At 37.7% G+C, this 72,089-nt stretch overlaps 3 protein-coding genes across 8 annotated transcripts; 2 read left to right on the top strand and 1 right to left on the bottom strand.

Moving 5' to 3' along the window:
* The first annotated feature begins 23,740 nt into the window (after window positions 1-23,740).
* LOC104214862 (uncharacterized) lies at window positions 23,741-30,363 on the top strand. Of its 2 annotated transcripts, XM_070170962.1 has the most exons (3): window positions 23,778-24,276; window positions 26,318-26,373; window positions 28,715-30,363. In XM_070170962.1, the coding sequence occupies exons 2-3, from the start codon at window positions 26,320-26,322 to the stop codon at window positions 30,131-30,133; spliced, it is 1,473 nt and encodes a 490-aa protein (XP_070027063.1). In that variant the 5' UTR covers window positions 23,778-24,276; window positions 26,318-26,319; the 3' UTR covers window positions 30,134-30,363. The 2 variants fall into 2 exon arrangements, with proteins under 2 accessions (XP_009762887.1, XP_070027063.1); XM_009764585.2 differs by lacking the exon at window positions 26,318-26,373 and having other exon boundaries at window positions 23,741-24,276.
* Window positions 30,364-43,410: 13,047 nt separating this feature from the next.
* Window positions 43,411-59,859, top strand: LOC104248329 (uncharacterized). Of its 5 annotated transcripts, XM_070170949.1 has the most exons (22): window positions 43,411-44,418; window positions 45,656-46,204; window positions 46,302-46,445; window positions 46,551-48,500; window positions 48,612-48,728; window positions 48,859-49,041; window positions 49,149-49,211; window positions 50,234-50,305; window positions 50,449-50,712; window positions 50,868-50,987; window positions 52,228-52,287; window positions 53,477-53,517; window positions 53,724-53,801; window positions 53,910-53,994; window positions 54,772-54,930; window positions 55,430-55,532; window positions 55,662-55,881; window positions 56,335-56,404; window positions 56,532-56,614; window positions 58,800-58,905; window positions 59,138-59,203; window positions 59,741-59,859. In XM_070170949.1, exons 1-15 carry the CDS (start codon window positions 43,543-43,545, stop codon window positions 54,904-54,906), a joined length of 4,737 nt encoding a protein of 1,578 aa, XP_070027050.1. In that variant the 5' UTR covers window positions 43,411-43,542; the 3' UTR covers window positions 54,907-54,930; window positions 55,430-55,532; window positions 55,662-55,881; window positions 56,335-56,404; window positions 56,532-56,614; window positions 58,800-58,905; window positions 59,138-59,203; window positions 59,741-59,859. The 5 variants fall into 5 exon arrangements, with proteins under 5 accessions (XP_070027050.1, XP_009802870.1, XP_070027049.1 ...); XM_009804568.2 differs by lacking the exon at window positions 59,741-59,859 and having other exon boundaries at window positions 59,138-59,551; XM_070170948.1 differs by lacking the exon at window positions 59,741-59,859 and having other exon boundaries at window positions 56,514-56,614; window positions 59,138-59,551.
* Window positions 59,712-62,777, bottom strand: LOC104248330 (uncharacterized). Its single transcript, XM_009804570.2, has 6 exons — window positions 62,490-62,777; window positions 62,348-62,407; window positions 62,048-62,160; window positions 60,472-60,540; window positions 60,169-60,220; window positions 59,712-60,055 (listed from the first exon to the last, which is right to left on the bottom strand). Exons 1-6 carry the CDS (start codon window positions 62,715-62,717, stop codon window positions 59,921-59,923), a joined length of 657 nt encoding a protein of 218 aa, XP_009802872.1. The 5' UTR covers window positions 62,718-62,777; the 3' UTR covers window positions 59,712-59,920.
* Between the last annotated feature and the right edge of the window lie 9,312 nt (window positions 62,778-72,089).

Below are 72,089 nucleotides of genomic sequence, written 5' to 3'. Positions count from 1 at the left end.
TACAAGAAGAAGAATATCAGCAGAGTAATATGCAGCCCAGCAACAGCAGCAATAAACCAACAATAACCCGCAAAAGTAAACCAATAACAGACTTAAAAGGACCAACAGAATTCCAGCAATACCCAATAACAATATAAACACCCAGTAATAATCTCGGATAAGGTCAGAAGCAGAACAAATGGATTGCTAAATAGATTCAGCAATCAAAAAGGGGCAAAACCAGTGTTTGGAATTTATGTTCTGTATAAAACTCCAACGGACTAGTATCCTTTTCTCTTAAACTCTCTCTTTTTCAGTATATGTTTTTTCTGATCCCTGTCTGATTTTTCTAAAATCTGTCCTACTTTTTTTTCCAGATCTTTTCTTTCTTTTTAATCCAGTTTTTTTTTCTCTTTTTCAGTCTTTTTCTTTTCTTCTCAAATATGTCCCCCCATTATTCAGATTTCCAGTTATCTTAAATAAGCCTTTCAGCTAGTGCCTTGTCCACTTAGTATCCTACTTTTTATTTCTTAATTAACCCATTATCTAGTGCTGATTATTAGTGCCCCTTTCAGCCCCTTAAAATCAGCAAAAGTGTCTTTCCCATTAAGAAATGTTTCCACTTAGTCTAATAGGATCCTAGTTTAATTGGTGGGTATGCTAATTCCCAAACTAACCCTGCAAACCCCTTGATATTATTGTCTGGCAACCTTTTATTTTGCAACTTGTTCCAACTATCAAAGATGTGAACATTAACTCTGACTAATAGCTATAAACACACTTATTGACAGCTAAATGACTGAGGTCGAAACTCAGTTGAAACAAACAAACTGAATTTACAAAGATTCTAATAAAATCAATTAAACTGAAATTGAAACTTGAATTAATATGCACATGAATGAAGGTAATATGAGGGTAGGTTCATTGTCAGTTCAATGACAATGCCCCGAGATCTAATGGCCCCAGATCAAACACACCTAACAACATTTGACTAATCTGCTTATTGAACAAACAAAACGAATTAATCGACAGGAAATAAGTAACTAATTACTTACAACAAATGTTAATGATCGGTCTAAAATAGTAAACAGGCTGCCTAAATCAACATTAACAGAAGCAAGGATTTATAATAAAACAACTAATCGACGAACTTATTCGAATCGATTATACGCATTATAACTCACCACAATTACATCAAACACAAACAAATGACAAAATTGGACAAAAATGAAAAGGTCTAATGATGAAACAGAACTGATCTAAAAAAATAGAAAAATTACACAAATTAATAAAATAGGCAACGACATACACATAGAATACATGAATAAAGGGAAAGAAAGAAAGGAAAAATACCTCTGATTTTAAAAAAAAATTGTCCCAGTCTTGAACTAGTTTTGACCTTTTTGAGGTCGAACGGACCTTAATCGAATGTTCTGACTGAGAACACACGACTAAGGTCAGTCGAGACCTCAAGTTTTTCCCCCAATCTCGACGAACTCCGACTTCTTGGAATCTAGGGTTCTTTTCTTTGTTCGATTTGGGATTCGAGCAGTTCTTGTATGATTCGAATGGGATTAATGGTGGTTTACGCATGAGGGAGGTCAGGGGATTATTGGGTGTAGATTTGGTCCGGATTGGACGACCTAGGGTTTTGGGGTCGACTCTTCGATCTTAGATTCGAAGAGTTCTGTAACAAGTCGAGGAACAAGGGTCATAGATTTGGATTGAGGAAGGCTCGGGGGTTCAGGGGTGTTATTTGGGTGGCGAGCGGCGTTGTTTCTGCCGGGTTTCAGGTGAAGGGGTGGTGTGGCGGCTCTAGGGTTTGGGGAGGGATTGGGGTCGTTAAAGACGAAGAGGGGTGTGGGATTTGGTTTGGGAGGGGGGTCTGATGGGATTTGTTATATTAAAATGATTGAATTAATCGGGTCGTTGGATACGTGAGATCAACGACCTCGATCAACCCTTTTAATTGAATACGGGGTCGTTTGGTGGGGAGGACGAGTATGGAAGCGGGTCAGATAAGATTATACGGGTAATGGATTGGTGATCCTGACCGTTGGATACGTGAGATCAACGGCCCAAAAGCTTTGACCCAAAAACGGCGTCGTTTGGTTGGATTCTGAGACTGGTCAGTTGGGCCTGGGTTGGGTGTGATATTGGGCCTGACTTCTCTTTTAAAAACTGGCCCAATCCTAATTTCTTCATATTTTTGAACTCTTTTCCTTTTCCTTCTTTAATTTTCTAATTTTAAACACAATTCCTAATTGATTTGTAAAATCAAAATAAAACTAACACTAATATTAATTAACACTTACAACAATTAACACACAAATTAAAAGCTTAAAATAAAATCACACAACGACAACAAATAGAATAACACGCATATTTTTATGATTTTCCTTTTAGAGCCACATAATGGTTTAATTAATTCTTAAATGCATATTTAAATCGTAGATATGCATGCAACATGTATTTTTATTTAATTTTTCAATTAACTATAACAAGGTAAACATTTACAGACAAAACACAAATAATTATCCAAAAATGCCACATAAATTCTAAAAATTGCATACAAAGAAAAATTATTTGTGATTTCTTTTGGAGTAGTTCTTGTGAGGCAAAAATCACGTACTCACAAGGTTGTCGTGAGCTGAGCAATGAACCTGCTAATGTAATTTAACCTTCCAAGCAAACTCATCACCTCTGTTTTGTTCTTTGGCGGCGGTAACTCTTGAATGGCTTTGTTCTTTGACGGATCTAACTCAATGCCGCGTCTACTAACCACGAATCCCAGCAGTTGACGGATCTAAATCAATGTCGCGTCTACTAACCACGAATCCCAGCAGTTTTCTAGACGGGATACCAAATGCACATTTCGCTAGATTGAGCTTGAGGTTGTATCTGCAGAGCCTTCGGAAAAACTTTCTCAAGTCCTTGACATGGTCCGACTGCTTCTTTGACTTTATGATCACATCATCTACATAAACCTCGATCTCCCTGTGTATCATGTCATGAAATATGGTGGTCATCGCCCTCATGTAAGTTGCCCCAGTATTCTTCAAACCAAATGGCATTACCCGATAACAATATGTTCCCCATGGTGTGATGAACGCTGTCTTTTCTGCATCTTCCTCATCCATCAAGATCTGGTGATATCCCGCATAACAGTCCATAAAAGACCCAATCTCATGCTTGACACAATTATCGATCAGAATGTGAATGTTCGGTAATGGAAAATCATCCTTTGGGCTTGCTTTGTTAAGATCACGGTAATCAACACAGACCCTGGTCTTACCATCCTTCTTCGGTACTGGCACAACATTGGCTAACCAAGTGGGATATCAAGTGACCCGAATGACCTTTGTAGTAAGCTGCTTTGTGATTTCTTCTTTGATCTTCACACTCATATCAGTCTTGATCTTTCGCAACTTTTGCTTGACGGGAGGGGATGCTGGATCAGTTGGCAATTTATGAACTACCATATCAGTGCTCAGGCCCGGCATATCGTCATATGACCATGCAAAGACATCTTTGTACTCAAACAATGTTTTGATTATTTCCTCCTTAATTCGCGGTTCTAAATGCACACTTATCTTGGTTTCTCTAACATCATCCTGGTCCCCTAAATTGATTGTTTCAGTCTCACTCAAGTTAGGCTTTGGTTTTTCTTCAAATTGTTTTAGCTCTTTACTGATTTCCTCAAATGCTGCTTCTTCATCATATTCTACTTCTTGGATTGTTATTTCAGAATTAGATTGGCTTTTAAGACTCTGCTGAAAACTCTTCATGCATGTCATGTCACTGTAACCAGCATAAAAAGAATTGTACAAAAGAAAAAAGAACAAAATAAACACTATTAAAAATAATGGAAAACGAAAAATTGCATTTCATTGAAAATAAAAGGATATAAGGGTTTGAACATCAAAACAAGCAAAAACTAAAAATCTGGATTACAACCCTGGAATAACCCAGATAACAGAAAGGAACACAAAGCAAACTACCAAAACTCTTTCCTGGTGGGGAGAGGAGTAGCTTCTCAATTGCTAAGCTTCACGTTTGGGCCAACGAGCTGCACATCTGCTTTACTAGAGCTTTCACCAACTTCTACCATATTGACCTCTTCGAACAGACTTTGGAACCTCTTGATCAGCTCTTCATCAACATCGACCACAGGTTTTGGGATTGAGGAGGTTGGAGGCTTTTCGGCCCCTGGCTTGACAAAAGACTTAGAGATGTGTGGTACGAGCTTGGGGAGCGACCATACCTTCTATTTCAGATTTTTAACCCTTTTCACGTCCTTCTCTGTGGGCATAAATCCCAAACCAAATGTACCAAGATTCCCACTGGGGCGCACTGGATGCACAATACCCTGCAGAGATAAGCCCAGACCCTTGCCCGACACAAAACCATTCTTCAACGTTTCATTCGCAACCATGACGGACGCGGAGGATAGCTTAGGACCCGGAATGCATTTTCCTTCAGGAATTTTCTCAACAGACACTGTTTCGAAAGTCTGATAGACCCAAGGTCCCTTATCATCTTCAGCTTCGATGAACGGAACAATTGTATCATTACAGGCTGACAAGTCCTCATCACCGTGCACAACTATTTCCTGCGTGTCCCATTCAAACTTCACCATTTGGTGCAGAGAAGATGGGACTGCCTTAGCAACATGTATCCAGGGCTTGCCTAATAACAGATTGTAGGAGACAACCACATCTAACACTTGGAATTTCATAGTAAACTCAACAGGACCTATCGACAATTCGAGCATTATATCTCCAACAGAATCTTTACCTCCCCCATCAAAGCCTCGAACACACACACTAATCAAGTGGATTCTTTCGGTGCCAATCTTCAGTTTTTGCAGAGTAGACAGGGGACAAATATTCGCACTAGAGCCATTATCAACCAAAACCCTTGAGACAACAGAATCTTCACACTTCACTGTGAGATAAAGAGCTCGGTTGTGTTCTATACCCTTCATAGAAGTTCATCGTCCGAGAAAGTGATCCTATTTGCTTCGAATATCTTGCTAGCTATCTTTTCCAAGTAGTTCACTGATCTTATCAGGAACGTGTGCCTCATTTAAAATCTTCATCAAGACCCTGTGATGTTCATCTGAATATATCAACAAAGACAAAAGAGAAATCTGAGCTGGTGTTTTCCTTAACTGCTCCACAATGGAATAATCCTACACTCTCATCTTTTTCAGGAACTCCTCAGCCTCTTCCTTAGTGACCGATTTTTTACTGGCATTGGGCTATCCTTAAATGGCTTGGCTTTCCTTAATTCTTCTGGGGTGAAACATCTCCCAGAACGAGTCAATCCTCCAGTTTCATTGACTTCTTCCTCTATTTCTTTTCCTTTGTATGTCACTATCACTTGTTTATAATTCCATGGAACAGCCTTGGCATCCACCACTGGAAGCTGGGTTACTGGTTTAATGATGATAGGGGTAGTATGACCTCCCTTCACAACTATGACAGGCTTACTTGAAATCCCTGGTACTACCACTTTTGAACTTTCCGGCTTTGCCCCGATATCTTTCAACAGCCCTTTCACGACCAACACTGGTGGTTTCGAATTGAGTGAGCTCGGTTTTTCTATCATCCCTTCAACTATCAAGGGCGTTGCTTTGGTAGAGTCTGGAGCTTTAACCAAATTGCTTTCACTGGCCCGAATCATCATGACGGACTTAGAAGACTTTTTGGGCTCCCCATCCTTGTGAACTATTTCAATCATGTGCGTCTATGCATGGGCTGGCAAAGAGTTTTGGTTGATGTTTGGCACATCTGGGCTTTGAAGTACAATTTGGTTTGTATCAATGAGCTCCTGGATTACCCGTTTCAAATGCCAACACTTCTCTATGTCATGCCCTGGAGCATCAGAACAATAGGCGCATCTTAGGGAATAATTGAGGTTCTTTGGAAGGGGATTTGGTATCTTTGACTCAATCAGCCTCAAGACGTCCAACTGCCTTAACCTTTGAAACAGACTAGAATAGGACTCTCCAAGCGGGGTAAAAGTTTGTTTCCGTTGCTGCCTCTCTCTCCTGTACTCTGGCCTTGATCGAAAATTTGAACCAGTGGGGTTTTGATAGGGTTGTGGGGGTGGATAGGTATTTTGTGGAGCTGGGTAGATATTCTGCGGAGCTGGAGCATGCCATTGTGGCTAAGGAGGGGGTTGAGCATATGACTGTGCGTGGTGAACAAGGTATTGGGATGGCCTGGCTGAGTATTGGGGGTTTTGCGGGGAAAAGTAATGTTGAGGTGGATTATATGGAGCTTGGGCGTAGGCTTGAGGTCGGGGTCGAGGATGGGTGTATTGATGAGGTGAACCCCTCTGGCCATGCCATGATCTGGAGACAACCATAGCGACATCTTCCTTCTTCTTCTTGCCTAGCAAACTTCCGGTACCACTCTGGATTGCCTGGGTGGTTGCTTTTATAGAAGAATAGCTCATGATCTTACTCGACTTGAGCCCATCTTCCACCATTTCTCCTATCTTTACCACATCATTGAAAGACTTACCAATGGTTGAGATCAAGTGGCCATAGTAAGTGGGCTCCAAGGCTTAAAGAAAGTATTTAACCATCTCGTCTTCTTCCATCGTAGGATTGACTCATGAAGCTTGCTCCCTCCATCGGAACCCATATTCTCTAAAGCTTTCACTGGGTTTCTTTTCCACCTTGGTCAAAGATAGGCGGTCTGGAACAATGTCTATATTGTACTGAAAGTGCCGGGCAAAGGCCTGAGCCATATCGTCCCAAGTGTACCACCTGCTGGCGTCCTGGCGAGTGTACTATTCTAAAGCTGCCTCACTCAGACTTTGGCTGAAGTATGCCATTAGTAATTCATCTTTACCCTCATCGCCTCTCATTTTACTGCAATAACCTCTCAGATGAGCTACAGGATCCCCGTGTCTGTCATACAAGTCAAACTTGGGCATCTTGAACCCGGTAGGCAATTGGACATCGGGGAACAAACACAAATCCTTATAAGCCACACTCACTTGGTTTCCCAACCCTTGCATATTTCTCAATGATTGCTCTAGACTCTGTACCTTCCTAAATATCTCTTTTTGTCTTCGTTCTTGGGTGGTTTGTAAGTTTCAATATGAGGCTCAAATTGGGGAGTGTAAGAGTAAGGATCTGGGACTTTGAATGTGGGCTCCGGTGCATAGTAATGGGCATCTGTAGCGGGGAATGCGGGCTCACTAGAGGATCGGTGGAGGGTATCTTGTGGAGGGGTACAAAAATAGGAGCAGATGTCGGAGCAGGGTATGAGGTTGTTTTGGCTGGCGGAGCATGAACAGTTTGGGTTGAAGTGCCGGGGTAGTTGTGGTAAGGGGTAAAGCCAGGTGCGTGTTGTGGGAAAAGATCAATGGTATTGGGCATCTGGGATTGAGAGAGTAGTGGAATGGAAGCAGGGTTTTCTGTGTAGTTGGTAGGGAACGAGGGTGGAGGGTGTCCCTTAATCCAGGCTTGATACATTTCTGCCATCTGATGCCTCAACCTCCGGACCTCCTCTTGCAGTTCCGACTCTGGCTCAACAATCTCCCTTGGTGGTATACAACTCCGGTGTTTGTTTCCCTGCTAGCCATAACTGTTTGACGCTTTGATCGGGTGTTGTATGGATAACTTGCCAGGATGCCAACAAACTAACCACCTTCCTGAAACTTAATAGAGATAACAGCAGACAACAACACAAAACTACCATGTTAGCGTTAGAGCATTTATCAAATAATAATATCACCTTACATACAATGCACCTAGCAACGATTAACGGTTCTAAAATGGCTTTGAGGGTCGCAGGGTCATATGGCATCATCCCAATTTGCTTATTTCAATCCTTTCTTCTCTTTCTTTTCCAACACCTCTTATCACTCTTTTCTTTTTCTTTCTCTTTTTATTTTGAACAAAAAATGATTTGATCGAACCCGATGTAGGTTGCCTACGTATCATGTCCCTCATGAATCAGATCAAGCGTAGTTCTGGAGAAGTGGTGGAAAATAAACTGAAAACAAAATCTTTTGGGGATTTTTCATTTAAAACTTTTCGATATTAAAATACAAAGGGAAATACGATAATGAAAGACATGACAGACTCAACTACACTACGACAGACTCTGACATTACCTAAATGACTCAGTACTTCTAAACAAGACACGAAAGTAAAAGATAACATAAGACAATCTCAAAACACCTAAATAGAATGACTCCTCAAGCTGCTCCTGAATGCGACTGTCCTGACTGGGATGGTCCTGGGCTGTCCGTCATGCTCAAACTCTATAACATGCCTCGTAAAGAAACATCGATGCTAGGAATAAAGGTCCTGGCGTGTGCCCTCGCATCCTGAAGGCCGACCCTAAACAAATACTGGCTATGCTGCTCCACGTTTGCTGCCAATCCCGCTAACTGAGACTTTATCAACTCAAGCTTATCCCAGGGATCTTTGTCCGATGCCCCCCCCCCCCAAAATCATCTATCTAAACTGCCCGACCCCTGAGTTGGGCTGGCAATGGGATGCTGACCCCTGGCGGGACGGACTGTAACCAAATCAAGTACTCCTGAGTACACTCGGGCCTGCCAACGTCCTCTACTAATGTATTTTTCGTCATCCTCTTTGCATTGTTCCAGTATTGCACATACTTGATTTCATCAGTCACCTTTTTGCTAAAATTTATGATGTGCCTCCGAAGGTTCAAAGTTGGAGGCTCCTCTTGTCTTCTGCCCAATTGTCGCATTACCCTAACGGGAGTGTACGACCTGACACACTTGAGTCCTATCAGCATCAGGAAAGGCTGTATGAGGCACCCTACCAAGATATCATCCAAATGTAGCCAAAGGTAAGCCCACAAAACATTCCCATTTGTCCTCAAAGCAAGGAACTCAATCCAAGCCGTGACGCCTACTGGGTACGTAAACTTAGGAGATTTCATCATGCGTTCGATGCATACCACCCGATCCCTCAAGGCACGGTCGATGGGACAAAGTAAGGAAGCGGTGTGCAAATGCTCCATCATCCATAGCTGTAGCAAAAGGTTACTTCCCTCAAAATATCTGACACCTCCCCTAGCCTCACTCAGGGCTCGGTACAACTCTGCTAAGATCATCGGCACAACGGTAACGGTTTTGCGTTGCTTTTCATGAAATAGTACCATTACCACTGACTGTAGACGGGTGCTAATGTGCCTCTCATCTAATGGAAAAATCAATAATCCCAACAAAGCAAGGCTGAAAGCTTCGAGGCGACATCTTTTCCACTTTGCCTTGGTTGTGCAGAACTCATCCTAAAAGATATCAAAACGATCCTGTGGTCCAAATCTAGCAAACAAATAATCCAAGGATATCCAGGACTGCTCGAGACATTTTAAATGCTTATTATCTTTCAGGCCTAGGTCGCTGAGGAATCTTGTCCTAGAGTGGTCTCGGGGAAGTATCATGTCCTTGCCTATATAGCTTAAACGAGTGAGACCAGACATTTCCGCCAAGGTAGGAGTCATCTCACACTCTCCAAATCTGAAAATCAAATTTTGCAGATCTCAATAAGTCAGCATCGCCTCCACTAAGTCTGGGCGGGGTGTGATATCAAGAAGGGAAGTTAGGGTGCCCAGTTTATGCATTAACTCATGCTGCTCTAACGATGAAAACGTTTTCCACCACTTGATCAACTTCCTAGGAATCTTTACTACCATCAGCACTTTGGATCGAATCAGCGGGTCCATACCTGAATGAAGCAAACATGGTTAGCGACTCGGGACACTACGTGACCCCACCACATTTCCTAGTGGACAAATGCAGGACACAACTGGGCTATATTTGCAAAATGGCCTAAGTGGCTGAAAGTGGCTATTAGCGCAAACTTGACAAAGTTGACCCCTAATGCATAAGAAATACTACATTTAAAGCTTATATGACTCTAATATCCCGACAATCATGGTCTTAAAAAATTACTTTGCGGAAATGGACCCTTTTTGCAAAAATGGTTGATGTGGCCAAATGTGGCTAGGGACGCAAACACGACATGGATGGACCTTAAAGCGATATGACACCGAGTTATAAACTCAAGATTCTAAGACATGGGTAATTGAGCCACTCTTGCGAAAATAACCCTATTTTGCAAGAATGGCCGATGTGGCCAAAAGTAGCTAGACATGCAAATTTAACAGGAATGAACCTTACAATTAAGAGGACACTTTATTGTAGACTCAAGATCCTAAGACAAGCGATAACAAACTACTTTGAGAAAACACTTCTATTTTTGCAAAAACGGCCAAAGTGGCCAAATATGGCTATACATGCAAGATTTGGCTACGAACCCGGAAGCCAAGAACCTAGGACCTAATAGGAAGACCGGACCCTATGTGGGTTGTCTACGTATCCCGCCCCAGAAGACGAGAATCAGGTTCGCGTAGTTCGGGAAGATTGGTCATGGGAGAAAGCCTTTTTTAAAAAATGCAACTAATTTGGAAAAACCATATTTTTTGTCTTTTTGAGAAATGATGGAAAATGTAAACTCTGTTTGGATTTTCTTTTCTCCTTTTTTTGAATTTTTGGAAAATGATGGAAAATGTAAAATCTTTTGGATTTTCTTCTTTTTTTTCTTTTTTTCTTTTTTGAATTTTTGGAAAATAATGGGAAAATGTAAAATCTTTTTTGGATTTTTCATTTTCATTTTTTTTAAAAAAGTAGTGAAAGAAAAATATAACTGGGCCCTACTTGCTTCGTCCTTTACCCTTCTTTCCCAAGCATCGGTCCGCCAAATGACCTTTTTACCCTCAAAGATGCAACATGTATCACATAGGGATGATTGAATGTCTTTTTGGGCCACTGGCCCATTTTGACAAAATTTGGATAGGCTTCCTACAAAGGGACACGGTACTTGGGACCGAGCCCTGTTAGGTCTAAATGACATGATGCAAATAAAAATGACCTAAAGGCTGACCTAAGTTTGGGGTTCACTAACAAGGCAATTCGGGGGAGCGTATGGTCGATGGTGGCTGCTCAAGCTTTCCACCCACTCCATACGTCCGACGGCCCCCTCCTAAATTAAGGGTGACTCAACAAAGAGTTCGTGCACGCGACGCGTACTCCGAGACTTGTTGTAGAAAGAAAACCCATGGTTATGCACATGATGACAGTTTATAAAGCAGTAACACATAAAGGAAAACTGTAAACAAATATGCAACTAGCAAATAAAAACGATATAAACAAAATAAAAAGCAAACAAAACACATAAAAACCTCAACTGAATATCCTAAAAACCATCAAGATCAAGTACTAGCTCGAATCTGCGAGTTCCCCAGCAGAGTCGTTAGAGATGTCACACTCCCTTTTTAACAAACTCATTAACCCTCTTAAAAATAAAAGAAATTTGTAAAGCTCAAAATGGGTTTTAATTAAAAAAAGTGACAAAACATTGTGTTTAAAAGGAAATAACTCAGAGTCGCCACCTGACATTGATTTCGGTGTGCCAGGTCACCGTTTTTTTAAAAAAAAAATCCTTTAAAACACTTTAGACTCCAAAACATAAGTCTGCACCAGAGATTAGGGTAAGAGGATTCATTTGACTCGGGAAGAAGGTGTTAGGCATTCCCCGAGTCCCGTAGCTAGTACAGTTGCGTACATGATCAAGTTGGCTTTTAAAATATTCGAATTGAGGCGAAAAACACAAAAAAAAAAATAAAATAAATAAACACACAAGAGGCTCGAGGTCGTCCCCACCTAGATTAAACAAAACAAGAAAATAATAATAGCCCATACTATGTTCACTCTACCATGTCCGTCACAGCCTTCAATTACATTCACTTAGGGCCATACCCCTGATAAAAGAACACAAAAATATATATACAAACTCTATGGGCATTCCCCTGATGAATTAACTAACTAAAGGGACGACCTTTCGCCTCGAACGAACAAATCCTAAAGAATGCCTACCCAGGTGTGGTCGGCCTAAAGCATGCTCCTAACGTTCAATGAAAGAGCTTACAATAACTAAATAGAAATATTAAAGCGAGTCACATTAAACACAATTCCGTCATCTTTCAACTTTCACTTTTGTGGCCCCTTTAATTCAACTCGACTAATTAACTCAACTTCCTCCCTTAATTGATTCATGAAATAGTCCAATTCAATCATGGCAAGCAAATTAGATTCCAAACACTAATTAAGATAAATGACACATTCCCATTAATGAATCATATACGAACTTTGATTACTTCAAAGAGAGCATCAATAGAAACATACCAACAAATAATCACATAATAGAATTAAAGGATTTAAGAAAAAAGAAAAGGGATTGGAACTCACAGAGAACAAACTTATAACGTTAACAGATAAACGTCGAGAGAATCCTACTGCTTACGCTGACTGGAAAAGTGAACTGCGCCGGCGTCCTCGACGAACCTCAACTCATTCGAACCTCTTTGGTTGACGATGGACGTTAGATCTGTTTTGGTATTTTTGAGCTGTTCTTTAGTAAATTTTCATGGAGCCTCAAAAGACGATTTCAATGGAGTTTCATGGACTGGCTCTCCTCCACTTTTGTCTGTCCCCCTACTGCTTTACATGTGTGTGCGTTCCTGAGCAGCTGCTGCTCTCTCGTTTCCAGTGAGTATGCTGGCGACGGAAGTGAGACAGAAACGAGAGAGAGAGAGAGAGAGGTAGGGGTCATTTTCCGGCGAGTTTCGGGTTGAAGATGAAGAAGAAGATGAAGGAGTAGGGGTCGTTTGGCTGTGTACGGGGTGGTCGTTTGGGGTGGCTGCGAGCTTGTTGGCGATTTTGTGTTGTGAGATCAAAGTTGTGAATTATCGTGTGAGGGGGTGGCTGCTCGATGGATAGGGGGCTGTGTTTTCCGGCGAGAGATCCAACGATGGAGGGTGGCTTGCAGCTGGTCCCTTTTTCAAGACTAGGAGTTGAAAACTTGGGTTAGGGTTTCTATAATTGGGTATTTTATATGAAAGTGGGAAGGGGTGATGGTCATCGGATTAGAAGGAAATAGATGGCTAAGATTAAATCTTGCACATAAATGGACTAATTTATGTTTTTTTATGTCTTAGGACTAAAAGTAAAAAAAGATTAAAATTATATTAAAATAAAGTCAAGTAAATATTTTAAAAATATAAAAATACTAAAACTAATTTTAAAATTTGCGTTACGTGCTTACAAAGCCCATCCACATTGGGCACACAAATTCGGCCCTGCATCCTCAACACTCCATCATCTCCAATGGTCACATCTCTAGTATCGTCATGCTGAACTTTGTCCTTAAGGACAAGCAAGTGCGGATCATCATACTGGCTCTCTCTGATGCAATCATATAAGGAAGACCAAGACACCACATAAGCCAATACCCGACTGGGCTTTAAAACATCTAGTCTCACAAACCGATTGGCCAAAACCTGAACATCAACTACGAGAGGTTTCTCCCCAACTGGAATATATGCCAAACTACTCATACTCACCGCCTTTCGGCTCAAGGCATCGGCTACCACATTGGCCCTTCCCAGATGGTACAATATAGTGATATCATAATCCTTAAGCAACTCCAACCATCTCCGCTGCCTCAAATTGAGATCCTTCTGCTTGAACAAATGTTGAAGACTGCGATGATCAGTGAACACCTCACAAGATACGCCATACAAATAATGCCTCCAAATCTTCAACGCGTGAACTATGGCAGCCAACTCCAAATCATGAATGGGGTAGTTCTTCTCATAGGGATTTAACTGACGAGAAGCATAAGAAATAACTCTACCCTCCTATATCAACACACAACAAATCCCAACTCTCGAAGCATCACAATACATGGTATATGAACCTGAAGCTGGTGGCAAAACCAACACGGGAGCTGTGGTCAAAGCTGTCTTGAGCTTCTGAAAGCTCTCCTCATACTCGTCCGACCATACAAACGAAGCACCCTTCTAAGTCAACTTGGTCAAAGGCGATGCGATAGATGATAATCCCTGAACAAACCGGCGATAATAACCCGCCAAACCAAGAAAGCTGCGAATCTCTGTGGCTGAGAGCGGTCTGGGCCAAATCTGAACCGCATCTATCTTCTTCGAATCAACCTAAATACCCTCGCTGGACACCACGTGCCCTAAGAAAGCCACTAAACTGAGCCAAAACTCATACTTGGAGAATTTTGCATAAAATTTCTCCTCCTTCAATCTCTGCAACACAACTCTCAAATGCTCCGCGTGCTCCTCCTGACTACGCGAGTACACCAGAATGTCATCAATGAATACTATGACAAACGAATCGAGATAAGGTCGGAACACGCTGTTCATCAAATGCATGAATGCTGGTGGGGCATTAGTCAGCCCAAAAGACATTACTAAGAACTCATAATTATCATATCGGGTCCCGAAAGCCGTCTTAAGAATATACGAATCCCTGATCTTTAACTGGTGATAACCCGATCGGAGATCAATCTTGGAGAACACCCTCGCTCCCTGAAGCTGGTCGAATAGATCATCAATGCGAGGCAAAGGATACTTGTTCTTAATTGTTACCTTGTTCAATTGCATATAATCAATGCACATTCTCATTGTGCCATCCTTCTTCTTCACAAACAGAACTGGCGCATCCCAAGGTGACACACTAGGCCGAATGAACCCCTTATCTAGGAGTTCCTGAAACTGCTCCTTTAATTCCTTCAACTCCGCTGGTGCCATACGATACAGCGGAATAGAAATGGGCTGAGTGCCCGGCACCAGGTCAATACCAAAATCAATATCCCTGTCCGGTGGCATGCCCGACAGGTCTACAGGAAACACATCGGGAAAATTCCTCACAACTGGAACAGAATCAATACTGGGAATCTCAGCTCCAACATTCCTCACAAACGCTAGATATGAAAGACAACCCTTCCCAACCATACGCTGGGCCTTCAAGAAAAAGATAACTCTACTATGAACATAATCAATCACACCTCACCACTCAATCCGTGGCACACCCGGTATAGCCAATGTAATTGTCTTAGCATGCCATTCCAGAATAACACGACACGGAGATAGCCAATCCATACCCAAAATGACATCAAAATCCACCATACATAATAATAAAAGATCCATACGGGTCTCTATACCCTCAATAGTCATCACACACGACTGGTACACACGGTCTACAACAACAGTATCGCCCACCAGGGTAGATACATGAACAGGTGAAGCAAGAAACTCATGGGGCGTACCCAAATAACGAGAAAAGTATGATGAAACATAAGAAAAGGTGTAACCGTGATCAAATAATATAGAGGCATCTCTGTGGCAGACTGAAACAATACATGTAATAACAGCGTCTGAAGCAATAGCATCGGGTCTGCCTGGAAGTGCATAGAAACAGGCCTGACCGCCCCCTGATCGACCTCCCCCTCTGGGGCGACCCCTGGCTGACTGAACTCCACCCCTAGCTGGCTGAGCGGGTGATGGTGAAGAAACTAGCGCTGAAGCCGATGGCTGACCCCCTGTTAGGACGAACTAGCAACACGACGAGGACACTGCCTCCACATGTGGCCCATCTCGCCACACTCATAACAACACCCAGGTGCTGGAGAAGGGGACTGAAGGGAACCCCTCGCACCAGAGTGACTAGCAGATGAACTCGGCATAGAAGAACCCTGAGTTGATAGAGCAGGGTCGAACTCTAAGCTAGAAAGGCGTTGAGTGATGACTGGCCCTGCTGAGATTCGTGATAACCATGACCCGAAGATTCCCCACGATAACCTGGGCGAGCTGGCTGAGCAGACTTGAATGAACGGCCTCTGTTGTGCTGAAACTGACCCTTCAAAGGAGTACCACTATAGTTGCCATATCCTCGAGGCCTCTTGGCCTCCCTTTCCTCTCGCTCCTGACGGCGAACAGACTCAATCTCACGGGCGATATCAACAACCTCCTCGAACATAGCACCAGATACCCTCTCCCTGGTCATAAGAATAAGGAGCTGATAAGTAAGACCATTAACAAATCTCCTGATCCTCTCTCGATCTGTCGGAACCAACCAGATGGCATGACGAGCCAACTCAGAGAACCTCAACTTATACTGCGACATGGTCATCTCCCCCTGTCGCAACCACTCAAACTGCTTACGCAACTCCTCTCTGCGGGACTGCGGCATATACTTCTACAGGAAGAGAAAGGAGAACTGCTGCCAGGAAAGGGGTGCTGCACCAACAGGCCTATGCCTCTCAAAATCCTCCCACCATGTGAAAGTAGCTCCTGAAAACTTATAGGTGGTAAAAGCTACCCCGCTGGTCTCCAGAATACCCGCTATACGAAGCATCCTCTGATACTTGTCCAAAAAGCCCTGGGTATCCTCTCCCTCTGCACCACTGAATAACGGAGGCTGAAGTCTACCAAACCTCTCCAACCTACGCTGCTCGTCCTTCGGCATGATAGGAACTACATAATCCTGAGCAGCTGCAACCGGCTGGGCTGGATGTGCCCCCGGCGTCTGAAGCCCCTACACGACCTACTCAGGTGTGCGAGCGGCAGGAGTCTGATTGCCTCCCCCGGCCTGCGAAGTAGCTGTGGCTGTAGTGGCTGAAACCGCGTGAGCTAGGCCAGTGCAAACCGATAAGATCTGAGCCAAAGCCTCTTGAAGACCCGGAATCACGATGGGCACAGCTGGTGCCTGAGCTGGTGCTGCTAGAGTGTCCATAGCTGGGACCTGGTCCTGAACTGGGGCAGCTAGTGGATCTGCAGGTGTTGCCTTAGCTGCTTTGCCCCTACCACGACCACGGCCGCGTCCTCGGCTTATGGTGGCCACAACTAGTGGTACTGGTGATCGTCCATCCTGACCGGTAGCGCGTGTCCTCACCATTTGTGAGAGAATAGAATGATAGAAGTTTAGTAATCGGATCAACAAATTCGCACGACAAGAATTCAAAGAATATGAAGTTTTCCTAAAGGTTCTGCAGCCTCTCGAGGATAAATACAGACGTTTCCAAACTGATCCGCCAGACTCTACTAAACCTGCTCATGACTCGTGTGACCTTTGTAATCTAGGCTCTGATACCAACTTGTCACGACCCTAAATAGTCCTCCAAATTCCCAATCAAAAGTCCAAATTTTCAAGCCCTAGCTCAATTTTTAGCTTAATTTCCATGATTTTCTAGGTGGAATTCACATAATAATCGAGTTTAAGTCCAAGAATCTTACCTCCCAACGATTCCCCTTGAATCTCTCTTCAATCTCCTTCAAAAATCTCCAAAATGACTAACTATGGAGGATAAAAATCCAATCCTCGCAGACAATACGGTTTAAAAACATTCAACCCAGGCCTTATTTCCTTCTTCGCGAGCGTGGTCAAACCCTCGCGTTCGCGAAGCACAATCTTACTTTAACCAATTTTTCCTATATGCGAATGCGACATGACCATCGCGAACGGGATAGTTCCTGAACCTTACCCTTCGCGAATGCACACCCTCTCTCGCGAACGCGAAGAACAAACACGACCTCATACCGGCTGACCAAAAAGATCATACGCGAACGCGACTTACATCTCGCGAACACGATGCACGAGCATCCAGCCCCTTCGCGAACGCGGAGCCTCCCTCGCGAATGCGAAGGCTAAACTTCCACTGACCTCCACTGACTCTTTGCGAACGCGAGGGTCCACTCGCGAACGCGAAGAATAAAAGCCTGCAACAGCTGAACCTGCAACTTCTGCAATTTTTCCAACTTCAAAATGATCCGATTGACCACCCGAAACTTACCCGAGTCCCCCGGTGCCTCAATGAAAGGCACCAACATGTCCTAAAACCTTATTCAAACTTGTTACAATCACCAAAACACCTCAAACAACATCAAATCACCCAAAACACATCAGATTCAAGCCAAACTTTCTAAAATCTTCCGAATTACGCTTTTGATCAAAAACCCAACCAAACCACGTCCGAATAACCTGAAATTTTGCACACACATCCTAAATGATACAACGAAACTACTGCAACTCTCGGAATTCCATTCTGACTCCTATATCAAAATCTCGCTACCAACCGGAAATCGCTAAAATATCAACTCTGCCAATTCAAGGCTAAATCTACTCCAAACCTCCAAAACCCATTCCGATCACACTCCTAAGTCATAAATCACCTCCCGAAGCTAACCGAACTATCAGAACTCACATCCGAGCTCTCTAACACATAAGTCAACATGCGGTTGACTTTTCCAACTTAAACTTCCTTAAAAGAGACTGAGTGTCTCAAACCTTACCAAAATCATTCCGGGCTCGATCCGACCAACCCGATACCACAAAACACGGATAACGAAGTATAAAGAAGCAGAAATAGGAAAAACGGAGTAGTAACTCATGAGATGACTGGCCGGGTCGTCACACTGATTATGATGATTTCGCCTTAACTGATCCAAAGCCACATCAAACGAAGAAGGATTAAAGATAATTGTATCCCATGCAAAATTGAAGAGAGAGGAAAAAAGGAGAAAAATACTAACATTTGTTTGTTGGTTTAGATTTTAGATTTACACTTTTCAAGACAACGTTTTAGAGGGGATGGAGGTTACATTTCAGAGCGTAATTAATGAGAAGTTAAAAGGGAAATAACTCCTCAAAATGAATAGTAAAAGTTTCAGAAATAACTACTCAAAATTAATTGAAAGAGTTTTTTTTCAAGAGTACCTATTAAAAAATAAAAAGGTATAAAAAAGGTATAGGAGTCAAAAAAAAAGGAGGTAAAAGATAAATATCAATCCTAATTGAAGAAAGGTGTCGTGTCAGTATTTTTTTTCATCCTTTATATATGTATATATATATATAAATTAGTAAATAAATAAATAAGAACGGGCAAGGCAACTGATGGGATAATTTAGCCCGTCACTATTACATCTCATATTGTGAATTGCCACATGGTAGCCCATATGACCAATGTGCACTTCAGTTGCAAGTTAATTAATTAGTTTCTCTCTTTTTGTATTCCATAACCGAAAGAAAGTAGTAATTACACTTTTTTGTATATTCCATAACTGAAATCTCCTCATCCATTAGCCTCATTAGTGTCGTCATTAGTTCTAGGTAGTAAATAATTTTTTTGTATTAAAATTACGAAAAAAATCTCAAAAATCTAGAAAAGATAAATATGAAAGTTGGTCATATAGGGATGCCACATCAGTTGGTCAATTCCCAGCTTTATATATTTATATAGATAGATAGATTGATTGATATCACTATCCATCAAGTAAACTTCACTTTAAATTGAAATTAAAATCGATAATGAACTTCTACGAGATTTTACGAACACTAATTTTGTAATTTTAATTCGCCTCTATTTTATATATGAGATTTTAAAATTTGTTGTTTCAGTTTAAGTAGATTAATATCTTGAGATTTCTCAATTAGTTCAGACGAAAATTGTCTTGGATCAACCGGTTCCAAATTAATGAACAAGGATTAATTAGTTCCGCAGGTCTACAAGCTAGAAAGGCAAGTATACTTTATCTTTTGAATCAAATGTTTCAATGGTTCTTCTATACATTTCTTTCATTCATTTAGATTGGGTGATTGATCAGGTTCTTGTAAGGAAAAGAATTGAATTATATTCGAAGCCTTATATTCCTCGAAGAAATAACCTCTATATATATATATATATATATATATATATATATATATATATATATATATATATATATATATATATATATATATATATATATATACACACACACGGAATTTAAATTAAAAGATAAATTTGAATTTATAGCTAAAGTTCTAAAATTCGAATTTAAATTAAAAATAAAATTTATCTTTTTTTATCATGTTATCATAAGTAATTCGGTTAATGATAATATGCAATTATGTTACGAATTTTTGTTATTTTTTCTAATTATTTAAATACTACTTCACCTCTAGCAAAAAAAACTACTCTATATAACTATAAACTCTTTCACACTTAAAATCCTATAAGTATAGTTCTTTGACTGTAGCTAGATTTGAATACAACGAAATTCTTTTAAAATAAATGTAATATATAGGGTACACGCCTATGTTTATCTAAATAACAAAAAAGAGTTTACAAAACCAAATAAAAGTTTACTTACATATATAATAAAGTAAACATACATGCTGGAGAAAGAAACATCACAAAATCAGTCAGTATTAAAAAAAAGTTGTTTTTTTTTTTTTCTTGAAGAATATTTGTTTGAAGAGTCAATTTGTATAAATGGACATCAAACAAATAACAAAACTTTGGCTATACAATTGCTATCATTTAATTTCAATTTTGCAAATTCAAGGAATTGAAGGGTATAAGCTTAAACCCCTTCATTTAGTTATAATCAAGCCTATATTGCAAGGGTATAATATTTTTTTCATTGAAGAATATTAGTTTTGAATCATTATATTATGTGAAAGATTTTTTTTTTCAAACTCAACAAGAGAGAAATAGGTTTCTAATTGATAGTTTCTATAGCGATTTTTAAGTGTAACAAAGAGTATATATAAAGAAAAAATTGGTATGACGTGAAATATTTTCTTAAATATAAATAAATTATTTCTAAAAAACTCTTTACTTTTTTTAATTCAAAGATAATAAAAAGATAAGATATTTTTGAACATTAGTAGAGAGTTTTAAAATTATTATAATAGAAGTTATATCATGGATAAACTCAAAAAATCGAATCTCATGGAATCTATATATATATATATCTATATATATATATAATTTTTAAATATATACTTAAATATCTATATATATATTAAAGCCAGAAAGTTACCATATATAATTGACATTATGGTTAAGCCAAGTGGCAAGCTAGTAAATATCAATAGTATATAAGAACTTTATTCTATGTTTGACTATTTTAGTTAAATACAAATATATATATATATATATATATATATATATATATATATATAGAATTTAAATTAAAAGATAATTTTGAATTTATAGATAAAGTTCTAAAATTCAAATTTAAATTAAAAATAAAATTTATCTTTTTTTAATCATGTTAGGAACTTTTGTTATTTTTTTTAATTATTAAATATTACTTCGCCTATAGAAAGAAAAAAAAACTACTCCATATAACTATAAAACTCTTTCACATTTAAAATCCTATAAGTATAGTTCTTTGACTGTAGCTAGATTTGAATAAAATGAAATTATTTTAAAATAAATGTAATATATAGGGTACACGTCTATGTTTATCTAAATAACAAAAAGAGTTTACAAAACCAAATAAAAGTTTACTTACATATATAATAAAGTAAACATACATGCTAGAGAAAGAAACATCTCAAAATCAGTCAGTATTAAAAAAAAAGTTTTTTCTTTTTTCTTTTTGAAGAATATTTGTTTGAAGAGTTAATTTGTATAAATGGACATCAAACAAATAACAAAACTTTGGCTATACAATTGCTATCATTAATTTCAATTTAGCACATTCAAAAAATTGAAGGATATAAGCTGAAACTCCTTCATTTTGCTATAGTCAAGCCAATATTGGAAGGTTATAATATTTTTTTCATTGAAGAATATTAGTTTTGAATCATTAGATTATGTGAAAGATTTTTTTTTTCAAACGCAACAAGAGAGAAATAGGTTTTTAATTGATAGTTTCTATAGCGACTTTTAAATGTAACAAAAAGTATATATAAAAAAAAATTGGTATGATGAGAAATATATATTTTTTAAATATAAATAAATTATTTCGAAAAAACTTTTTACTTTTTTTAATTCAAAGATAATAAAAAGATAAGATATTTTTGAACATTAGTAGAGAGTTTTAAAATTATTATAATAGAAGTTATATCATGGATAAATTCAAAAAACCGGAATCTTATGGAATATTTACATAATATCCGGCCATATTTATTGTTTAATTTTTATAGGTAATATAAATAGATGATATATCGACAACACATGATTATACACATATTATATATGGATTATATATAAATTACACATTATTTAATTTTTTTAATTTAAGTAGTTGAGTGAGCACCTATTTAGGCTGATTAGATAAAACCAAAAGAAAAATATGAAATAATTTCAAGAAAAGACTAAAAATATAATTAAAGTTTATATGCAGGCAATTTTTATTAAAACTCATCATTTTATAGTGAAATAAATTAATTTTTGTAACAAAAGAAATAACGACATAAAAATAAGATAAAAGAAAATAAATATTGAAAAAAAATGTTAGAAAGATCTAAAAACCAGAAATAAAAGATGACAACAAATTTCTTCTTATGTTTCATCTTTGTTGAGTATAAAAAATTTGAAAGTTAATCTCATCGATTTCATTTTTTTTTTAAAACTAAAATACATAGATTATAAGATAAGGATATCTTAGAATATTTTTTTAATTTACATTATGTGTCATTTTTTAAGAATCACTATTACTAACAAACTGATATGATATTCGAATTTGAATTGGAATGCAATTTGAGTAGTTTGCATCGAGGTTAAGCCAAGTATGATGTCGAAAAATAAACTACTTGACAATTTTAAAACAATATATGCAACGTTTTATAATAATAATCAACTAATTTAACATTTAATGATTCAATGAACAAATTTTTTGTATATATAGGGTATTAAAAATTCAAATTCCGGGGCTAGAGATATCGATAAACTTAAAGTGGAGTCATACTGAAATAAATTCGGCCAAAGAATCATTTAAATTTTTAGATAACCGATTAAAGTGAATTTTAAATTAAGGATAATATCTTCACTTGCATCATTATAAAGATAATTATTGTTATAATATATATAAAGTTTTAGATCTTGAAATTTCAAAATAGAAATATTTTTTGAAAGATAAAATCATACTAAATAAGAGTTCAAGTCATAGTATATGAGTCACGTCGTAATGAAAGAATCGTTTATATCGTGTTAACTTTTGTGCTTTGCCATAAATATGAGCTATTATTTCACTTTGTGGCTATTTTAGGTTCCAATGACACCTATGAAAATAGTGCAAAAATAAAATTATCACTACGAGAATTGAGAAAATATTAATCTTTTTTCATGTAGTATTTCTCAATTAACATATGACGATTATCTATAATTATTTAGAAGGTTTAAATGTTAAGGTTATTTACATATAATTCAAAAAACTCAGATATTTAAAATGGTTAATGTCAAATATCAAAATGGAATAAAAAAATTCACTAGCTAAAGATTTTTTTATATTTTTAGATAACCAATTAAAATGAATTTTGAATTAAGAATCATATTTTCAATTACATTATTATAAAAATAATTATTATTGAAAAATAATGCTTTAGAAACTGAAATTTTAAGAAAGAAATATTTTTTAAGAGATATCAATATACCAAATAAGAGTTCAAGTAGTAGTAAAAGAGTTAAGTCTTATCCAAAGAGTCATTCATTGTCTCAACATTTGATTGTTTTGCCATAAATATGTGTTACTATTTTGCTTCCTAACTATTTTTAGGATCCAATGACACCGGCAAGAATGATATAAAAAAAGAAAAAATAGTTAAATTTTTTCATGTAGTTAATATCCAATAATTATCTATATTTACTGAGAAAGTATAAATTTTAAGATTATTTACGTACAATCCAAATAACTTAAATATTTGATATAATTAGTGTCCGCGTATCTGCGCGGGTACTAATACTAGTATCCTATTAAAGTAGATATTCATAAGAAAATAGGTTGATTTAACTATAATTCTTCTATTTCTTGAAGTAAAAATATGGCAAAAAAAATCGAAAAAGAAAAGAAATACCAAAATTAGAGGAAACAGCATCCAATTACCCTTCGAAAACCCTGTATATAATGCACAAGCAAGAAGTGAAACGGAAATTGAAGAAACGCAGCCATGGATTACTCCGCTCAATACCAGTACCAAGAGCCAGCGGTTTCTCAATCTACTGATCCTTCTCAAATCCAAGCATATGCATATGATCAATACCAACAAGGGGCATCTCAATCTGCAGATCCTTCTCAATTCCAACAAGCATATGATCAATCAACAACACAAGCTCCTTACTATCCATCATATCAATACAATCAAGATTACAATCAACAACAATACCAATACTCATATTATCCTCAACAAGACTATTATTCAAATGCTGCTTATCAACAACAACAGCCTGAACCCGAATCCGAACCCACTTCAATTCACCCACCTGGGGTTCCAATTCCACCACCATCTTCTTCGGATCCTTATGCCTCCATACAGCAGCAGCAGCAGCAGCAACCCCAACCGCAGTATTCGTATTATCCTCAACAACAGCAACAAGGAATTAACTACGGCGAGGTTGCTACTGTGTCAATGCCCATTGTGTCCCACACACCTGCGGTATGAATTTCCTTTTAGTTTTCTTTGAATGCAATCTGAGTATATTTGATTTTAGGTTTTTCTTATTTTGATTGGTAAACTTGCTATTTTAAGTATAGCAAAAAAAATAGCCAAGAGTACACACTACCCTCCTCAGACCCCACTTGTTGGATTCCACTGGGTTGTTGTTGTTGTAGCCAGAAAAACAAAGTATAAGATTGTGCTTGATATGTACAAAAGCTGGTTACAATTATATATGAGTCATGTTGCTAGTCCAGTGGTACTTAAAAAATCTAGCATTTTATCAACTTTACAAGATTCAAATGATGCCAAAAATGATAATGTTATTGCGGGGTTGCTTATAATTTTGCTGCTTTTACTAGACATTGACATTGTTAGATCAAATACCAATTAATCATGCTAGGGTAAAAGGCTGTTAATTGTGAATATTGTTCCTTTTGTTGTTTCCTATATGCAAAGAGACTCTGGAGTTAATTGTTTGTATTATCATTTTCAGAGCACGAATTTTCGTTTTAAAATAACTACATTTTGCTGGAGCTCAAGCACAATACTTTTTGGATTGGTTCCGAATGTTCATATTTCAAATTAGGAGGTTATATCACTGCTAGTTATGTAACAGTTTTCGTTTCATTTGAGTCATTTCAAAGTCGGCATAAGGCAATTCTCTTGTGCCCCATTTAGAATTTTACGTTATAGAAAATGTTATTCAAAAAATTAGGAATTGTTTGAACAAGATAAGGCTAAACACCTTGGAGATAGTTGAGTGATGTTACTGATCAATAATTTTTTTCTTGCCAAATTTTCAAATGACTAACTGTGGACTATATCGATAAAACCATTGGCGGCATCATTAAATGGAATCCTTTTCAGTTGGTATGATTGGTTGTCTTTCGAGTTTTTTTCTCGCCATTAATGTCAAACCCATAGAAGATTTCCAGTACTATGTCTGGTACAAGTACTCTTGTGGCCGTCATTGTCTAATGTCTATGCATTTGAAAATTCATTTCGTGACTAAGAATCCATCGAAGTGTAATTGATTGAAGGACTAAAGGGTGTAAGTGATTTATAAGAGGTTGTTGCCTTTATCTCATCATGCAGTTGAGTCAATAAAGTCAACTAATACCTTAAACTCCATGAGAAAATAAAATTGTTTTGCATGAATTAGTATGGAGGGAGCACCTTAACATTGTCTTAAATTTGATATGACAATTTTTGCAATTTCCACATTGTCTAATTATTGTTCGCTTATATCTCAATCAAACTCTTATAATAGCTCGTTAGGCCTGTTCTCTTTCAGTTATATGAATAGTCAGCTTGATTGATTAATTTGGGATGATCGGAGTAGTTTTACTTGTTGAAATTGTAGCTCTTTTATTTTTATCAAAAAGACAGGGACCGAAGGACAGTAAATCTATATGTGAATTTTCCTCTGTAACATAGTAAACTTCGTTTTGTTATTACTTTTTATGTAAAACACAAGCTATACTATGATTATCTAAGCATTTTTGCCCGCAAGTTTTGCTTAGACCTTCATAGCACTAGCTATTTGGTTACAAATGAAAACACTCTGATTATTTAACTGAACTGCTTGAGCTTGGTACATTTGAAATTGATAACAAGGCTAAGCTTCCTGCCAGAAGAAGTGGAATGTGAGCAGGTCTGCTATGACATTCTGCTCAGCTAATTATACAAGATCTCTATTGTGCTTCACCTGGCTTATACCTGCTTTGTTTAGGAAATGGGTAAGATCATCTCTTGATTGAGAAACAACAGTTTCCTGTCAAAGAAGGTATAAACCAGCATCTTTAAAGGATATAATTAGCTGAGCAAACAGCCTGGTCACACACACCTTCTTTATAAAAAAAGGTGACCTTGAGCTTCAACTACATATCATGGAATTTGCTCAAGGTTGCATTCGAGCTCAAACCAGCTTACGGATTGTTACAGTGTCAATCAAACCAAGCTCGAACAGCCTGTTATGATGGCTCAATTTAACATGGATAACTATCTTTCTACTTAAAGTTGCTCTTCTCCTTTGCAGAAATGCTTAGTCACAAGAGTTGGGATCCCCTGAAGATTTTGCTGGTGTTTGATATGGTACAAGATCTCTCTAATTCGAGAGAAGTACACACCTTTTTTTATTCCTTTTATATTTCCTCCTTCCCAACTCATAATTTTGTTGGGTGCTTTGTGTGTTTTTGGGTGATTTTCACCTCTAGTTAGGTCCCTCCTGAATGAGTAAGAGGAGATTTCATTAGGTTAGCCCCTGGATCTTAAAACTTTTAAACCATAATAAAATTTATCATACCTAATATCAAGCACTCTCATAATTTTCATTGCCACCTTTAAATCCATGACAATGAGAAGTTTTAATAACCCTGAACAGTTGATAAAGTACTTTTGGCTTTTCGGTGCAACATACAAGATGTGAAGGATGAAGACAATAACTTAAAGCTCATTAACTCGCTATAGAAAACGGAGATTTTTTTTACAGATGAGGTCCTTCTTTTTGTTTTTTTATAGGAGGATCAAACTATGTAATTGACAAGCACCACCTTTTTTTGGCTGTTTGTATTAAAAATAAGATCCTTACTTACTATTTAAATTTTTTTTATATCAAACTAATGTACCTTAACTGTATCTATGTTTTTGAAAAGTTGATGCAGCATTTCATAGACAATTTTCATCTATTTTAACAGTTAATAGGCCACAATTCCCTCCAATATAATAAGTTTCCACTAGTCAAATGTGACCATCTAATTTAACATATCACTTTCTCCTTCCAAAATTGATTGTCGAGTGCTCAAATTTTCTTTCAACTGCTCCCAAGTTTTTGTCCCAAAGTGAAAGGTAAGTTCCATAGAATAATTGTAAGACTAACAATGTTATATGGGAGTGAATGTTGGTTACCAAAGTCTAACATAGAGTGTTGCAGAGATGTGGGTGCTAAGATTGATGTGTGGTCATACAAGATTAGTAAGATTAAAAATGTCCATATTCGGCAGAAGGTGCAAGTATCACACATTAGGATAAAAATAAGAGAAGGTCTCTTGAGATGAGCTGGTCATGTCCTACGTTGACCTTAAGATAAATCGGTAATAGGTGGGTAACCATGGTTAATGAAGGTGTTTACCTTTTCAACTATCCGGTTCAATTCTATGAGTAGCATCTTTATCTATCATTCCATTTTCTTTAAACAACGAGCTTAGATATCTAAGTTGTTTGTATTTTGGCACCGCAATCCGGTCTAATCTCACTTCAACTTTGCTCTTCTCATACTGACTAAACTTCCGGTGTATATATTCAGTCTTATTTCTACTTATCCAAAAATCCTTACTCTCTAAAGTGTTTCTCCATAGTTTAGCTTTTGGTCGACACCCTTGCTGGTTTTGTCAATTTATTAGCAGATGTGTTAATTAGTATGGCGGGGGAAATATGTTAACTATTTTTAAGCTCTTAAGAGATTGCCATTTGATATGTTCATAAACGTATTCTTTTTGGGTCTTTTATCATTTGCAATATGGAGTCAGATATTGTACTTCCACATTGCGTTCAAAGAGCAGACGGTTTGGGGTGAAATTTAAAAGATTATTCTGATAAAGAGTTGCTTGACGGTGTAGCCTTAAGTTTTCAATGGATGCTAGTGATGGCTGCTGGAATATGATATGCATATTATATAATAGAGGAATAAGAAAATGGAAGAGAATGTTGCTCTCCATCCTTTACCATGGTGAAATTATCTTGCAATTGCTGGAGATGGCTAGCATTTGGGATCTGGTTTCTGTTTTCTGCTTCCCTTGGCCTTTTAACTTTCTCATTAGCGATTAGAAACACTTATGGCTATGTTAAATTCCTTAACTGCTAGTTAGTCCATCATTATCTCTGGATCAGTATTTCATTTTTGTTCATTTTTCTTCTGGGGGGCTGGGAAAAAGAAGATGCATGCACAAGCTCATATATTATCAAGGCTCTCTTTGCTTATACACAACACTATGTCAAGCGTGTAACATCTAGAAATGGTATCTCTGTGGTCGGTCTCATGATCGGGTCAGTCAAAACTTTGTTTATGATGCCAATGAATTTATACTTTCCATTATTATAGACTTTTTTTTTTTCTGTTCCAGTAATCCACTTGTATTAATTGGTTTTACATCATGGCAGGGCCTGCCTTCTGAGATACTGATTCCATTTATTTATTTTGTCAATTACTCTACCATTCCTTCAAACAGCTCTTCTTGGTTACTTCATGTCTTCTGCTGCTCATATAATATCATGCTTTTCAATTTACTTTCGTCTAATTTTGGTGTTTTCTTATTTGAGATGATGAAACTGGTTCTTTTGGTGTATAATGACTGTTTTAACTTACAATCGGCATTGAGCTCTCCATCGTCCATTGATGTGAAGTACCAAATCTTTGAACATTATTTGTATTCTGCAGAATGTACAATCTCCATATAGAGGTAGAGGTAAAAGGGGTGGCAGATCATATAGAGGAGGTGCCCATGCCCATCTTGGTGGTGGGAAGCTACAACCTAGCTATGACCAACCAAATTCTTTTCAAGGAGCATCACAGATCCAAGGAGGCCCATCCCAAGTTAAACCTTCATCATCTGCCTCAGGTAATTCAGGTTCTGTTCAGCCACCTCCACGTATGGCTGTTTGCGAACTCTGTAGGGTAGAATGCAACACGCCTGAAGTTCTTGAACAACATAAGAATGGAAAGAAACATAAAAAGAATCTAAAAGCCAATGAAGAGCTAAAGAAACGGAACAAATCGATGGATGGAGGGCAAGGTCACCAGACAGCAAATTTCAACTTTAAGCCAAATGTTTATTACCAGCCTGAAGTTGGGGGGGCTGGGCAGCTGCCACAGGGTCATTTGCCTTTTGAGGTAGTAACTGGAAACAGACAGTCGCAGCCCCAAGAGAATTTTCCGTCTCATGCTGTTTTAGAAGATGGTAGTATAACAGGGAAGCAAAAGGTTGAAGAGGCAGCTCCGGTGGAAGAATTAGCAAGAGATTTGGGGATGGATCGTGTTCAAGGTCAAGGGCGTGGACTCAAGCGCATGCTAAGAGGCGGGCGAGGCGGTAAATTGATGAAATTGCACAATGGCTCAAGAAAACCTGCTGTGCCTCCTAAGCCCAAAAAAATGGTTCCTTTAATATGTGAACTCTGTAATGTGACGTGTGAATCAGTAGTTGTTTTCCAAAGCCATCTGGCAGGAAAGAAACACCTTTCAAATGTGAAGGACTTCCAAGGCCAACAAGCAATGGTTGGCGAAGCTGCTCTCCAAGCACTATATCCTGCTTTGCAGGCTCTTTACCCAGCACTTCAGGCACTATGCCAACCTAATACTGGTGCATCAACTTCCATGGCTCCTCAAGGTCATCAGCCCAACCTTCATGAAATACTGGGAATGTTGACTCAACAAGCCCTTTCTGCTATACCTCAAGATCAAGTATTAGGTATTGGAATAGTGGCCAATTCGGCATTGCCTCCATCTTCAGATTTGGAGGCTCAAGACCACCAAGGTTCCATATTACAAGGTTCAGTATCAGAAAAAACGAGAGAGAATGCTGCTACGGTGGATGGAAGAAATTGTGACCTTTCTGTTTTACAGAACACTGGGTCTAAACCAGAAAAGAACACTGATATCAAACATGAAAATGTGAACTTACAATTTGAGACAAAAGTTATGTCGGTTGAAGAACCATTAAGGAATGCTGCTAGCGAGACTGTGCCTTCTACACCAGGAGCAGTGGTTACATCTGTTTCAGTTTCAAATAGTGAAGTAGCATCATCAGATTGCGCTGCCCATTCTTGTGTAGATGTGAAATTGGTTGACCAGAGTCACTAATTCTTCAATAAACTAGTGAAGGTGGGCAAGAATGCAAGAGAGCTTAATAGATGTAGTTTAAGTTTCTCTTTTGGAGAAAGTGGACAACATTTTGAAACAGATAAGAAATACTGCTTCTTGTGAGGCAGGAGTATCCTAGAATAATATAGTTGAAGCCAGTGTTGTTCATTCCTTTTCCTGATTCTTGCTATAAATGATAATCTAAAAACATTCTGAACCTTTTCAGCCAATCATTACGTTTCGTATGATGCCGTTGGATTCGTAACTAGGGCGTGAAGTCTTGCATTTCTTGTTTTGCTGTTGATTCTGGGGTGTTGATTTATAGTTTCATGCCATCAGGATTGCATTCTTTAGAAGTCACTTGCACTTTCTCCCAGTTCATCCCTTACCATATAACAAAACTTTCAGATTGAGAAGGTAATGTATTGGGAAAAATTACATTTATATAAGGATTGACGTGTCGAGACACGTGGACTGGTCAAATAGTCAAAGAATTACAATTAATCAAGAGGTACGAGCAGCAATAGAAACTAGCAAGGACAAAGGAAGAGGCACGGGTGGCTGTATCTGTTTAAGTCATTTATATCCAAGAATCAAAAAGAATGGATCTGACCATAGTAAAGAGCGCAGATAGAGAATTTGACAGACATTAAATACTGGATATGTTAAGGAATTTGTATTGATTACAATGATTATGTAACGTAGCATTCAATGTCTTTAATTATTCATAATAGGATCATTATGATTTGGGGAAAACGCATATCTTTAAGATACCTATAAAAAGGAGGTATCTGATCAATTGTAGGAGCAAGGGATATCATCGGAATATACTTTGATTTACTTGTTTTTCTTTTGATTGTATTCTAATTACTTCAAATTACTTTCCTTTGCATATTCTTTTGATTATCAATAACCCGTGTTCTTCTAAATTATAGCTTTGACTGAAATTCTATTTTTTGGTTAAACAAATTGGTTCCGTTACCGGGAATCTGATAATCTATTTTCTTTTCACTTGACCTTCCTTGTTGCATCAATTATGTCGAATAACAATGACAACACCCCAGGAAACCAAGATAACCAACAAAGTTAGGGAGGTTCGTAGAATATTAACATTCAAGCTCCTACTCCGCAAGATTCTCCACGGCAATCTCGTGAGGGTACTCCTGATGGGTCTCAAATAAACGAGTATGCTCAATTTGAAAATGTTGAAGCTGTTGATGAAACTTTGCAGAAATTAATTGTCGCTCAGGTCAACAAAGCTGTTGAGGCACTTGTTAACCAGTTACCTGTTGCAACACCCACACCTACTCCAAATAATAACACTGTGGAAAACCCTCGTTCTGGACTTGTTAATTCAGGTAGCGGTGGAACTCCCAGTAAGTCACAGGAGAGAGAACCAGGTAATGTCATTAATCTGATTTGCAAAATTTAGTACTAACCTTGCAGAAACAGCTCAAGGAGCAAAGTGAGCGCATAGAGCAGATACCCGGGGTGCCGCCCATAATCAAAAGGGTAGATATGGATAGATATTCGCAACAACCCAGTAAGTCAAAGCAGGATAGTCAAAGGTACGATCATAGATCAAGAAACAGAGAATTAGGTTCTTCATCAAAATTCAGGAACGAGCGAAACAACAGAGAATCACGGGATAACGATAAAAATTTAAAAGCAAGATTCGGTGGATATAACTTCAACGTCAGCACCTCTGAGCTCGTGGCTGTTTTGAGAAGCATGAGAGATAAGGTTCGGTGGCCAAAGGAAATGAGATCAAATCCAAACAGGCGCAACACTGACCATTGGTGCGAGTTTCATAATGACCACGGGAACAAAACAACAGATTGCAAATTCTTACAAAGTGAAGTTGATCATTTACTAAAACAAGGATATCTTACTCAATTGTTCAGTGAGAAAGGCAAGCAGGCTTACATGAAGAACAGATAGGAGCCTCCAAAACCACCTTCTCCCAAAAGAACTGCTAACGTTATAAGTGGGGGTGAAGACGTCAATGGTATATCATATACTGCAGCTAACAAAACTTCCAAAGTAACAATTACCCAAGGGAAATGGGTGCGGCATGTTTTAGAGGAAGACAATATAACATTCAATGATGCAGATACAGATGGCGTATCAACCCCTCATAACGATGCACTGGTAATTTCTTTAATTGTACATGATACTAATGTGAAATGAGTTTTGATTGATCCAGGTAGTTCCGTCAACATTATTTGCTAAGAGTATTACATGAGATGCAAGCTGAAGATAGAGTAATACCAAAGGCGCATACTCTATCTGGATTTGATAATTCCAGTGTTGTCACGAAAGGGGAGGTAATACTTACCACATTTGCTGAAGGGGTCGTCAAAGATACAAAGTTCCAGGTAGTAGACATAGAGATGGCTTACAACGTGATTCTTGGATGACCCTGGATCCACGAAATGGATGTTGTTCCTTTGACCTTGCATCAAGTTATTAAATTTCCATCTCCATGGGGAACCTGTCAAATTCGTGGAGATCAACATATTTCCAGGGCTATCAACTCCGTTGCAAATACAAGCATGAGAAGTGAAGGTAAATAGCAATCACAGAAGGCAGTTGAGGATTTCGCAGCACAAGCCTCGACTGAACAAGGGCAAACAGACGTAGACTCAAGGCCTGATACCATTCAAGAACCAGAAGAGAATGAAAATATCAAAACAACGATAGAACAATTAGAGCCTGTCGTGTTATTTGCTCAATGGCCTGATAAAAAAGTCTATGTAGGAGCCAATTTTGACCAAGGGATGAAAGGTAAGTTAATTAAATTTTTGAAAACTAACATGGACTGCTTTGCTTGGTCCCACTCTGACATGACAGGAATACCACCAGAAGTGATGGCTCATAAACTAAATGAAGATCCATCATACACCCCTATGAAGCAAAAGAAAAGAAAGCAAGAGACTTTCAAAAATCAGGTGATTCAAGAAGAAGTCCGAAAATTGCTAAAAATTGGTTCCATTCGAGAGGTAAAGTATCCTAACTGGTTAGCTAACACTGTTGTGGTTCCTAAGAAGAATGGTAAGTGGCGGGTTTGTGTAGATTACACAGATCTTAACAAAGCCTGCCCTAAAGATTCTTTTCCACTACCGCATATAGATCAATTGATTGATGCAACTGCAGGTCACGAGCAGTTAAGTTTTTTGGATGCATATTCAGGTTATAATCAGATTAAAATTGATCCAGGAGATGAAGAAAAAACTTCATTCATAACAGAAAGGGGGACTTACTGTTATAAGGTAATGCCCTTTCGCCTAAAGAATGCAAGTGCAACGCATCAGAGGTTAGTTACCAAAATGTTTCAAGAGCATTTAGGAAAAACCATGGAGGTATATATAGATGATATGCTTGTTAAAACTCAGTACTCAAAAGATCACATATCACACTTATCTGACACATTTTCAATTTTGCGCAAATTTAATATAAAACTAAATCCCGAAAAATGTGCATTTGGCGTTGCTTCAGGTAAGTTTTTGGGTTTTCTTGTTTCTAATCGTGGTATTGACGTGAATCCTACACAGATTAAAGCCATTGAGGAAATTCCTGACATACTTTCAAACAAGAAAGAAGTTCAAAGATTAACAGGAAGAATTGCAGCCTTGGGAAGATTCATTTCTAGATCGTCAGAAAAGTGTTTCAAATTCTTCTCAGCCCTTAAGAAGCAGGATCATTTTGAATGGAATGAGGAATGTCAACATGCACTTAGGAATTTGAAAACGTACTGATCAAATCCACCTTTGCTGGCAAAACCAAAGGCTGGGGAAAGACTACTCATTTACCTTGCTGTTTCGAAAGTGGCGGTAAGAGCTGTTTTGGTACGAGAAGAACAAGGTAAACAATCCCCTATCTATTACGTAAGTAAATCTTTGTTAGGTGCGGAGACGAGGTATCCTCAGTTAGAAAAACTTGCACTTGCGTTAATCATGGCATCTAGAAAGTTAAGACCTTACTTTCAGTGTCATCCTATCGTTGTAGTAACTGCCTTCCCTTTATGTAACATATTACATAAGCATGAGTTATCAGGTAGGTTAGCTAAGTGGGCAATAGAGTTAAGTGAATAGGAAATTGCATACCAACCTAGAACTGCTATAAAATCACAAGTATTAGCTGATTTCGTGGCTGATTTTAGTCAGGGAATGCAGTTAGAAGAAGAAAAAGAATTGCAGGTATTCAATGGAGCTAACCTAGGGACTTGGACTTTATTCACTGACGGCTCGTCTAACGTAAAAGGAGCAGGTTTAGGGGTCGTATTGGTACCACCTACGGGTGAAACCATTCGGCAAGCTATCAAATGTCATTTCATAACTAACAATAAGGCAGAATATGATGCTATGATTGCAGGTTTAGAACTGGCACGAGAACTTGACATAAATCAGATTATAATCAAGAGTGATTCACAATTCGTAGTCAATCAGATGCTGGGGACTTATACAGCCAGGGAAGCAAGGATGCAGCAGTACTTGGAAAAGGTACGGGAATTGATAAAACAATTTCAAAATTGGAAAGTTAGACAAATACCCAGGGACGAAAATCTTGAAGCAGACGCCCTAGCTAATCTCGCATCTGCAACCGACGTGGCAAATGATGCAAATGCCTCAGTGATACATTTATTTCATTCAGTTCTTGATCCTGATGTGAGTGAGGTAAATTTTAATAACTTAACATGGGATTGGAGGAACGAAATTGTTACTTTTTTGCAGTATGAAACCGTCCCTGATGACAAGAAAAAGGCTTATGCGCTACGAATAAAGGTTGCTCAGTACTGTTTAAAACAAGGCAATCTATATCGTAAAATATTTGGTGGTCCCATGGCAAGATGCCTTGGACATTTGCAAACAGAGTATGTAATAAGAGAAATACATGAGGGACATTGCGGGAATCACGCAGGTGGAAGATCACTGGTAAAAACCTTAATTAGGGCAGGTTATTACTGGCCTAAAATGGAAGAAGAAGCGGAAAGTTTCGTAGCCAAATGTGATAAATGCCAAAGGTACGGTAACAATATGCATAGACCTGCGGAACTATTACACCCGGTCATTGCGCCATGGCCGTTTGTGAAATGGGGAATGGATATCGTGGGTCCAGTACCACAAGCAAAAGGACAGGTAAAGGTTTTGCTTGTTCTCACTGATTATTTTACTAAATGGGTGGAGGTAGGTGCATTCAAACAGGTGCGAGAAAAGGAAGTCCGAGATTTTATTTGGCGGAATATCATATGTCGATTCGGCGTACCAAAGGAGATCGTATGTGATAATGACCCTCAATTTATAGGAGCTCAGATCACGGAATTCCTTCAAAGTTGGCAAATTAAAAGAATAACGTCTACACCTATCATCCAGTGGGTAATGGGTAAGCAGAATCAACAAATAAAGTCATTATCAACAATTTGAAGAAACGATTAGAAGAGTCAAAAGGGAATTGGCCAGAAGTACTACCTGGTGTTTTATGGGCATATCGTACAATGGCGAAAACTAGTACGGGAGAAACACCGTTTTCATTGGTTTATGGAACTGAAGCTTTGATTCCAGTCGAGATAGGAGAACCAAGTACCTGATTCACACAGGCGACACAAGAATCTAATGACGAGGAGATGCGGGTCAACCTAGATTTACTCGAAGCAAGGAGAGAAGCTGCACTAATAAGAATGACAGCACAAAAGCAGGTCATAGAACGATACTACAATAGAAAAGCACGCCTCAGGTTCTTCAAAATTGGGGACTTCATGCTTAAAAAGGTTTTTCAATCTACAAAAGCAGCTAACGCAGGAAAATTAAGTCCAACATGGGAAGGACCCTACAGAGTTCGTGATGTTGCAGGAAAATGAGCATATGAACTAGAAACAATGGATGACAAAGTACTACCTTCACATTGGAATGCTGTTCATTTGAAGAGATACTATTTCTAAGGGAAACCCACGGTCAGGTATAACCATTTTATATTTCATTTTTGAATTGTTAAAATTTTACTAACGATTTTAGATGATAGGCAAAAAGCTATCCCGTACTAAATGATGAGTCACGACCTGTAAGGCACACGGAGTAACCCAAAATTCTTGGCCTAGGGTTACAACTATTCTGATAGAAATAAATACGGGGTATGCAGTCTTCATCTATAATCGCCCCTCCGAGTCTCGTGTGTTTTTCCCTTTTCAGGAAAAGGACCAAATAAGAGGAACTATCAAGTGCTCGAGGCTTCATACTTCAGCACTCAAACACTTGGGGGACTACATAATATACATAGACATGTATATAAAAAAGGCAAAGAAGATTGAGGGAAAATCAAGCCTAAAAGAGTCAAGTGCAGAGTAAAAGTTACGAGATGGATCCACGAGCTGAGGTTAAAGAGAAACAAAAACCTCATTATAGTTAGGGTATTAGGGTAAAGGCCATATACTAAAACGGGTTATAAGGAAAAACCCCGTACCTGTTACTCTTCTTTTGTAAAAATCTGTTACAAGAAAAACAGTTACGAGAAAGTTATAGATGTACTTCAAATACATGTAAAGAAATATAAGTTCCAATAACAACTTGTCAAAGTTATTTCACAGAAACATGTGTGTTCCTATTTCTTTTATCGTATGTTAATTGATTATGAAGTTGAGACGTCTACTTCATTAAGTGTCGAAATATAAAAGGGTCCTCTTTTATAAAACTCATGTTCAAATTAATTAGTCATGAGGATAACAGAAGCATTTTCGAAGAATAAAAATGCAAATTATTCTGTAAGTCCTTAAAAATTAAGGCAAGAATAAAGGAAACAAAAGTTTATAATAATAACACGAAGAACTTCTTAATATGTAAAAATCTAAGACTAAGGACAAACTTAGTCATAAAACTACGAGACTATCTATATAGATTGCCCCATAAAAGACTTGAGGACTTACGACTTCAAAATCAACCCTCAAATAAAGTTAAGGGTTTGATTACAGTTTTCCAAAACAAAAGCAAAGTCACTAGAATGTTCAAAACCGGTCAGTGAGAAGTTTGAGGAACAGAAGCAGGAGCATCAACAGCAGTGGGTTCAATTTGGGCAGCTACATCAACAGATGCGGTTTCAATTTGGCTTGTAGCAACAGATTCGATTGGGCTTGAAAGAATTGGGATACCCATATCAACCTCAACATTCACGGGAGCTTCAGCCACGGGAGAAGGGAAGTCCTGAGTTTGTTGAGCCTTTTTAATGGTTTCATTGATCTTAGCTAACTCCAACTCCAGGTTGAAGTTTTCTTAACCAACATCAAGTAGGGTATCACGACGAGAATTCAAAAATGCCCAACTTGTCTCGACAACAGATTTTTCTTCAAGGATCTCATAATCCTTTTCCCAAGCAGTGATCTCATTCTTTAGCTCTTCATGTTCAGCCAAGGCGGAGTTGTAGGAAACTTGAAGAGAGGCATGGGAGCATTCTAAAATACGCACTTTATCAACAGAGATTCTAAGATCCTCTTGTGCTTGAGTTAAGTTTTGCACGAGCTCCCCAGCGTAAACTTCCTTTCGGTCCAAAAGAGCTTTTAACTCTCTGATTTCTTCACTAGTTTTAGATAGTTGCTCTGAGAAAGAGGACTCGAGACGTTCTTTGTCTTTTTCTGCTTGGCTTAAAGAAGCTTTTGCAACCGCCAATTCTGAAGTTAAAGCCCGCACTTGTTGCTCTAAGGTACTCTTGTTCTCTTGTAAGTTTTCTATATCAATCTGTGCACTCTCAAATTGCTCTTTCCAATTGATTGCTTCCGAATGAGAATCACGTGCTATCTTCTCCAAAGGGGCAATTCTTTTCATCATTTCTATGCCAATGAGGTTGGCCTGAAAAGGGGAAAAAGAAGTAAGAATCCTCAAAGATAATCGGATTATAAAGCAAAAAAAAGGAAGAGAAGGAAAGCACCTTCAAAGTAGCATGTACGACATCATTCATTAAAGTCAGGGAACTATGACTCTCCAACTTGGCTTTTTCAATTGGGCTAATTAAAGGCTCCAACCATACATCTGCCTGACCTGACTTTCTTAAAAGGTTGCTCTCGGCAGGAACTTAAATAGTTATCCGCCTCAAGCGGCACTTCTACTTGAAGAGCCCGCTTCTGTATGATGAACGATAGGAGGGGAAATAGTCAAAGGAGGAGCCAGAGAAGAGGTGAAAGTAGTAGAAGAAGGAACAAAAATAGTTGGGGCAGGTAAGGAAGGAACCACAAGCACGGGAGTTGGAAAAGAAGATAAGGGTACTTCGTCTAAAACAGGTCCTACATATTCACGGCCAAATCCGCTAATGAAAAGTTGGTCAATAGACTCACGAGTATCGTGGGGAGTGACGTCATCGTCAGGAATTACTATTGGAGTTTCAACGGGTTCGGTAAGAGAAACCGACACTTCAGCTTCGTCATCAGGTACGATGTGTCTCCTAACTCGAGGCCTTGTTACCAGGGAGCCCTCATCTCCCTCATCTTCAGAGTCTTCCTCTTCTGCAGCTTTCCTTTTTGCAGAAGAAGAACCCAAAACTATTTCCCGGGCTCTTTCTAGAGAGATACGGGTTCCTGAAGGAGTACGGGTTCCCGAGGAAACACGAGAAGCCGCAACTGCTTCAGCAGTAACTCCTCGAATAGCAAATCCTGACGGGAAAAAAAGAGAGATAGAAATTAGAGCAATAAAAGAGAATATAGATACGAAAGGCGCAAAATATAAATTCTTACCATGAGTCTTTACCTTCCAACCAAAACGGTTAGAAAGTGTTTTCCAAGACCTACCGTCCATCTGTACGATCTTCAGCAATTTATCTACCCAAGGGAACATCCCCCACAACTCCCATGGTAGCTAAAAAAAACAACAAAGGCAAAATTAGAGAAGTTGGCAAACTTTAAGAAAAAGGTACGAGAAGGCTAAAAGACTTACGTGCAAAATTCCACTTCTCAGGGAAGGGAACATTATCCTCACCCACTAAACCAACAGTGGGGGCAGCAACAAATCGGGCATACCAGCCGCGGTCTTTGTCATCTTCGGGGCTCACCAAAACCCTCTTACTCCTGGCTACTAGTGTAAAAACACCATTGCGAAAAAACCTAGGTGAGTAAAGATGAATCAAGTGAGGGAAAGTAAAAGGAACATCGACTTTAGTGGCTAAATGCCTTAAACATGCAACAAACCTCCATACGATCGGACCAATTTGGCCCAAACAGACGTTGAAGAAACGGCAAAATTCGAGAATGACTGGGTCAATCACTGGTCTAAACCCTAAAGTAAATGGGTATGTGTAAACAAAAGAAAACCCAGTTAAATAAGAAGTTATCCTCTGATTCGGATTAGGGATAATAATGGGAAAATCGTTACTCCAATGACAGTCCTTACGAACCACAGGAGTCAAAACTTCAGTAATTTGAGTGGGGTAAGTATCGACACGATCTAAAGTGACAGTCTGGTTTCTAAGAGATTCCCTATCGTGGTAAAAAGATAATTATGTAGGGACTATCTCTTCTACTAAAGGTTCGCGTAATGGTTCAGAAGGTTCTTTACTCCTAGAAGAAGATTTGTGAGAAAGGGAACCTCTGGTTCTAGAAGAGGGACTAGAGCTAGAAGAAGGCATAGACGAACCACCTCGAGTAGATCCTAAGCTACGAAGCCTACCTCCCCTTCTATGCCTAACAAGGGCATTGGGGAAAGAATCAACAATGGAGACTTCTCGAGGGTGGGGGTTTGGTGAAGACATAGCGAAGAGGAATGATGTAAAGAAGAAGTAAACAGAGAATGGGAAAATTAAATGTTCAGTAAAACTTTATGAGGTAAAAGACAAGGGAAGAAGTTATACTTATATTGATAATCGACCGTCAAAGGTAAAATGCAGTGAAGGAAGGATCACAATTATGATAACTGACACTTCGTAAATAGTGGAACCGTAAAAACCTTGAAAGAGGCTGCAAAAACTGCAGAACCAATGAAAAATTGATACGTGTACAGAGTATTAAATAGAAGTGACAATTGAAGCGTCAATTTTGTCATAACATTAATGGTGTCAAAAATTCTCGTTTTAATGAAATCCACTTCCCAAATACTCAACTGATGAATAAATGGAAAGTGGGGGGACTATCTGTATTGGAAAAAATTACATTTATATAAGGATGACGTGTCGAGACACGTGGACTGGTCAAATAGTCAAAGAATTACAATTAATCAAGAGGCACGAGCAGCAATAGAAACAAGCAAGGACAAAGGAAGAGGCACGGGTGGCCGTACCTGTTTAAGTGATTTATATCCAAGAATAAAAAAGAATGGATCTGACCATAGTAAAGAGCGCAGATACAGAATTTGACAGGCATTAAATACTGGATATGTTAAGGAATTTGTATTGATTATAATGATTATGTAACGTAGCATTCAATGTCTTTAATTATTCATAATAGCATCATTATGATTTGGGGAAAACACATATCTTTAAGATACCTATAAAAAGGAGACATCTTATCAATTGTAGGAACAATGGATATCATCAGAATATACTTTGATTTACTTGTTTTTCTCTTGATACATTCTAATTACTTCAAATTACTTTCCTTTGCATATTCTTTTGATTATCAGTAACCCGTGTTCTTCTAAATTCTAGTTTTGACTGAAATTCTATTTTTTGGTTAAACAGGTAACACTTGCAATGCATGACTACTTTGTCAAATGCCAGTTACTCTTATTTCTTTTTCTTTTTATCGATTACCACGATATTCCACACATATTAGTAACTCTATCCACCAATGGTTAGGTTTGGAAAAAAAATCACCAAGCGTTTGTTTTGTTGTCTCTGCCGACTGTCTGGATCTGAATTTTGATCTCCTATGATTTTCACATACTTTATTAACGATATGCCATATCCGTGAGTGCAACTCCTTTTTTTCCATTGATTCCTTGCAGCTGTTACAGTGAAACAAGAAGCACTTCATATCGAGACATACATTGTAGGGATGTGATCAAACTACATCAAAACCATAGGAAAATCTAACATGGTTTCAGACTCAGAGGCGGACCCAGGATTTGAGCGGACGAGAGCACCACTGTATGCTAATCACCAACGATAAAATTCTAAAGAAGAAGAAAAAAACACCGAACACACACACACACACACACACACACACACACACACACACATATATATATATATATATATATGAATGAGAGAGAGAAAAAGAGATTTCTTCGCAAAATGGGTGCTATGGGAAGAGAAAGATTAAAATTAATTAAGTTGACTATTTTGTATTAGTACTAGACTATAAATGAAATAAAAAAATTGCTATTAAATATAAATTATATTGTAATCAAAGAACTAAAATATTAATTAAGTTAACTATTATATATTAGTACTAAATTATAATTGAATTCAAAAAAAGAAGAGATAAAAGTAAAAGATAAAGCAATTTGCTATTAAATATAAATTATATTGTACTTAAAGAATAAAAATAGAAAGGAGGAAAAAAAAGCTAAAGGGCCAAAAGGGTTTCAAATATATGTCTTCAACAAAGTTGTGAATTTAAGGCCCCAAGGCAACCACTTCTTCCATCCGTCTCTTTGTTTCTGAGGGTACACTTAAAATATTTAAGCGGTCCCATATATATGTATAGATATATATAATATGTATAGACATGATTTTTACCGAGACTAACGGGGTCGCGTGACCCCTCACCTCACCACATAGGTCTGCCTCTGTTCAGGCTAATAGCCTGTTTGGCCAAGCTGCAAAAATCAGCTTATTTTGAGATGTGCTTTTTCTCAAAAGTACTTTTGGTGAGAAACAGTTTGTGTTTGGCTAATTAAGTTGAACAACAATTATGAGCAGCAATTAGTGTTTGGCCAAGCTTTTAAAAACAGTTTCTAAGCGTATTTTTCTCAAAAGTGCTTTGGAAAGAAGCTATTCTTTTCAAAATCACTTTTTTTCCTCCGAAAACTTAGCCGAACACCTCAATATTTTGGAAAAAGCGCTTTTGGCCCAAACAGTATATAAGAGTGCAAATCCTGCAAGGGAAATCCAATTAGCAGTTCCTTATGGTAACACTCGTCAGAATCAGATTGGCAATCTTCTGAATCAAGGATTTTGAGATTAGGCAAATGGTCCAACTCTAGGACATAGAGAAGTTATAATACGGTACGGTAAATACATACCGTATTTACCACAAGTCATTGGAGGTTTATCTCATGAACTAAAGCAATCTTCCATCTAGTTGATACTATGGACGTAGATGATAGTTATCCGAAATGAGGGAGTAATCTGTATTTCTCAATGGAGATTTCAAGGACAAAGTTGTTGTATATTCTGCGAATAAACTTATTTAAAATACTGTTGAAATATTGAAAAACTTATTTGATGAGTATTTGACGTGAAATAAATGATTTTCAACCATAGATCTTCAATTTCTTTTTCAAGTAGAATTTATATTTAAATACAATATAAACTTTCAACTACCATCTCTCCAACTTTAACTTCAAATATTCATTTTTGCTTCGGTCTCAACCAAGTATTTTCCAAACACTTATAAATGCCTAGCTGTTACCTATTATCCCCTCAATCCCAATTTTATTACATTCCTTTTAGTTACCTATGTTCTAATATATTTGTCATGTAAAAAAAATATATTATATTGTGCATAATCTTGCTTTTTTTTTTATAAGCTGAATTTCATTTATAATTTCATGACGTAAAATAATACTGTAATATTATATCTTTCGACTTTTTTCGTTACATTGCCTTAAGGCCTAAGGGGATGACTAAGTGATTTGGTCACAAGAGTAACAACGTCAAGATTTTGAATTTGAATGTTAACTTCAACACAGTGTGAACTCATATGTTTCTATGTGATTTTTTATTTTTTTAGTAATATACAAATTTATATGTGCTGGTGGACTATAATAGACAACCTATAAATAAAACTAGAAAAATACAAGTTAGTCTAGCCATCAATGTTATAAAAAAAAAGTCAACTATAATAAACTTTCAACTATCATTCATTAATTTTCATTTAAATTATGTTCTATCTTTCACGTAATTAAGCAAAAAAATTAAAAAATTTCGTCGTCTGGACTTTGGCTATAATAAGTACGGAATATTATAGTAATTGAAATACTAGTTTAGTTACTAAACATTCGTATTCGAAATATTGGAATTAGTTTGAAAAAATTAAAAGTATTTTTAGTTAAATTCTTTAACTTCTTGTCAAGTTGAGTAATTTATTTTAAATTTCAATATAAAAAAGAAAAGAAAAGCCAGCAAATAAGGAAAAATCTCTTACAGGAACCGCAATTGTTTCGGCTCTGGTCGTCGTCTTCCCCTCTCTCTCTCTCTCTCCATGATCACCGCTGCAACTACTACTACAACCACCTGAGAAAAACTTCACAGAAAAACTCATCTTTAAAAAAGGAAAAATGATGCACAAATCAAACTATAATTTCCCTTTTCCTCAAAAATCCATTAACAGTTCAAAACAGCAGCTAATTGATTCCCTCACATCCCACATTTCTCTCTACAATTCACAAACCCCTCCATCTCCCAATCATAATCCTAACCCTAGATCCTCTATCCTCAAATGGTTCTCCTCCCTTTCAATTCCTCAACGGCAAGCTCATCTCACAATCGTTCACTCCAATTTCCTCCAAGTCCTTCTTCAAATGCTTACTAAAATCCAATCCAACGGTCATGGTTCCTTCATCATCCTACCCGATATGCCCTCCTCCGACGGCTGTGATCTTCCGAGCATTTGCTTCCGCAAGTCTCACGGGTTATTAGCTCGAGTTGCTGAGTCGAACGAGTCAGAACGGCGAGTTCGTCACTCGGTTCGGCTCTTCAGCTCGAAAGAAGGGGAAGGAGGGGAAAATGGGGTTTCGGGTTTATTGGATTTTGTTGATTCTTTGACTGTTAGTGAGGAATTTGTGGAGAATGTGGATAGTTTTACGAATGCAATGGATGGCGTTTCAAATGGGATGTTTTTGAGGGGGGAAGAAAGTGGTGGGTTGAGCTCAGAATGGGTGGAATTGGGGTGGTTGAAAGCCAAAGGGTATTATAGTATCGAGGCTTTCATGGCAAATAGGTTGGAGGTGGCGTTACGATTGGCGTGGTTGAATAATAATAATAATAATGGGAAGAAGAGAGGTGTGAAATTGAAAGATAAGGTGAATGCTGTAGGTATAGGAGCCAATGCGTTTTGGAGGAAGAAAGGGTGTGTAGATTGGTGGGCAAAGTTGGATGAGACAACGAGTGTGAAGATTCTTCGTCTCGGCTTAGGAAAGGCTGCAAAATCACTGGTACTACTTTTATGTTGAGCCTTTATTTTTCGCCTAGCAATTTGGTCTTTGTTTGTTCTTTGGTGCTACATTGTTGTATTCAATGTGCTACGAGTTCATTTAGTGAGATTACAATTTGTTTGAATTTGTATATGTGGTGGCATTTCCATTCATGGATGTCAAAAAGCTGAATTTTCCTCTCTAATAGGAAAGAGATAATGGCATAGACTTTGGAATAGTATATAGCTTGTTAAATGGAAAGTGTGCATTTCAGAGTCCGCAAGAATCTATCTGAACAGTAAGTAGGCTGAGATTTGCAAGTAGGTTAGATCTGTATCAAGAAATAAGCTGAGATGTAAAAAAGAAATTTAAAGTAATGCTGGGTATCCCTCTTTGATTTGGAAAAGCAAAAGAGTATAAAATGCAGGCGGTGACCGAAGAATTAACAAAACTATCAAATCATGCAACTTTAAAACTAAGATGCTTCTCTGTATTTCCATAGAATAGAGTAGGGGTTTATATACCACATCTAAGCATTAGTTTTTTTTTTTTTTTTTTTTTTTTTTTGTGACAAGGGTAAAAAAAAATTACTTTTTGCTGTGTATTTTTTTGGTCAAAAGGACAATTTATATTATCTCAAAGCTGAAGAAGTAGAAGGATTTGTTGTACAAGTAGTAGTAATAGTAGCATCAGCACATGTATATGCTTCTAACAGAAGTAGTTCTTAGTTCGTCTGCTCAAGTGTTTTTGAGACAATAAAGGAGGAACTGCAATAACTATTGAACTGCTACATGTCCTTCGTTGCAAGTTGCTTCCATACTTGGCCAGTGCCTCTGGCTACCATATTTTGTTCTCTGTAACCGTGGTATCTCTGGTTCGCATAGCGCTCAGCGTAGGCAAGATGTATAATATTAGAAAATAATGCATTATAGCTGCAAGTTATTTTATATAACATACCAGTTATATATGTTTGATTTTGGTTTGATATACTTTCATAAATCAATTTTTTTTTCCACAAATGGCAACTATTACATTAATGGTATATCCTTTTAAGTATGTTTCTCATAGCACAAAGTATGTTTCTCATAGCACTCCTATCCTTCCTAACATAGTCAATTAAATGATTGAGATGTTAGCAGTTTAGCTATTTAAGCTTCTGATTGTTGGAAGGGTCGTCTATTCTTCCTGCATAGTTTACAGGTGCTCTTCAGAATTTGACACAGGCTTAAGCTGTCCAATCTCCAATTATGTCTTTCAGATTGCTGATACTTTGAAGGGGGCAAGAGGTGTTTCAGCGGATAAAGCTTGCCTATGCAGTTCGGCGCTGCAACAGCCTCTGGGTAACACTACTTTGTCTAAACGAAGGAACTTTGTGAATTTCAGAGGGTCTGATGTAGGAGTTCCACAGAACACGTTTCATGCATCAATGTTTGGAGTTTCATGTTCATTCAACCAGTTACTTGATTGTTTGTTTATGCTTCAGGATGTCTCCACTATGCTGCTGGCATGTCCGGGTACTGTTGGCGAGTCTCCTGACAGTGGAAAACTATTTTTTAGTTCATTAGAATCTGTTAATACTCTTTCTGATAGTATATTAAGAAAATTACGGGGGTTACTCATGATTATTTCTCTTGACTGTACAAAGTATGAGCTGCTTGGGGACGAAAACTTGAATTCCTTACCAAAGCAAAACAAGGAAATACATGGTGCTTCTAACCGTAAGAAAAAAGGGAAGAACCATAAAGTGAAGAAGTTTAATCCTTTGCCAAAATCTACTACAGGTGTAAGTCCTGTTAAAAATAGTGAGGTACACTCTGATCTTGAGGACTTTCCCTATAAATTCCTTTTAGTAAGAAAAATTCCTATACCATGTGGTTCTTTACTTTCTTTTAAAATATATGCAGGATAATGGAGACGCATCCATGTGTGGTGATAATGTGCATAATAGTTCGTCTACTGGTTTGGTAGATAAATTTCGTGGTGATAATGTACATTGTAGTTTGCCTAGTGGATCGGTCGATAGAGTACAACAGAAGGATCTTGATAACGTGAGTCTGCCATCTTTGGTTGATATGGTTGTAATTATCTTTCTATTATGGATCAGATGTCCAATTTATGTTATAAATAGTTTGTAACTGACTGTCTGTCTGCAGGGACATGGTGAAGGACCAGATAGTCAAACTGTTAGAAGTGCTTCAAGGAAGAAAAGGAAAGAAAGAAACAAGACTAAAAACCGTAGCTTGATAACTTCTGGGGAAGATGGTAAATGTCAGAAAAGAAATTCTCAAAAGTCCTTTATTTCTGTCAACTCCCAAGATGGGGATCCAAGGTCTGATTGTGTCCCTGTAGATTCAGTTGTTCAAAGTGCATCAAAAGATTCTTCTGTTGACAATGAGGGACGTGAACTGGAAATAAGCATTCCGAGTCAAAACGGTGGGGATTGTGGTTCTGCTGGTTCTTTTGAAGGTTGCAGGAATCCTTGTTTGACAGTCCATTTGCCCCCAGAGGGGGTGATCGGAAATGGAGTGGTAGCTGTTGCAGTGGAAACTACCAATAGTGATGGCGATTCTGGTGGTTCTTCTAGAATGCCTTTGATTGAATCTGAGCTCACTCATTCAAACTGCAAGGAGTTTAAAACATTGAATAACAGATCAAATTTTCTTGAGAAACAAACTAAAGGTAGTGATTCCAACAAAAAACTTACCTCTTTAAAGGAGCAAGGAAGTGTTGATGTTTATGATACAGGGCCTATGAATTCACCATCTTATGTTTCGTATGAGTGGCCCAGTGTAGCTCCCATTCATCTTCCATACAGTGATTCACATCTCCCACCTGCTACTGAGAGACTGCACCTTGATGTCAGTCACAACTGGCAAAGTCATTTTCGTCATTCTTTTCTACGCAATGTACGTCATGTGAGAACTTCTTCAATTGAAACAGGGTGCCCTGGAATTATATCTAGACCTTTGTCAATGAGTTTAGATTGGCCCCCAATGGTTCGCAGTATCAATAGACTAGCTCCATCAGTTACATGCAATTATGATGCTGGGTTTATCTCTAGACGAACTTCTTTCCAGCAGGATATAGCAGCCCAAAGCATTCACTGCAATGCGGTTAGTACTGAGGATGAAAGGGTGTATTCTGGTGACTTTATTGACTTCTCTGATCTTTCAAATTCACATGAAGTGGGTGAAGACCATGATTATCACTGGATGTCTGAAGAAGAGTTAGAGGTACATGCTGTTCCTGGGGTGGACTATAATCAGTACTTTGGAGGTGGTGTTATGTACTGGAATCCTTCTGATCATCTCGGTACTAATTTTTCACGTCCTCCCTCTCTTAGCTCGGATGATAGCTCATGGGCGTGCAGGGAAGCAGATATGAACAGGGCAGTTGATGATATGGTTGCCTTCTCTTCTTCTTACAGTACAAATGGTTTGACTTCTCCATCTGCTGCTTCCTTTTGCTCCCCATTCGATCCTTTAGGTTCAGGACATCAGGCTCTTGGTTATGTTATACCAGGAAGTGAGATTACCAGCAAGGTTTTACAGTCCTCATCATCAGCAGATTTAGTGACAATAGAGAATGCTTCAGGATCCTTGTCCAATTTGTCTGCTGATGGTGAAGCAAAGTCTGTGGATTCACTTCCGTACCCCATTCTACGACCCATTGTCATTCCCAGTATGTCTAGGGAGAGATCAAGATCAGATTTTAAGCGAAGTCATGATCATAAAAGTCCTTGTGTTCCTCCCAGCAGGAAGGAGCAACCTAGGATCAAGAGACCTCCATCGCCTGTGGTCCTCTGTGTTCCACGTGCCCCTCGTCCACCTCCTCCTTCTCCAGTTAGTGATTCTAGAAGGCACAGAGGTTTTCCAACTGTTCGGTCTGGTAGCTCCAGCCCCAGGCAATGGGGTGTCAAAGGTTGGTTCCATGATGGAATTAATTTTGAAGAAGCATGTATACGCATGGATGGTAGTGAAGTAGTTTGGCCTGCTTGGAGAAGTAAAAGTCTCTCAGCCCATCAGTTAACACAACCTCTACCTGGAGCTTTGCTGCAGGATCGCCTTATCGCAATTTCACAGTTAACTCGCGATCAAGAACATGTAAATATACAAATCTGAGAATCCGGTTTGCAGTTTCATAACTCCCCTTATTCTCAAGTTTCTGTCTTTCTGGGTGGAAAATATTCAAATCCCATTTGTTTTTCTTTCCAGCCAGATGTTGCATTCCCACTTCAACCTACCGAAATGCTGAACTGTACTGCAAAGAAGGCCTGTCTTTCAGTGATCCATAGTTGCCTTCACGACGAAATCGAGAGCTTCTGCAAACAGGTAGAGTCCCAAGAGAGTAGTAACTTCTTCAGTATCACTTCAATAATTTAACCAGAGTTTCAGGATAAAAAATTTGGGCAGATAGATATAACCTGATGTTTATTGTTGGTTATCTATAATGATTCTCAAGGTTGCCTCCGAGAATGTGATCAGGAAGCCTTACATTAATTGGGCTGTGAAGCGTGTTGCACGTTCTCTACAAGTATTATGGCCTAGGTCTCGTACAAACATTTTTGGTTCAAATGCTACTGGGTTGTCACTCCCATCAAGTGATGTGGACCTTGTGGTTTGTCTTCCTCCTGTGAGGAATCTGGTAAGCATGTCTTAGCTAACATGTTTCTTACTTTATATATTTTGGGTAAGGAGAAAAGGAGTTTTGGAGAAAGGAGCACATTATATGCTTTCCTTTTTTCCCCGTAGGAACCAATTAAAGAAGCTGGGATCTTGGAGGGGCGAAATGGGATCAAAGAAACATGCCTTCAGGTATCCAGGATTACATGGAATATTCTTCTCTAATAGTTGGAGGAAATGCTGTGTTTGCTTTGAAAGTGATGATCTTTTTGTAACTTAAAGCTTTTCTTACAACATCAACCTTCTTGCTGATTAATCAATAACCAATATTTTCCTCATGACCCCTCATTAACCCCCCCCCCCCCCCGGCCCACCAAAAAAAAAAACCCAAATATAAGAGCAACCTTTTCCTGACTTGTATGTGAATTGACAATTGAGACCCAGACTTGTAGAGTGATTTCTTGTACTCAACATTGAAATTTAGCTCCGACTTACTGATAGATACCACTATATTTCAAGTACAATAAATATAAATGGTGTGACTTTACATTGCTAAGTATGATTTAATTCTGGAGTTCTCTTTGCGGCCAAACTTTTGCATAAAACTTGAAACTAGTGAAAAACTAAGTTATTTTGGCACTGGGTATTTGGTACAATTGTTTATGCTATGGTCCTTGTTTTGCGCGTGAAGACCTAATTAAATTTATAAAGGTATCCACTTGCTAACAACTCATGCTTTTGAAATTGATGGGGACACAATTCAATGTTGATATAAGAGCTGGCACAGGTCTTGGATGCCACTCAAATCTCAATGTGGCAGCTGCCCTAAGAAAAATGTGTAATTCATTTTCTGCAAGGGAGAAAAATAAATCTAATTGGGTGCCATTTGTAAGGAATCAAATTCACAAGTTTTTCACTTGTATATCTCCTCATAAAAGAATGAACCTTTATATCAAGTGAGTCCTAACAAGTAATTAAGGGTAATATCGGGATGCAAAGATTAAATAGTTTCCACAAGGAGAAATGTCATTCTTTTTGGAACAGACAAAAGGAAAGTGTGTCAATAAGACGTGATGGAGGGAATATTGTTTTATTAGAAAAAAAAAGAACTACACAAGAAAATTTTATTTGTTCCACCCTTGGTTGTCCAATTTGATACAAATAGAGCTTTAGTTTAATGGAGCTCCTTGTTGCTGACATAGAGAACTTTGCAGCATGCAGCTAGATATCTGGCTAACCAGGAGTGGGTAAAAAATGATTCTCTGAAGATCGTGGAAAATACTGCTGTAATGTCTCTGCAATCCAAATTCGTTTCCTTCTGGGTTCTCATCAGCTTAGTTTTTTCCTTTATGTTAGCATGACACCTTTTGCCTTCTTTGACCTCCTTAGTCATGTTATTCCATGCTATGTTGCTGCCATTTCTCTACAGATACCAATTATAATGCTTGTGGTAGAAGTTCCACATGATCTCATTTTGTCGTCTCTATCAAATTTACAAACACCAAAAGCAGAGCCAACTCAGTTGATTGTAGAAGAAGGCAATGCAGTATTTCAGGCTGATTCGACTTGTTCAGAGTCCTCATCTTCACCACAGTGGTCCAAGATGAATGAATGTAGAAAGGATGTAAAAGCAGTTCGACTTGATATTAGTTTCAAATCGCCTTCACATACAGGATTACAGACCACTGAGCTGGTAAGTCTTGAAGAGATGGCATCTGAGTACTTGTGGGATCAAATTCAGAACTATATTCTCTTAATCTTCATCACTTTGATATTTTGTTATCTCGAGCCTGTCAGCCGGTTATGATGTAGATCTATCTTATCACGTTTTTCCTTTGTCGATGATAGGTTAAAGAGCTCACTGAACAGTTTCCTGCTGCCACACCTCTTGCTTTGGTGCTAAAACAGTTCCTAGCAGATCGCAGTCTTGACCAGTCATATTCAGGCGGTTTAAGCTCATATTGTCTAGTAAGCTTTTCTATCGTCAATATTTCCTAGAGAATTCAGTTTAAGTTTGAAAGGAAGTATGCTGTTAAAAGTGAAGGAAGCAATGATTATTTTAACTTACCTAAAAGTGTTTCGCTTATGTACTTGTGACCTCCCTTCATATTCAAGCGCTCTTCTGTTGGTTATGCTTAAGTACATCACTCCTCCACGCTGCTCTGTCTTCTTGTTTCAACCCAAACCAAGCAGAGGATGGAGGTTGGCCGGCTATTTTTATGTTTGCTTGGAAGTAGAGGAAGGAAGAGAAGGAAAGGGACAGCTTAAAGAGTTTTCAGGTCTCTTGCTTTGGTGCTGTAACAATTACGGGATTAAAATAAGAGAGTATCCTTTTCTTCTTTGCCCAAAACTTAAATCAGTGACAATGAAAAGTCCAAACTATTTGCCTTTCCATTCTTGTTTTCGACCCAAACCAAGCATAAAAGAAGATAATTCTGCTTAACTTCTCCTCTATTTTCACTACCATTTTCCCTTGTTTCTATTCCTTTTCCTATTTTCCCAGCATAAGGTAAATTTCTGCTCACATTGACTCATTCTAATAGTGAGATCGTTCAAGGAATGTCCTTACCTTGATTTTACATGTAATGTCCTCACGATCCAATTATAAATTTGGGATGGAAATTGTGATGTTATCCATTTAGAGATAAGTGACTTTTGCTAACTTCCAGTTTGATGAAGTTCTAGATTATGTTGAACAAAGTACTGAATGGAGTTACCCTAGAGTTCCCCATCTTGATTAATTGTTTTTCGGTTGTTGAATGATGTCACATTGCGTATCAGTTCCTCCTTTTCAATTCTCTAGCAGTCTGTCGCGGAAGACCAGGACAAGTAGGCATCAAGTAAAAGCTGGGTCCTTCATTCAGGCTGCAGAAAACTTGTTACTTCTTTGACACAAGCACCTTATAATTATGGGGCAAAAGGTGGAAATTAGATAGAGGTCTCCAAGTCTAACACAAGTTCGAGCAGAAATTTTGTGGTTTGTTGGGAAGTGGAAATATCTGGAATGTGGCCATTATCTATTAAAACTTTTTATTTAAAAAACTTTTCACACATTCGTTTCAAGCAAAAGTGAAATAGTTAAGCCTTTTCAGTTCTTGTCTTCCAATTCTTGGCATCCTTATATTAGGTGTTTCGCTCCCTTGATTTCATTCTCTCTTTATGTTATTATGTGTTTGAATGGCTCTTAAATGTCTACACCATTTAATAGGTACTATTGATCACACGATTTTTGCAGCATGAACATCATCACGGTCGACTAATTGACCAAGTATGATTGAATTCTTCCCTTATTAATTTCTTCAGTTTATTTTTTTGGCGATTTACCCCTGTTTTTAAGGTTAAATCATCAGTTTCAACGCCCATTACATGTTCAACGTAGATTGTGATGATGTCTCCAATATTTTTATTATTGGGTTGCACATATTGTGATGATAACATTTATAGGACCTTTCACAGTATAAAGAAGAACCTGCTGAATAACATAATAAGATGATTGCCTGGATAAACACCAACAACTAAGAACAGAGTAGAGAGAGACATTTCTCAGCATCAGGACAACCTAGCCAGCTGAGTTTCTCATATGAGGGTTTTAGCTTGAAAAGTTTAATTATTTGATATAGTGTGACCGGGTGAATTCCATGTTTTATTTTTTCTATTTGTGTTTTTTTTTCTCTTTAACAATTAGATCATGTAGCTAAGTAAAAAGGTTGACCTTTTTAACTTCAATGAAATACAATGGCATTACTGAAACTGAAAGGTTGGAAATCACTCTTAAAGATGTTATCTCCCAGTAAGCATGAGATAAGGATGAGTTTTGGTGCAACATGGTTCCCTTTTTGTGAACTTGGGGCAATAGGTTCAAATAGCAGAAACTACAGGTGCATGTCTGATGCACTACGAGAGCCTTGTGGAAGTGACCACCTTCCTAAGTTAGTACATGGAGGTTTTCATCATCTTTGAGCTGGTTGTCTCATTTTTAATCTCTTTCCTTAAAAATTGCATATCAGTGCTTTTGTCTTATTTCAGAAATTAATGTTAGAGAAAGATGAATGTACGAGCAAGCCGATCTGTTGGCTTACCTGCGTAACTGTAAAATAATGCATCACATTGTACCTGACAGAACAAGCCCGATCTTTCTCTCAAAAGATGTAGAACTTGATTGCTAGTATACTCAACATAAGATAGAAAAATCCAATCTCCTCCTGCTCAATGCTTGTACAGCACTGCTGCAATGCAGGCTTAACCTGATAGTCTCACACATAAGCTCATGCCTTTCCAACTTCATAGCAATATGATAGGTGCCCCTACAATATTATACTTGACAAGCTTTTTAAACGCTGTAGTGCCTCTATGGAAGAAGTTAACTTTTTCACTTCATTAGAAGTTAAGCTTCGTTTTCATTTCCTTCTGATGCATCGGAGTTATTGAGTGTAACTTTCATTGATCTAATTTTGTAGAACTTGGGGAGCCTCCTGATGGATTTTTTCTACTTCTTTGGGTGAGTTTGATCTGCTTAAAAGACACATTTCCTTGGTTAATTTTTATCTCATGTTTCCCTCCTTACAAGTGGCCAACTCGTTGTAGTTAACTTATACATCTGAAGTCCCAACCACTATGACACCCCTGCTCCCCTCAAAAGTAAAAGGTGCAAAAAGGGTACCATAGAACCTTGGATGTAAAGCTTCTTTTTTTTTTTGTCCCCAGGAATGTGTTTGATCCTCGTCAAATGCGTGTTTCAATACAGGGAAGCGGCTTATACATAAATAGAGAACGAGGATGCAGGTATGGCTAATTGTTGAACCTCCTGATTTTGTTTGTTGCAAACCTCTTTCTGTTTTTTCATGATTTTCATTTTCCCTCCCTTTTTATTCCCTGGTTTTATTTTTGTAGCATTGATCCAATTTGCATTGATGATCCTCTGTACCCAACCAATAATGTGGGGCGGAATTGCTTTCGCATACACCAATGCATCAAGGTTAGTTGGAATGCCTTGTATTAAATTTTTGAGAAAATATTGGTGTTACAAGAACTAGGAAAACTTACAAGTCGATAAAAAATGGAAAACACGTGATACTTTAGGTTTCTTACCTTTTAGTTCAATAGCATGCCATGTGTTGAAAGTATCTGAATCTCTTAAGAGGTTGAAAGCAAAGGATTTCTTCCAAGCTGGCTAGCAGACTGGGGACGTGTTGGTTAATGAATTAACCAGACATATCCCTCAATCACCCCTAGATTTGAGGATAATTTGCATACGTAAAGACTTGCATGAGAAAGCTCTTGGTACTTCTCTGAAATGGCATGGAATATACAACACCAACATACCTAGTGTAGTGTGTACGCAGATCTTATCACTACGTTGTGGAGGTAGAGAGGCTTTTTCTAATAGACCCTCAGTAGAAATGGCATGGAATATGTTTCTATTAAACTGTAGCATGCGTTTGTTAAACATGAAAAGTATTATATCCTCTCATGCCCTCAATATGTAAAGTTCAGCTTTCTGTTCTTTATAAGTGACAGTGGCTGCTTTTCATTTAGTAATATATAACCTAAACTAACAACCTTTTGGTATTCTACTATTCTCTAAATTTTTATTGCACCTTGTTTTGATGTATGGAATGAAGTTAGTTCCTAAGTCGCAATTTGTTATTTTGGGACTGAAGGTGCTACTGAACAAATTATGCTTCTCATTAAAAATTATAATCATTTAGTGTTGGACGCATATAACGATTCTCATAAAAGTTACTTTCTGTAGGCATTTGCAGATGCTTATTCTACTTTGGAAAATGAGATACCTTCTCTTCCTAGCAACGATGAATCAAATTCAGTACCTCAAGTTAAGCTGCTCCCAAGAATTATCCCAAGCATTGGGCTTTCTGTGGGATCTTAATATCAGAAGTTTTGAATCTTGAAGGTATGTTAAGCTCTTATATTTTCTTCAGGTCAACCATAAGTACATATATGGGTCTTAAGATGCCGTTGGTATCTATTTGTATCTTTTTCTATCCTCTTAGATTGAAATGATTGCTTGCATAAAATTAAAGTATTTTAGCTGATAATGGCTTGGTTGTATAATAAAAAGCTTTAAAAAGAATGTTTGTTCATTAAAGTAGTGTTTCAGTATCTCCGTGGAAGTATCAAAAGGTAGTAGTAGTTCTTCCTGTATAGGGGAAATCTTTGCATTTTCTTAGTGAAATCTGATTATTTTATGAGAATGAAAGCCATTATGCTAAATATTGAAGTGTAGTCTGTAAATCTAAATATTACATGGTATTTTGTTTGCTATTGTGCTCTTTACTTTAAAGTATCTCCATTTAATCTTTTCTGTCCTCCTTCAACTTCTTCTTAATATTTATAACTATCAAAGACTTGAAGGTCAGTCTCAATCATTTGTGTCCTCTATTTGATATCAGCTTATTGTTATCACTATCAAAGACTCAAAGGTCAATCTCAATGCGCAACTGCCTCTACCCAGTATGGATTTAATTCTCCAGCCGCTGATTCTGCCGTGATTGAGTAGGATCTTCTTCTTTTTACCAACACATTGCTTGCATTTAAAATTTTTGCATTTGCATTTTGGTATTAAAATTTATGTTGCTGTCTTCTAGCAAATTGGGATTAAATGGTTTGGCATTATGAATATAGGTGGGGTTCTGCCTTTAGAAACTGGAACTTACTTCCACTGGATGTCAGAACAAAGGAATATCTTAAGAGCTCCTCGATTCAATAGAATCAAATCTCGTCTGAACTCTAACCATGTCAGTGTAGCATGACCGCATTGGCATGTTGGAGACAATTTGCCATTGCCTGGTTCATCTTTTTTTGAGTAGGCCAGTACCTGGTTCCTCTTGAAAGTAATTCCAAGGTTCGAAGTCTCCACTCAGTACAATTTTGATTTTCACCAATCTGGATTTATATATGAAGAACTTCTGATGCCTTGTTGAAATGAATTTGTACATATCATCATTGTGGTATCGAACTGTGCACATCTGGGGTGAATGAAACTAAATTTGCTATTTAGAAGAGACTTTTGAAAAGTCTAGTAACTGTTCTTTCTATTTGCTTTTCTAACAACTTTGTTTCTTCTTTACTTGACGAAATCATGGCTCATAAGATTTTGAACTGAAATAACACTGTTATCCTGACCTGCTCATCGAGAATTCCATGGTTCTGAGATGTTTCTGTTCTCATGCATCTTTCGAGTGCTGGCTAGAATTGAATGGACAAAACATTCTGAGGCTCTATGCCATTTCTCACACAACTTCCACTTGCAGTTTCTTATCGAATCTCTATTCTTTCTTTGTCCTGCTGGTTCCAGGTATCTTCACTTCACTTGCTAGAGTGTAAAGGGCCCCAAACCTTTTGTCATTTGTAGCAGGCCATTACAGGTTCTTCTTCCGGCTTATTTGAGCTTTTAACTTGATTGACCCTGTAATCTAAAAACTCGCAGTAGCCAATTCCTTTTCCTTATTTTCATGTGACTGGTCTCAACATAAGCATCCTAGAACTCTACAGTGAACTCATGGAGAAGATGGTGGAAGGAAGGGTACACTCAGAGGATCCGATGTAAGAAATACAAGAAGAGAAAGGAAGAAGAGGTATTGCCATATCCCACTTATTATTCGTTCATAAACACTTTAATCTTTTGTGAACCTGAGATTCAACAGCTGTAATACCTATTTAAGACATTTGTTTAGTCTGAAATCATGTCGTGATTGTGTACTAACATGCACAAGTCACAATTGGTGCCAGTGGGGGAGGTAGGTAAAGGATCCATATTCACAGAATAGGACAAATATGTGGGTGTAAGATGGATCGCATCGGATAACAAAATGCAGATTTTCCTTGGGGATAAAGTTCAAAGGCAATGAACTATGGCAGCCTATGATTGAGAAGTTTGAGAGAAAGCGTAATGGGTAGAAAATCAGTATTTGTCCGAGGGAGGAACAATTACATTGTTGAAGTCCATTCTCTATTTTCCTAGTATTATGTCTTTATTCTTGTATACCTTCAAATGTGGCAAACAGATAAGGAATAAGTCATGAGATTTTTGCAGGAAAGAAGTAATAAATTCCATTTGGTAGATTAGAGAAAAAAGATGTTCCCACTGGTGAAGGAATACAAAATTTACCATTCTTCAACATAATGCCTTTGGAGAGGTGGTTGTCGTGATTCAATCAAGAAACTATGCGCTATGGTCAAGGGTATTGGTTTATTTATAGAGCTTGAAACAATGTATAACTTTCGGGAGACATGACATTTTCGCATGGGGTGAGCCTATGGAAGGGATTTTGAAGTGAAGGATGGATTCGCTACGTACTGGCTACACTATTGAAAGTGGAGACAGTATGCTTTTGAAAGGATTTGTGGTATGATGGAAAAACTGAAGACGCTTACACAAAGCTGTTATATATGCTGCATATGCAGAATTGTAAGGCTAGGGTGACCTATTAGTTAAGAATGGAGGACAAGGGAATTATGTGGGACATGAGTGTTTGAAGGAGACTCACTAGATTGCAAGCGAGATGAAGTGGAGGAGTTTCTATGAAAAGATCTGCAGATATGGGAAATGAGGGAGGACAGAGATTATGTGAAGGAGATTACGGATGACAACATTCATGGTGAAATCACTCTACCTAGAGCTATTAGAAGGAAGGGAAAGAGGAGATTTGGGGAAAAGCCTTGAAGATGAGGGTACCAAAATAAGTTCGTTTTTCAAAAAAAAAAATAGCATGCACGCTAGTCGGAATTTGGGGAAAGATAGAGAGCTCTCTAGGCTCTCCCGTTCAAATTGAGAGTTCGCTTTGCCAGTCCATGAATATGCCGCACCCAGCAGTTCGAGGAGTTGGCCAGATACGGATCGAAGCCCTGCCTCGAAAAAGTCAGGTTTGAGGAAGATATCTCAGGTATTCGCCTACGAGGTCTTCACATAATAGGTTGAGAAAATCCTTATTAGGGAGAAGACTTGGACAAATCCCTGGTCTTATAGAAGTAGCTAGCAAGTCTAGGCACCTGATGCATGTGAGGGTAAGGGAAGGAAGTCTCTTTGGCATTGTGATGCATTATAAATAGCGGATAAGTTTAAATAGATGAGACAAATAGCTGGCTTTACCTCTCTTCTATGGACCTTGGTCTACTCTGGTGAATAATCTTGATTGTCGCTATGGATGTTCAATGAGACAATGTCAACTGGAGATTAGAGAAAATCGGCATTGAGAAGTATGTGATTTGGAGCACAACACTGTTATGTCTCTTCTGGCTTGTGTGGAATGAAAGTAGGAGATTGTTCCATAATAGCAGGAACGACGTAAGAAGTGTGAAATGTTCTTTCCTTTTCATGTATATTATTGGTGTAAAAGGAGAGGTCCTTTCTATGTAGGAAGTTGGGCCAACTCAAGGCTTCAGATAATTGTGTTCAGCCACAAAATCAGTATGTAAATACTTTAAAGACTAGCTTAATGTACTTAAAATGAGATTTACTTGACTTAAAAGATTCCAAGCCCATAAAGGGAGTCTTAGGCCTGAATTGTTCTTATATTCTGAATCATGCTAATGCACTCTTTTGGTTACTAGATTGGTACTTGTATTAGATAAATACTCATGGGGCTGTAGGCTGAAGTGCTGAACCATGTCATATGATTTCATCCTATCTAAAGTACTTTGCATAGCCATGTTAAGGTGACTCTTATCATAATCGATGTCAGTCATTGTACTCCTAGTTTAGACCAGCGGTATAATTAAGGCTTATGTTAACTAATAATCATGTTGATTGATGTCGAACAGAATCTGGAGCTGAGACTGGTGATCCACTTCATTGGAAAGAAAGAGATTTGCATAAACCCATTATACAGCTGAGCTTGCAAAGACAACTTGGCCTTCTGATTTATGGGTAGGAATGCATTGTCTGCTGGCTCCATAGAGTATTCTTTCTTTCACTGTTTTATTCTTTTCCTCTTGTCTTCGTTTTTTATTCCCCTCCTCTCCTCCTGGGGCCACCTCCCTGTGTGATATTAAGAGTCCATTTCCTAATTTTCCTTCCTTGTTTTTGTTTCACATATATTTCAGTTTAGAAGATCACAAATAATAGAGTTTTAAAGTGGTCTCACTTTGTGGCAATGCAGGTGCAAGAAGGGGATCCTTCATTTATGCATGATCGGATTAAATATCAATGAAGGAGAGAAATTTCTGTATGTACATATTAATTTTATTGTCTTTGTCAGGTTGTGATGATGATAACAATTAAGCTGAGCTGGTCCTCTTAAAGCTTAAGATTGGAATTCTTGGTATTCTGTTTGGACTCAGATGAGTACAACTTGAAGGGAATAGGCTTAAAAGATTTATATAGTCGAGCTCAACTAGTTTGACATTGAGGCATTAGTTGCCATTGTTGTACTTTTGTTGTGTTCATTGACAAATAATCTAATAATTACTTGGTGAGTATTAAATTACCAGTACTCATTCAAATAAATCGTATAGAACAATAATTAGATATTTTAACTCTTTTAGGTATGAGATGTTCAACTTATATTTGTGTCCATTTTTCTCACTCGCCTTGAGCTCATTTTCCTATTTGATTTCTTACCAACTATTTGTTCTAGTTTTTCCAAGAATTGAATAGGGACGTTATCAGATACATTCTTTCAAACGTTTTTAAAGAATAACATACACCTCCAGATTGCATTCTTATTTGTCCACTTTTACTTAATTTAATTTTTTCATCTCAGATAGTAGAAATTCCTCAACAAGGAAAGCAAGATACATGGCTTCCTTTCTCCCGAATATGATTTACAGGAGGAAGATATTTATCAAACAAAAAAGGGTAAATCATCCATGTCTTCTAAAGGTATAATATAAGTACTATTCTAGTGACTAGAGTTATCACAATCAAAGTATACCATTAACACCTAATCAGATTCATCTGTAAAATAATCAGCATCTTCAGTACACCCCTTCTTGAGCTTCTCTTGGAGGTCCAACTGCTTGGGTAACACTAGCTCGATTCTCCGACCTGACTCTGAAAAGTATCTCTCAAGCACCATCTGCAATACAACAAAGCTCAAATCCTAATCTTAGGTTTACTACTTTCAGTCTATGTACAAAACATGTTAGGGGAAGTACAACAAAAGACGGATGAATTCAACTGAACACATACAGCAGCAGCATAGGCATCCTGTTTCCCTTCACGAGCAGATTTTCCGAGGCCCCTACAACATTGTCACGCTATTTATTTTTGGATTACTTCTTGTAACAGACTGTATGAAGGATTAACCTAGCTTCACATATAACTTGACAATCAATTTATTAGCAAGACAGGTATAAAAGCTTTGTAGATTGCATAGCCTAGATCTTAATTGGCATAAGAGAATGAATTGAAACTTGATTTTATGAAAGTGAAATACTTTCTTCGTCATAACTCATTCGATAAATACAGTGACAAGTCAGAGGAAACCATTACCTATCAACCATGTAGCTCATGGCCTCTATTGTTGTTCCATACTCTTCCTGCAGATATACTCTCCAGCCCCTAATCACAAGTAAGGTTTTTATGAACAAAGGTCTCCAAGACAGCGTAGAAGACGCCAGATCACTACAGAACGCCCCTCACTCACCACTTTTAAATTACATTTAAACATGACATAAGAGAATGACTACAACAGATGTATTTAGCATCGATAATTTGTAAGCTGAAGGGGAGCCTTGGCGTAACCGGTAAAGTTTCTGTCATGTGACCAGGAAGTCACGAGGTTCAAGCCATGGAAACAACCTCTTGCAGAAGTGCAGGGTAAGGCTGCATACAATAGACCCCTGTGGTCCGGCCCTTCCCCAGACCCTGCACATAGCAGGAGCTTAGTGCACCGGGTTGCCCTTTTAATTTGTAACACAAAAGCATACTAGCTCAAAGGTTTCTGAAAATAGGAAGTCAACTAGTAGCCCTAGAGTGTAAAGCATAACAAGCAAACATGTCTCTGGACAGTTCAACCATTAAACTCCCACAAGAATTTTCTTGAATATTCATTTTCATGATCCCTACGGAACGCAAGATGCTTCCCTTTTTTCCGTTTTCACGCAACTTGACACATAATCATCAGGATTTCCATAAGATTACAGTTGATAAAAAGTAAAGGCAAGACAAGACAATTGCTGGCAAATCCAATTCAGAAGGGACTTCCAAGACTGGGAAATTCCACAGCAGTTGAGTCTCCTGGCTAAATTAGAGGGATACTCAGTCAAACACAACATTGCTGACAATATTAAGTGGATGGATGGCCTCTACTCAGTGGAAGAAGGTTACTCTCATTTATGCTCAACTAATGAAATCATTGATAGATGGCCTTGGAAGTACATCTGGAAGACAAGTCTTCCCCCAAAGATCATTTGCTTCAGCTGGATAGCCCTTAATGAATCTTGTTTAACACAGGACAACCTTAACAGAAGAGGTATGCCAATTGTTAACAGATGTTTCATATGCCGGCAACATTCCGACAGACACCTTTTGCTACATTGCTCAGTTGCCTCAAACATACGGTGCATGTTTCTTTCTATCTTTGGTCTCAGTTGGGTCATGCCACAAAGCATCAGAGAAGTCTATGAATGCTGGTCTGGTTGGAAAGTTGATAGAGTCATCAGGAAAGTCGGGCAGATGATCCCTGCTTGTATCTTTTGGTGTGTCTGGACAGAAAGGAATCGCAGATGTTTTGATGGGATATCAACTCCAACACACACACACACTTAAAGCTAGATGTCTCCTTTGGTTATTTAGTTTGCAGTATTTAGCCCCTGTAGATTGCCATATTAACTTTTTGGATTTTGTCAGCTCTTTTGCTTTAGCCTAGTATTTCTTTTCTTGTTTGTATCAAAGCTGACTCTTTCCCCCTCTTGTACTTCTTGCATCTTCTTGATGCCATTTTCTATAGAACTCATTACTTCATCAAAAAAATAAAAAGTAAAGGCAATGACAACAGTAGTGTTTCTGAGATGAATTGGATAGGTAAAATGCAGATTAAAAATGCTACATAAATAATTAGTAGTACCTCTCAGCAGCTCGAACAGCAAGCCTACCAGCAACACTTCGAACTTTATTAGATTGTGGAGTTTCCCTTCCATCACTTGACAAAGGAAGTCCAATTATAAACTCATCCACTTCCTAACTTCCCCAAACAGAACCACAGTCTCATGAAACTCCAAAATGCTGGGATTAATTCTTAAAAAATTAAAATGAAAGAAACACTAAACACATATTCAAGAATCAAACAAATTATCAATACCCAGTTGATAATTTACCATAAAAATTAAATCTTTCTACGTTAAACGTAAAAAAGCAGTGTCTTTACCTGTTTTAGGGCAATATCAAGAATTCGAAGTTCAAGCTTTTGTCCTCTCAATTCCAGAACCTAAAAATCCAATCCGAATCAAAATTCCAGTATACGAATGTATGTGCCATCTTGGTTTGCGGATGAAAATTGGGTATGTTACCGTTAAGGGTCGAAAATTGAAGCCTTTGCTAATAGCAAGGCCAGTACGGGCAAGCCCCAAATCCACTCCAAGACTGAAACCTCCTCTCCATGTTGAATCTCGCTTTCGCCGTATGGCATTTGGGAGAATTTCCTCCACCGATAATGCCTGAATCCTTGAAGTTAACCGCACAAAGTTACCGCCGGCAGGCCGAAATGCCACCGGCGGCGAGGCTAATAGATGTCCCATTCGAAGATGCTCTAGCTGAGTTTCGGTTGGGGAAAAGAAAGATGTATGCAGCTTATTTTTCTCATTGGGGACTTTATGTTAAAAAATTAATTAAAGTAAAATTAAACATGAATTCGGTACCGTATTGAAGCCCGACTATATCCGAATTGGAGCCCGACTATATTCGGATTTGCGCCGCGTAGGGCCCCGTTCGGTGGAAGCGCTCCCTACCAAGTATGACTCGAACTCGATAACTCTGGTTAACGGAAGAGCAGTCTCATCCACTGCACCACATACTTTGATGGTAAGAAAAGAGAAACTTTCATAAAACACTATCTTTTAGTAGTAATTAGCTATCTATAGATACCATTTGTTATATTACGGATTATAGATACATTTTCCGTGGTTATAAGATGTATTTGATGTATTTAAACTATTGTATTCATTAATACAGTAGCAAAAATAGGCGTGAATCAGGGAAGTCCAGCTAATCAGTTGTTGTATTCGAGTATATTCGACTGTATTCATGGAGTGAAACATGGGATTACACCTGGACAGATTATTGTATTCGACTGTATTCACGGCGTGAAACAGGGGATTACACTGTTTTTAAAACAGAAAGTTAATCAATTAACATAATAGACTCCTAATATAACTCAACAAACTCAATTATAACACACAAATTTTGTAATTTCAGTTATAAAAAAGATTCTCAACCGAAAAATACCCCAAAAACATAGCAATCTTCAGAGAAATTATATAATACATATGAATACATAAATTATATTAATTAAAAAAATATATATGAATACATTCATGGCATATAGCAAGACAATGAATACAATGAAATACATAGAATACAACGGGATACATTGAAATACAATAAAAAAAAGACAGTGAATACAATGAAATACATGGAATACAACGAGATACATTGAATTACAATAAAAAAAAAGACAATGAATACAATGAAATACATGATAATACATTGAAATATATTAGCAGAAAATAAGTTGCTCAGCTCCAAACTACGTCGTCTTTGTTCAAGAACAAACCCTAATTTCCGGCGAATCCGCTGTAGCAACGTTTGAAGGTACAACACGCGACACCTTTGAGATTTGAAGGTACAACACGCGTCTTCTTATTTTCTTATTTCGGTGAATCCGGCGAAACATATGCATTTTGATTTGCTTTAGTGACCTTAACAGAGAAATCTCCTTTCTTGATCTCGTGTCCTCTAACACTGGCAGCAACCAACAGATGAAGAATGAACAAAGAGATAAACATATTAACATTTGAATACATAGTAAACTCAAGTGGTTTTGAGACTTCAGAGAGAGTGTATTGATGACAGAGAAATCGCAATTCAAATATTTGGTGCAAGAAATTGATCGGAATGAAAAGAAAATAGTGTGGGTGAGAGGAATTTTGAGATTGAGCATCGTGTTTTCAGAGAATGGGGGAAGAGAATGGGATGTATCAAAGTAGAGAGAGAAATAAAATAGTATAACTGAATAGCGTAATTAGTGGCTTAGAGCTAGGAGGTAACCAAAATTAAATATTTTGCTATAAACCTTAAAAGGTATCTATAGAATATAATTTTTTAAAATGGTATTTATTTAAAATAAATAAGGTGTTAACCTTTTCTATAGGAGGTAAAAATTCCGTAAGATGCCACATGTTTCTCCCTTTCTTTCTCTCTAGAAAATCACTTTTAAGTAAATCGCCCCAAGTTTCTCCCTTTCTTTTTCTCTTAAAGAAAAAAAATTCTTAATGAGAATTAAGTGTACTTAATTGATGAAGAGAGAGACTTATAAGGTTCCATATTTGCAAGCTTCTGACCTAGGGATGTATATTTTGTAGTAGTAAGTTAGAGCAAGAATTTCAATAATAATACTGCTTTAATATTATTTGAAAGCAGATACATGAATTGGCTTGAGTCGTGCTGGGCACTGTTCAAAGAAACTATTTCAGCAATGTGAAATATTTTTTCAGGATTAAACAAACACATCTCTATTTATTTAGAGGATACAGGAATCAGCAAAATTAAATATTACAAACCCAACTATTTAAAAATGGGCAACAAGAGAAATTAAAATACCAAAAAGAAAGACAACAAAGGAAAGTTGGTGAATAATGAAATTAGAAGGAAAGAGAATAAGGATTTCCTTTTGTCTTGCCGATGATGATTTTCTTATCCGATTGAGAGCCTATTTATTGGCACATGTGCATGGATTGATATGCTGAGGGAAAGGAACGTGGCAAAGTAATTGCCACTTTTCAAAAACTTCTTACAATTTATCTCTTCCCTTCTAGAAGGCTTGCCACATGTTTTTGGGTAAGACATTTGTCTAACAAAGGGCATTAAAATATTGCCACAATCCCCCACTATTTTAATGACCTTCAAAAATAAACTTGCTGGATTTGTATGGTCTAAATGTAATAGATTTGGTGTCATCTGGACTATGAACCAAACTTTGATCAATAAAATTTAACTTACAAAATTACTGGTGAAATATAATATTTCTATGAATCAATAATTCTTATTGTAAGTCAGAAATTTTATCAATTACATTTTGACCCTCGGTAATTTTGCTGTTCAACATGGTTTTGCGCCCAATAGTGTCACACTTCCTTTTTTCACTACACCCCCGGAAGAGGTGTATATATGGGTTTTTTTCCAATTAAAGTGACAATCGAAATCAGATTATTTATTTATTTATCAAATTCAGAGTCGCCACTTGGGATAATTTTATGGTGTCCCAAGTCACCGGTTCAATTCCCGAATCGAGGAAAAGATTAACTCTGTATTACAGTCCGCGAACCAGAAATCCAGGAAAGGAATTTTGTTAACCCGGGAGAAGGTGTTAGGCATTCCCGAGTTCTGTGGTTCTAGCACGGTCGCCCAATTGTTATAATTGGCCTATTACCTGATTTTAATACATGTTTCAAATCTATGTGCATTTTAACTTTAAAATCGCTTTTATTCATTTTAAAGAAAATTGCAACGCCATTTAAAATATGTTTTGAACCACGTCACATAAATGCACCCGCAGTCCGCAACACATTTTATATAACATTGTTGAGTTTGGATTTGGGTCACATAAATGCGCACCCGAGTTTAGGAAGGTAATTTATTAAAATAATGCGTCTAAAGCAACTACGCATTTTCTTTAATTTGCGAGGGCCATGGAAAATTCATATAAATAGAATACCTTGATTTCTAAAGGATTGAAATTAATTAAGTGAGGGTCATGGATTTAAGAAATTAAACATTGGGAGATAATAGCTATAATTACCATTATGGCTTCACAAATCTACTTTGTAATTTGGCTAATTATTTTACAACATATACAGATAACTCATGGGTTAGCCAGCAACCTAATTGGATATGAATTTGGAAACGAGAAACAGTTGATAATGGAATACTAATTTTTTTTAAAAAAAATTGATCAAATGCTTCAAAGAACAAATCGAATGACGAATTATTATAGCTAGGAAGAATGAGCAAATTCAGTAGTAGACAATCCAATTCCAAAAGGGATGAAGCAAATTAGAACAATAACAAAATCAATGGGAGAGTAGAGGATCTTGACAAATCTGAAGCACTTGGTTATATACTAGTATCATTTTCAATGGGAAAAGCTCAAAAGAAGCAACTCAATATTTCTCGTAAGCTTTCTCACGTTTTTGTAGTCAAACCCTCAGCTTTCTTGATCTCCTTTTCTCTTTTTTTTTTCATCGTCTTTTATGAAATCCCACTAATTAAGCTTGTTTACATTTTTGATTCGTGTACTACTAATTCATACTATATGGTTCAAGAAGAAGCTAAGGAAGCAGATCGTATGGAGAATATTAATGCAAATGTTTTCCCTCAATCGTGGTGTGCGAAATTCCCATTTTTCTTCAGCAAGCAACAACAAATTGGCAAAATGAACCTCAAAGCACTAAACTACTGTTCACAGAACCAACTAAGAATGCACACAAACTTAGTATGCACACTTGTGGGTTCTAAACCATTATTTCATATACATGCTAAACAACAACAGTAATTCCATAATAAAATGGATCTGAGAACAATTTTTATGGAAAACATGATACTAGTGTCTTTCATGGGGGTAGGACCATTGCCTACAATTTCAGATTAAACCAACAAAAAACAGACAATATTAAAACACCCAAACCAAGTATCCAAATTTGTTTGAACCATTTTTTCGGATGCTGCCATCACACTTCAGTAGGTGACTAACTTATCCACTGTTTTCCACACAAACATTAACGGAAAAAATTCATCACAGCTTAAAACCATTCAGCATTTATGGAGAAATTCATGTTTCTTATCATTTAAAAATATAAGTAATTACAAAGCTTTTGTGTTTACCTGCTAAGCGAAAGAAATAGCCAAGTTGACCCAAATAAGGGCCAGCAAAATAGAAGATCGGAGCTCAGCAACAGCAGACTCGACGATTCGGACTTCGAACAGCACCAACCCAGGAAAAGCTTTTAAACTTTAAAGCTTCCAGATCTGATGATTTTTTTTTTATCTTTTTTTTTTTAATTTCAAAGCTATTTCCTATTTCATGTGTGTTTATGGGAATTTCGAATGAGGAAGATGAGTGATAGAAGAAGGAGAAGATGATCGAATAACGAAGGGGAGCAAGATGGGAAACTCGCGACTGAAGGGAAAACTAGAGAGAGTCCCTCTCTTTTGCGCTGCTATCTTCTTCAGAGAAAGGGAGCCCCCATTATCTGTGTCATGACCCAAAATCCCAACCTGGTCGTGATGGCGCCTCTCGTGGGGACAAGGCCAACCAATAACAAAACAATACATCTCTTTATAATTACTTAGCAGGAATAAGTCTAATTCGCAGATAATATAATCACAAGTGCGAAGTAAACATGATAGAATAATGGAAACCATCCCGACTCAGCCCGAAATCGGGGTGTCACAAGCCACGAGCATCTAAAGATCTAAATACTAATACAAGACCAGCAATATACAGAATGGAATTTAGAATCAATGAAGAAATACGGTGCCGTGAACGCTGACGGTCACCTTGCTCAGCTACAATAGTATACCTTTCAGTCCGCTAATAACCCGCTACCGGGTGAACAGTACCTGCAACTGCACGCGAGGTGCAGGGAGTAAAGTGAGTACTTCCAACTCAGTGGTAATAAGAGTAAATAATAACTGAGCGATAAGAAATCACGTAAGAACACTTCATCATGCTATCTAAGACGGTACAACTCTTTTTTTGAAAATAGTAATTCCATGAAAATCCTTTATAAAAAATATGACTCAGTTTTAAACCTCTTTTGAAAATAATCTTTTTAACAGTTGCAAAATAATTCCAGCCATCAGTGTCACTATGCATAGAAACCCGCCCCTCGGGCAATAACTTCGTTCCTGGTCAGCCACTCGGGCCCCAACACTCAAGGATCAGATAGCACCAGCAAAAGCAGATAAATATCTCCAGAAATAACATAAACAACAAATAGTGCACAAATGCATGAATGCAATGCAATGCATATGATGGTACATTCCAGTACCCACTGCGGCGTGCAGCCCGATCCATCCATGTTTATTTATCGTTGACGGCACTCACTGGGGTGTGTACAGACTCCAGAGGGGCTCCTACAACCCAAGCGCAATATCTTGGTCAGTCATTGTTACCTGACCGGTCAGCCATTGTTACCTGACCAATTTATATCATACAGTGTCATTGTTACCACTGTTCAAGTATATCATCCAGTGTCATTGTTACCACTGTTTCAAGTATATCACACAGTGTCATTGTTACCACTGTTTCAAGTATATCACACAATGTCATTGTTACCACTGTTTCAAGTCACTTTATAATCAGTCCAGAAAATAATATAATAAGCTCCTTGGGCATTTACAAAATCGAAGTTTCCAACCCTAAATTCATTTAAAATATCATTTAAGTTTTCAAAACTTAGAAATACGATTGGGTTTGCAAAACAACATTTAAAACCTTGGACTGAAGTTAGATGATATGCAAATCATGCTAAGCATTAATATCAATCCTCGAAGGATTTTACAAGTCGGCACAAGGCCCCAAACATGGCAATCAGCCAAATTATGATGATAACAAGTAATTTCAGTCAAATACGCAGTAAAATCAACAACCGGGACGGACCAAGTCACAACCCCCAACGGTGCTCTACCCCACGCTCATATTCGGCATGCAAGTCACCTCAATACAGCACTATGATGTGCAAATCCGGGGTTTTAAACCCTTAAGATATTATTTACAAGCATTACTCACCTCGAACCGGTGAAATCTCTAGCCCGCGACGCCTTTGACCATTAAACCGGGCTCCACACGCGTCGAATCTAACCAAAATCAAAGCAAATACATCACAATATGCTAAGGGAACAATACCCAATCGAAAACAATCAAAAAATATCAAGAATCTCGAAATTAGCAAAACCCGAGCCCCGGGCCCACGTCTTGGAATCGGGTAAAATTTACATTTTTAGAATCCTCATGCCCTCACGAGTCTAACCATACCAAAATTATCCAATTCCGATACCATTTGGTCCTTCAAATTATCATTTTACACTTTTGAAAGGTTTCACAATTTTCTTCCCAAATTCCATCTCAAATCACGAATTAAATGATAAATTCAGTGATAGATTGATGTATTCTAGCCAAATCTGAGTTAAAATCACTTACCCCGATGAGTTCCTTGAAAAACCTTCGAAAAATCACCAAAATCCGAGCTTTCTAGGTCAAAACATTAAATAAAACTCAAAACCTCGTATTTATATAGTACCCTTCGGATTCCGACACCGCTGACCGCATAAAAATGACTGCGGTCCGCGCAAAATCAGCGGGGTCCGTGCAAAAATGACTGCGGCCGCGCAGCTTTTGACTGCAGTGACATGCTTCAGTATTTTGGCCATAACTTTCGCTACAGGTGTTCAAATTGCGATATCTTTACCTTTATGGAAACTAGACACGAAGGGCTACAACTACCGTTTTTGAATAACCTCAAATTTTTTTGTGGATCAAACGATATGAGCTTCCGAAGTAGGACCAGTAACCTGCAGATTCTTCCCCTGCGCGGCCGCGCGCCCAGCGCGAGAAGGAGCGCGGTCCGCGCCGCCACTGCTGCCCTCTCCATTTTTCTAAGTTCGGGGGTATCCGTACTCACTCAAAACTCACCCAAAACACACCCGAGGCCCCCGGGACCTCAACCAAAAGCACCAACAAGTCTGAAAACACATCACAGACTTAGTCGAGGCCTCAAATCACATCACATATCATCAAAATCACCAATTATGCATGGATTCAAGCCTATGAACATATTTAATTTTTCAAATTTCACAACCGATGCCGAAATGTCGCACCTCCTATTTCCGCACCCGCGGGGCGCGTAGGGAGTTTTCTCCAATTGAAGGACAGTCGAAACGGGATCTATTTATTTGTTTCAGAGTCGCCACGTGGGAAATTTAAGGCGTCCCAAGTCACCGGTTTTAATCCCTGAATCGAGGAGAATATGACTCTGTTTGTTATTCTGTGAACCAGAAATCCTGAGTAAGGAATTCTGTTAATCCGGAAGAAGGTGTTAGGCATTTCCGAATTCCGTGGTTCTAGCACGGTCGCTTAACTGTTTTTTTATTTTTTGGCTTAATTATCTTGGTTTTAATACGTTTTTTATTACATGATTTTATTACCGCTGTCGTTTAGATTATTTACAAATTAAAGATTTTCTTGAAACGAATCACGCGTACGTATATTCGCCTTATACATTTTTATAGATATAAAGAATCGTGTCATGCATACGTGTACACAATAAAATTGACCATTTATAGTTTTTATTAAAAATTCATATGTTCAAAATTTAAAATAAAATTAAGAACATCGTCACCCTTGTATTTAAACAATGACCTGCACATCTCGGGTTATATGAAATTATTTTAACATCCTCGGAGAAATCCCTTTTATTAAAATGTTCCCTCGAAGTTGCGCGAACGCATAATTCGAATTACTTTTAGAAATATAATCAGGTTACGCGAACGCATCCCTAATCGTGCAAAATATTTGTAATGGTATTATGGATTTTCCACAAATTGTTTATTATATTCATACATTTTTATGTGAAAATCATGAGAAATTCCCATTTTTGAGATGCCCTTAAATTCTTTGAAAAGAATTCACAATTTATTAAATGTTGATCGCTGATTATATTTTCGCGTATTAATTACATTCCTCCAAGCTATTCAAATTTAAAGATAAGAATAAACATATGATTAACACTATTTTTTAGTAAATACAATATATGTATACTAAAAATGTGAATAGCGTATGAAACTAAAAAAATCAATTCTTGAATGGAAATGATATTTTCGAAGAATTCTCATTATTCTTTTTGCAACGAATGCTATTTTTGCACTCTTAAAATTGTTACACGTTATAACTCTAATCTACTTCTATATCGCTTGTTCTTAATCCGATATGCATGATTATTTTAGTTAATTCTGTTTATGATTGAGTTTGGGATATACATAATCGAATCGATTTCTATTCTCAACCTATGCGAACTATTGGAAAACGCTAACTTTCGCATTGTAAAATTCCTAGGCCCTTTGTTATTAAGAAAGAGAACAAATCTACCTGTTGACTTAATAAAATGATATTGCATACAACATTATTCGCCATATTTTGACCTTGTGAACATAGCGGATTTTACTAATGCAACTTTCAACTATTGATTGTAAACATAACCATTGTTATGCCATAATATAACAAAATGCAACCAACATCACCTAGCTTTAAACAACAACTAAAAAAAACTAACAAAATAAACCAATAATGTATTTTTTCCTTGATATTTCCATATTATGCTGTACCTAACTAATAATACCATAAAGTTTAAATAATGGCCATCTTTCTGCCATGTTCCCTGTTTTGACAATTCAACTACACTAATGAGATTTCAAAATGGATAACACTTATTACAAAACTTTTATACGAATTTCAAAATAAGACAATTAACTTATAGTCATTGTGTCGAACTCACTACTAGTTAATCAATATGAAACAAAGCTGAAATTTAAACTAACAAACTTAAATGAATAGAAAACAGAATTACAATTCGAGCTTCATTTATTTGTCACGTTGAAGCTTTTCATGACAGGAGTTTACAGATATGTACCTGGAAACGAGGGAAGAAGAAGTGAATTTCAGCAGTAATGGCAGCAACAAAATAGGCAAAAAATGCCAAAATAACGCAGCTGATTTTGAGCACAATCAACGAGTCCCGTGAAACCAGACCAATAGTAACAGAGATTTGAGAAAAAATTTCAGATTTAAACCACACAGTATCAATAAACAAACACGGACAGATTCCAGGAAAAATATG

Source organism: Nicotiana sylvestris, chromosome 1 (genome assembly GCF_000393655.2).
Source record: "Nicotiana sylvestris chromosome 1, ASM39365v2, whole genome shotgun sequence".
Taxonomy (NCBI): Eukaryota; Viridiplantae; Streptophyta; class Magnoliopsida; order Solanales; family Solanaceae; genus Nicotiana; species Nicotiana sylvestris.
The sequence above is the reverse complement of the archived record's forward strand: the minus strand, read 5'-3'. Positions and strand labels throughout refer to the sequence as shown.

Bases quoted from the DNA above. Each gene is read 5' to 3' on its own strand.
- LOC104248329 (XM_070170949.1), top strand. From the start codon at position 43,543: ATGATGCACAAATCAAACTATAATTTCCCTTTTCCTCAAAAATCCATT. The intron at 46,446-46,550 runs GTGAGTCTGCCA...GTCTGTCTGCAG, and splicing joins AACAGAAGGATCTTGATAAC to GGACATGGTGAAGGACCAGA. The intron at 48,501-48,611 runs GTAAATATACAA...TTTTCTTTCCAG, and splicing joins TAACTCGCGATCAAGAACAT to CCAGATGTTGCATTCCCACT.
- LOC104248330 (XM_009804570.2), bottom strand. From the start codon at position 62,717: ATGGGACATCTATTAGCCTCGCCGCCGGTGGCATTTCGGCCTGCCGGC. The intron at 62,161-62,347 runs GTAAAGACACTG...TGGGGAAGTTAG, and splicing joins TTGATATTGCCCTAAAACAG to GAAGTGGATGAGTTTATAAT. The intron at 60,056-60,168 runs GTATGTGTTCAG...GTTGTATTGCAG, and splicing joins AGGATGCCTATGCTGCTGCT to ATGGTGCTTGAGAGATACTT.
- LOC104214862 (XM_009764585.2), top strand. From the start codon at position 23,791: ATGGATTACTCCGCTCAATACCAGTACCAAGAGCCAGCGGTTTCTCAA. The intron at 24,277-28,714 runs GTATGAATTTCC...TGTATTCTGCAG, and splicing joins TTGTGTCCCACACACCTGCG to AATGTACAATCTCCATATAG.